This window comes from Rana temporaria, chromosome 2 (genome assembly GCF_905171775.1).
Source record: "Rana temporaria chromosome 2, aRanTem1.1, whole genome shotgun sequence".
NCBI lineage: Eukaryota > Metazoa > Chordata > Amphibia > Anura > Ranidae > Rana > Rana temporaria.
The window spans coordinates 295676800-295748888 of NC_053490.1; positions in this window are offsets into that span (position 1 = coordinate 295676800).

Consider the following 72089-nt stretch of genomic DNA (forward strand, 5'->3'; position numbering starts at 1 on the left):
CCTAAGGACCCTCCGGTGCAAGCCATCTGGTCCTGGTGACTTATTAATGTTATGTTTTACAAGTTTATCTCTAATTATGTCCTCTATTAGCCATGAGGGGGCTTCCTGTGATGTGTCATGAGGATAAACACTGCAGTTTTGGTTACTGAAGCCCCCCGATTCCCTTGTGAGGACTGAGGAGAAAAATACATTCAATTCCTTCACCATCTCCCCATCCTTTGTAACCAGATTTCCTTCCTCATTCTTTATGGGCCCAATATTGTCTGCCCACCCCCATTTTTACTGTTTATAAACGTAAAGGATTTCTTGGGATTTTTTTTATCTCTCCGATATGTGTCTTTTGTGTTCTATCTTAGCCGCCTTAATTGCACCCTTACATTTCTTGGTACATGCTTTGTAAAGTCTGAATGCTGATGATGATCCCTCAGCCTTGTATTTTTTTAAGGCCTTCTCCTTTGCTTTTACAGTATATACATCCACTGGCTTTGTTCACTCTTTTAAATGTATTTCCCAATCCATGGTGCACTGGTTGTAGGGTTCCCTTTGACAAAATCTAAACATGGGCAATGACATCATAAGAAACTCCATCCCCAAAACTCCTCGCACAAAAACCATGCTCAGTGCAGGAAAACTGAAAGTGCTCAAATGGAAGTTTGAAATGTACCAACCATTTAATTACCGTATTTATCGGCGTATAACACGCACTCTAACTTTAAGAGGGAAGTTTCAGGGAAAAAAACTTTCCATGGCCCCCTGCGTATAACACGCAGGCACAGTTTACCCTCTATTTTCAGGGAAAAAAAGTGAGTGTTATACACCAATAAATACAGTAGATATTTATATAAACACGCAGGAAAATATTAAAAGTTTAAATGACATCAAAAAACATAATTCTTTTCAGTACAGTCAGCATGTTATCACTTTCTGGGTTCTGAATAACAATTCTTTATCATTACCATGTCTACATCAGCAGTGACTGAAAAAAAACTTCAAAATTAAAAGCTGAATTTGGGTTTTACTTTGGTTTTGGTTGGGAATCCAAAAAAAACAAACATAATTCCCTTAGGGCCTGTTCCCACCTGAATCACACAGAAGTGCAGTCTGTATTCCTGTGTGATTCTTGTGCAACTCAATGGTCATCCATTTACATCAGTTTTTCTATAGAGATACATTGATGTTCATTTTTCATCCATCAACTGACAAATGGACAGCATGTGTGAAAGGGGCCTAAAACTAATACACACATGATTCACTTTTGATTCCAACACAGACATGATAAACATTGTGGATCGGGATCCAGAAAGAGACAATATGCTGACTACACTGAATAGAATGATGTCTGTTCATGTAACTATAACTTTTTATTTCTTCCTGTACTTCCTGCATTTGTATTTAGTTACATAGCTGTGTATATCAATTGTACACAAATAAAGAAAGGGTATATAGAAGATGAAAAGTGAGTCATGTCCTTAGAGGTTCTCTGCATAAAAAAATACAGAAAGAGATTAAAGACAAGATGTACCAACGTGGTGCATAGCCAATTCTTATCAAAAGTGAGATATGAAACATAGAAACCACTAACAAGCAGTAGTATTTGTAATAGTCTTTTCAACACTGAATAACCTCTCTTAGAGCTCTCACTCATTGCCAGTGATCAGTGTCTGTGTGAGAATATTCAGTTAAAGCATAATACTTAGTCCGGGTACTCACGAGCAAACATGTACGGTGAAACCGGTCCGTCGGACCGTTTTCACCGTACATGCCTGCCAGAGGGCTTCTGTACGATGGTTGCGGCGATGACGCGGCGACGTGGGCGGGCCTGCCATTTAAAGGCTTCCACGCATGCGTCTAAGTCATTCGACACATGCGAGGGACGGCGGGCGCTCGGACATGTACGGTAGGTCTGTACTGACGACCGTACATGTCCGAGCGGGCAGGATTCCAGCGGACGGTTTTAAAACACGTCCAGGAATATTTGCCCGCTGGGAAAAGGCCCGGCGGGCAAATGTTTGCTGGAATTCGGCCTGCTCGCGCCTACACACGACCGAACATGTATGCTGAAACTGGCCCGCGGACCAGTTTCAGCATACATGTTTGGTCGTGTGTACGGGGCCTTAGACGCAAAGCTGAAATATACTCCTTTATCACTCTTCTGCTACACTTTCTTAATGAGTTGACACTGGCATGTTTCAGGGTCACTGCCTTCTATTTAAAGTATTGAGTAAAGTAATGGTTTAAGGTCATCACAGAGGGACAGAGATCCTTACATGCATTAGTGTGGTCTCAATGTGGATGTGTGGCAGGCATTATGAAAGATTACCTTCTAACCTGACATCTGCGTGTCCTGTTTAAAAATACTTCCTTAACAGACCAATGATGTCACAGAGGTTTGAGATTCTTGCTTCATAATCTTGAGTAACGAGCTTATGGTACTTTAGAGTATTTAAGTGTGTGTGTGTATATATGTGTGTGTGTTTGTGGGCACTGAGTGAATTGGTAGTTTGGATCCCTGAAACTGGTGTCATTTGGTATATATTTTGACTTAAAAGAACTGTACTCATCTCAGTTTATCACCACCGATTGTCAAAAAATATCATGTGAAGAGGGAAACTCTGAGCAGGGGTAGGATATGTTACCCTCTTCAGCCCCAGAGAGTTTACCCCCTTTATGACCAGGTAATTTTTTGCAATATGGAACTGCATTCGTTTAACTGACAATTGCGTGGTCGTGTGACTCTGTACCCGAAAAAAAAAATGATGTCCTTTTTTTCTCACAAATACAGATGAAACTCGAAAAATTTGAATATCATGCAAAAGTTCATTTATTTCACTAATGCAACTTAAAAAGGTGAATCAAATATATAAGATAGACTCATTACATACAAAGCAAGATAGTTCAAGCCATGATTTGTCATAATTCTGATGATTATGGCTTACAGCTCATGAAAACCCCAAATCCACAATCTCAGAAAATTAGAATATTACATGCAATCAATAAAATAAGGATTGTACATAGAACAATATTGAATCTCTGAAAAGTAGAAGCATGCATATGTACTCAGTACTTGGGCCCAGATTCACGTAGAATCGCGGCGGCGTAACGTATCGTAGGTACATTACACCGCCGCAAGTTTTCATCGCAAGTGCCTGATTCACAAAGCATTTGCAATAAAAACCTACGCCGGCGGCCTCCGGCGTAAGCCCGAGTAATTCGAAGGGGCGTGTGCCATTTAAATTAGGCGCGCTCCCGCGCCAGACCTACTGCGCATGCTCCCTTTTGAATTTCCCGCCGTGCTTTGTGCAAAGTAACGTCATTTTTTCGAACGGCGACGCGGGAACGATGGCCATACTTTATACAGCACATACGTGTGCTGTGTAAAGTTAGGACACCTAAAGCGATGACTAACTTTGCGACGGGAAACTAGACTAGCAGCGACGTAGTGAACGCGAAGAACCGTCGTGGATTGCCGTAACTACTAATTTGCATACCCGACGCTGGTTTACGACGCAAACTCCCCCCAGCGGCGGCCGCGGTATTGCATCCTAAGATCCGACAGTGTAAAACAATTACACCTGTCGGATCTAAGGGCTATCTATGCGTAACTGATTCTATGAATCAGTCGCATAGATACTCTGAGAGATACGACGGAGTATCTGAGATAATCTGTCGTATCTCTGCTGTGAATCTGGCCCTTGGTTTGGGCCCCTTTTGCAGCAATTACTGCCTCAATGCGGTGTGGCATGGGAGCTATCAGCCTGTGGCACTGCTGAGGTGTTATGGAAGACCAGAATGCTTCAATAGTGGCCTTCAGCTCTTTTGCATTGTTCGGTCTCTCATCTTTCTCTTGGCAATGCCCCGTAGATTCTCTATGGGGTTCAGATCAGGCGAGTTTGCTGGCCAATCAAGAACAGTAATCCCACGGTCATTGAACCCGGTTTTGGTGCTTTTGGCAGTGTGGACAGGTGCCAAGTCCTGCTGGAAAATGAAGTCCGCATCCCCATAGAGCTTGTCTGCGGAAGGAAGCATGAAGTGCTCAAAAATCTCCTGGTAGACGGCTGCATTGACCCTGGACTTGATGAAGCACAGTGGACCAACACCAGCAGATGACACGGCTCCCCAAATCAGCACAGACTGTGGAAACTTCCCACTGGACTTCAAGCATCTTGCAGTGTGTGCCTCTCCATTCTTCCTCCATACTCTGGGTCCTTGGTTTCCAAATGAGATGCAAAATTTGCTCTCACCAGAAAAGAGGACTTTTGAAAAAAAAAAAGAAAAAAAAGGAAGAAAAATTGCGCCAACCAATATTAAATTAAATTAATATAGACAATGAAGTCCTTAGTGCCTTCTATCAGTGAGGCACAGAAAAGGGTGTGCACTAAAAAAGTGCATAAATAAACAAATGGTGAACAAAAAGTCCAATAATAAAGTCCATAAACTGAATTCTGATCCAGCCAGCACCCAGTGTGAAGATGAAACAGTTGTGACCCGCCACCATATGGACTGAGGCTTACCACAAAGTAATTTGATAACAGCGTTAATCAAATCATTGCAGGATATTTCCAGAACATCGGATAATGGCTACACATACGCCGGGTCACACTCCCTTTAAGAAATCCACGATGGGGTACAGCAGCATACAATAGCGAATAGCGTCCTCACACCATGTCACATCCCAGTCAGTGTCAGCATAAAAGGAAGGAGACCGCACATAGGGTAGTATGCACTTAACAGGTTTTAATTAAAAGAAGATTAAAACTACTTACAAGCAGATGTAAATAGAAAGCGAACAAACAATTTGCCGGCCGGCATCTAACAGGAGCCCTTCCTGTACGCGGTGACGTCACTGCACTCCGTCCCAGACGCGTTTCGTCACAATCTGACGTTTTCAATGGGAATGGACTTTTGACATTGTTTGTTGTTCAGGAGTGGCTTGACAAGAGGAATACGACATTTGAAGCCCATGTCCAGTATCCGTCTGTGTGTGGTGGCTCTTAATGCACTGACTCTGGCCTCAGTCCACTCCTTGTGAAAGTCTCCATCACTTTTGAATGGCCTTTTCCTGACAATCCTCTCCAGGCTGTGGTCATCCCTGCTGCTTTTGCACCTTTTTATTCCACAGTTTTTCCTTCCACATAACTTTCTATTAATGTGCTTTGATACAGCACTTTGGGAACATCCAACTTCTTTTGCAATTACCTTTTTGAGGCTTTCCCTCCTTATGGAGGGTGTCAATAATGGTTTTCTGCACAACTGTCAGGTCAGCAGTCTTTCCAATGATTGTGATTCCTATTGAACCAGACTGAGAGACCAATTAAAGGCCCAGGAACTCTTTACATGTGTTATGGCTTAATTAACTGATTAGCCATAACACTTAGGCCCCATACACACGATAGAATCCATCCGCTGAAATTTATCCGCGGATCGGTTTCATCGGATCGACGGATTTATCTGTTGATCCGCTGGAACGTACACACTAGCGCCCAAAAATCCCCGCGAACCAGAACGTATGCAACGTAAACCACGTAAGACGTCACTATAAAGGGGAAGACCAAAGTCAACGGCGCCGCCCTCTGTTCCGCTTTTGCTAGTTCCGTGTGACTGCGTGCTAGTGAAGGTTTGGTTAGAGCCGATTCGTGCTTTTCAGTCTCCGCGTTTTGACAGTAGGTATTCTCAGGTTCAGTGCGTTTGCTTGCGGGTTTGCAGTTGGCATTCGGGCACAGGCTTTCAGCACGTTTCCGCGTACTGTGCGCTCGTATCTGTGTGTCGTGCGGGCTTAGCAGGTTGTGCTGGATTTTAAGGGTACTTTCTGTTGGAGTGTGTTCTTGACTGACCAGCCGGCCAGTTTGAATCCATGATGGAGCAGCAGCGTCGATTCTCGCGAATTGGTGCTGGTTATGGGATTGCTTATGGCCATGTCCAGCGAACCTGTTTATTGGCCAGGAACAGTGGGAGGAGGCGTTTCTGGACCAAGAATTGGTTGCGCCAGCGTGACCAGTTTTCTCATATGCCTCTGCTTAGGGAACTCCAGGAGAATAATCCTGATGATTTTAGGAATTTTCTCCGCATGACGGAACCCGTATTCAACCGTCTGCTGGATCTTCTGTCCCCCTATATCACGAGGCAGGACACTGTGATGCGCCAAGCCATCACGGCCGAACAGAGGCTTATTGCCACGTTGCGGTACCTGGCGACTGGGAGGAGCCTGCAGGACCTCAAGTTCTCGACAGGCATCTCTCCCCAGTCACTTGGAGACGTCATACCGGAGACGTGTACTGCCATCATACATGTTCTGCAGGAGGAGTATATTAAGGTAAGTTCCCTAATTTTAACATCACAATGTATTTTTTTTAAATGTGTGAGAAAGTCAATTATTTTTTTATTCCCTAATAACCATGAGATTGTAATCTGCTGTGTGTGGGATGTTCCCTTTTCTCCCCATGCATGTTGTTAACCTTTACATGTTTGTTTTGGGCCTACCTGCATATTTTGTCCTTACCCACCATAAACCTGTCCAGCATGCTTACCTAGGCCCCAACACACCTAGCCAAATTTTTGGTTATTTTTTGGCTAATCCATTGTAGCTCTGCCCCTCCCCCCCTCCTCCCCCCCTAAAATATTTTCTTGCTCGATCATCAGAGGGATGTGGAGTCTGATAATTAAGTGGGCCTATATTTTTTGAAATAAATACTCACTTCACAATGCTTGTAGGAAATGTGAATCCTGTTGTTGATGTTGCACAATGATGGTTTTTGTATTTTGTTTGCAATGTTTATGTGCCAAAGTAATAAATCTCTTTTTTTGTTTGTCCCCACAGCTACCCTCCACACCACAGGAATGTCAGTCTGTGGCTTCCCAATTTGCCCAGCGTTGTGATTTTCCAAACTGCGGTGGAGCAATAGATGGGAAACACGTCCGCATAGTGCCCCCACCCCACTCGGGGTCCTACTATTATAACTACAAGGGTTATCATAGTATTGTGTTGATGGCGGTGGTGTCGGCACAGTATGAGTTTCTATATGTGGACGTGGGGAAGAACGGCCGGCTGTCAGATGGGGGAGTGTTCTCGCAGACAGAATTCTACGATCGTCTACAAACTGGTGGTCTGGCACTGCCACCAGATGAAGATAATGTGGAAGGACTTCCGTTTGTGTTCCTAGCGGACGAAGCTTTCGGGCTTGGACCTCACCTAATGTGGCCTTTTCCCCAGAGGACCCTCACCTTACAGAGGAAGGTGTTCAATCATCGGTTGTCCAGGGCTCGGAGGGTAGTCGAGAATGCCTTTGGGATCCTCACCAACCGGTTCCGCCTTTTCCTGACAGCGATACATCTGGCGGAATATAAATTGAACACCATTGTATTTGCCTGCTGCATTTTGCACAACTTTTTACGCAGGCACTCCCAGACGTACCTACCCGACAGGCAAGACTACTCTCAGATCCTCTCCGTGGGCTGGACACTGGTCGCGCTGGCATTGGCACCCAATCTGCTCGTGAGGTACGCGACAAATATGTTGAGTACTTCATGGGTCGGGGGGCCATTGCTATGCCAGATCATATTTCTTTCTAATTCGTCCCCCAAAAGAAAGGAATATTCACAGAACTAGTAAATAATTAGACCATTGGACTTTATACAGTTGTTTGTCATTACTGCTTTTTCTCTTTTTATCTGTCTTCCTGGTTAGCCACAAAAATAGTGCACTTCTACTGCCAAATGTAGGGTTCTGGTATTAGTAAATAAACACAATTGCACATTATTCACTCATCTCCAAACTGGGTATTCAGCATCTCAAATAATCAAGCCACTCCTTGTAATGATTTTGTAAAATATTTTTTTATTGTCAGCTTTTTCCTTTTTTTTTTTTTTAGGAATATTTTTATTAATAAACATGCCAACATTTTTAGTTTGCAAGGCTTTTTTTTTTTTATATATTTTTTTTTTCGTATCATTTTTTTGTTTTTTTTGGTCCAAACCATTTTTTAAAATAATTTTTGGTGTTCACAAACAATGTAGTACAATTGTACCATTTTTCACACAAATATTGTATTTACCAAGTGTAAACTTAACCAAATCTTTTTGGTGTCCTAAAATTTATTTGGGTTTTTTTAAAAAAAAAATGTGTGGAGATTTTTGACCTTTTGGATTTTTTCATTATTTTTGTGGGTAATTTTTTGTGAAAATATTGCTCACATTTTTAAAATATATTTGTTCACCCAATAAAACTTTTTTTTTTTTTTTCAAGATTTTAGAAGATTTTTTTTTCAAATTTTTTCAAAAATGTTTAATATTTTTTTTTTTTTTGTTTTTTGGAACTCCAAAAAAAAGATTGATCTAATTTTTTGGATAGATGTGTTAAGCAATCTTTTTTTTGTTAACTTATTTTTTTGGTTTTTATTTTTTTTTTTTACTTTTTCTGTTTTGTATGGCTTGTTGATTGGAAGCCATTTTGAAAATACCAAAAATAAAACATGTCCCAAAAACTAAAAACACAAATGTGTCACTTTTGCATTCCCAAAAACAGTCATGGTGTGAGTTCACACCGGAACACGCCAAAATTTGAAGATGCACACATTCAGTGCAATTCGCCAAATGTCAGTTCTACAACATAGAAAGACTTTAAAATGGCGACATGTGCTATCTGCCATCATGGGTGAACAATGTCTGGGTTTTGTGGGAGCAAACCCTTCCTCGAAAACTAATTGACAATCGAGGAGGGGGTTGTACCCACAAAGCACAGATATTCTATATTCTGTGATGGCAGATAGCACATGTTGACACACTGTGTGTGCATCTTCAAATTTTGGCGTGTTGCTGAGTCATACATTAAAACAGGTTGGGGGATGGGCGGGGGGGGGGGGGGTGTTTAGTCTTTGACACGGTCCATCATGTCAATGATGTTTTTATAGTTCTGTTCTATAACCACCATTCTTTGCCGCATAGTGTCCAGCTCGGTGCAGCACTCGACAATTACATTCCGCACATTCTGTTCCATGAGAACCATCTGTTGCCGCATATTCGCCATTTCGCTTCTGCACTCCATCACTTGCTGAATAATTATTCCCGCACTTGCGCGAGAAAAATGCTGAACAGCATCTTCATCCCCTACAAAATGAGGACAAAATCTAAAATTAGCCATTTTACCGGCCTAGATACATCTAGGGTTGCCACCTCATCCCTTTAAACCAGAACACATATTAATTACACAGGTTCTGTGGCTGATTAAAAGGTGGTAATTTAACTCACCTGGTGCCATATCTGCATTACATTAGCCACAGAACATGTGTAATCCATATGTGTTCGGGATTAAAGGGATGAGGTGGCAACCCTAACTACATCTGTTTTGCCCTATAAAGCTGGGGTGACACTGACCTGATGTTGTGCCGATTTCCTCCTCCACCACTTCTCCATCTTCATAAACTCCTCCTTCTTCTTCTTCCACCAATCCACCATCTTCAAAATCTCCAAAATCTTCTTCTTGAATTTCATCTTCCTCCTCAACAACTACAAGATTTAAAATTACTCCATCCTCCTCTCTTCCTTCCTCCTCCTCCTCCACATCCTCATATCTTCCTTCCACCTCCTCCTCCACATCCTCATCTCTTCCTTCCTCCTCCTCCTCCTCAACATCCTCCTCCTCCACATCCTCCTCTCTTCCTTCCTCCTCCTCCACATCCTCCTCCTCCACATGGCCAGATGGCAGATCCCGGGCGTGTCTGGCCCTCTCTGCCTCCTCGAATTGCTGGTGTCTTCTTTCCCCTAGAAAGAATAACAAAAAAAAATGTATACTCATCAGCACACAGATCTTGTAGAGCAGAAATCGCACACATTGCATAGAAGTATAGAGGCTTTTTTTTGTTAGAATTTTGTTGTCTTATCACCCCAAACCTACATTTTAGGATGACTTCTAGGCCAAGCTTTGATTAAGTCCCTTTTTAGCAAAGTGACACACATGGATGTCCCCCCCTTCAAAATTTGAGCTGAGACCATCCAAATTTTAGTGTAATCTTTTGGGGGAGACACAGGTGCTCTGGATTACAGATATGAAAACACCTGCTTAGTAGCACTGTTTGCATTTCCCATTCTTGGATTTCAATTTTCGATTAATACATTTTTACACAATGTTTACAAACAATGTTTTTGGCAAGAGAGGCATGTCCAGGTGTGTTGTTCCTGGGCCAACATCGTATTTGTGAGAAGCAACCTGATGTGAACAAGGTTTACTATTAACAGTCGTTGGCCAAGCAAATGATATTTAGAAAAATAAAATTATTTAAACATGTGTTCAGAAGTACAACCAGGCCAAGGATACAGATTTAGAAATGTACCTGACCAAACATTCAACTAATAAAATTGTCCCCACCCCTCAAACAAAAAAAGGACTTACTTTTTTTGAGTATTTTTTTGATTTTCTTCAGTTGATGTGGCTCACGGAGCTTTAAGTCGGACCACCTCTTCCGTAGCTGCTCCTTGGACCTGGTGATCCCAAACATCCTCTGCATTTTCCTTGCCACCTTCTCCATAATTTTCCCCTTCCTGCGGTTGGGGGTCTTGTATGGGCCATATTGCCCATCATAGTCCTTCCTCCGCATAATCTCTACCAGCTCCATTTCGTCGAAAGACATATTAGTGGCCTTATACCGTTTTGGCCGGGATCGGGACGTTTCTGCCTCTGTCCCCTCACTTCTGGCCTGAGAGCTCCGTGCATGCTCGCCTGTCATCGCCATCTTTCATCCCCACAGAGATTAGGGGTGTGGAAAACAGGAAATGTCCCATCATGGGCGGGGACGAGGGCGGCGGTTCATACATACGCGGAGTGTAGAGAATGAATAAGACGTGATTACGTAGGTTACGCGGAGATTATTCGCCCGTTTCCCAGAAGTAACACAGTTAACGCCAGATTTTTAAAGCTAACATTGATTAGGGGGCATGGCAATGGTGACGAAAGCGGTGTGTCACGCACACGCGGAGTCTGTTAAAGGGAACCTACGTGATTACGTTGCTTACGCGGAGATTAGTAGAACATTTGACAGCAGTAACACAGTTAACGCCAGATTTTTGTAGTTAACATTGATTAGGGGGCATGGCAATGGTGACGAAAGCGGTGTGTCACGCACACGCGGAGTCTGTTAAAGGGAACCTACGTGATTACGTTGCTTACACGGAGATTAGTAGAACATTTGACCGCAGTAACACAGTTAACGCCAGATTTTTGTAGTTAACATTGATTAGGGGGCATGGCAATGGTGATGAAAGCGGTGTGTCACGCACACGCGGAGTCTGTTAAAGGGAACCTACGTGATTACGTTGCTTACGCGGAGATTAGTAGAACATTTGACAGCAGTAACACAGTTAACGCCAGATTTTTGTAGTTAACATTGATTTGGGGGCATGGCAATGGAGACGAAAGCGGTGTGTCACGCACACGCGGAGTCTATAAAAGGTAACCGACGTGATTACGTTGCTTACGCGGAGATTATTTCATTGAGCTGCACGAGGAGCTAGAGATAATAAGGTAAAAAATTACAACATGGGATCAGCAGAGGCCTAGAAACTTGAGAGCCATGGGATTGTGGTTTTGTCTGTTGTTTGCAGCCTTTTAACGCAACTTATTATGTTTCTTGTGTCCCCAAAACAGAATTTACTTCTCACAATGCTTTCACACATCACTTAAATCTAGATGTGAAGAATGCTCTACCTATTTTTAATTTTGGCCAGGTGTATTGTGATCATGCAAGTATTGTTCTGTGTTGGTTGGCCAGAGGTTATTAGGAAGTGTATTTATATGTCAGGAATGATGAGGGGCATGCTAAGTACACATGAAATAGTGCCTTGATGAAAGGTCTAAATAAAAAAAATTGTGGATGGGTCTAGATTACACGTATTTAGCAAACTGATTTGAAAAAGGGTCTGCATGTGAAGTCATTTTTGGTCACAACAATGGGGCATAGCTGGCCAGCATTTTAGCTGCAGGAGACACTGTGTTTGCATAGTACTTGATCAATCTGGGGCCACATATAAATACAATGGGAATGCTGGGCATTTTTTAATGTTTATTTTTTTTTTGTTTAACAGTGTTCATCTTTAAATTTATAAAAGACATTCAAAAATGGAAACAATCGTGGGAAAGGAGATCATTTCACGGCTCATTGAAAAGTTTAGGGAAATGCCCCTACTTTGGGATTCCAAACATCCCAACTATTCTAAGCGGGACCGACGAACGGCAGCACTTGATGAAATAGCTACATATATGCAGACATGGGTTCCCGGCTGCACAGGCGACATGGTCAAGAAGAAAATGAAAAACCTGAGGGCCGCATACCGAACAAAAAGAAGAGAACTACGGGAGCAACGATCAGGAGCAGCAGCAAGAGAGTCCACGGAGCCAAGTCTGTGGTACTACCAGGAGCTGGAGTTTTTGGGGGATCAAATGGAGGGCCGGCAATCAATGTCCAGCCTTCCTTCCAGCCGGCATCGCAGCAGACCTTCCATGGATCACCACAGCCAGGAGGAGGACGGTGAGGGGCTGGCTGGCAGGCATGACAATCTGTGACTCTCCACTTCTGATGAGGTAGAGTATTTTTCAAAATGTTTTTGGGCTGCTAATTCTTGTTTGTTTATTGAGTTGATATTGTAATCCCAAACCAAAAAATGGACTATAAAAGTAATGGTCATAAAAATAGGGGTCATGGATGCCAAGTGCAGGGATCAGAAGGAGAGTCTATTCAAGTTTAAAGTAAGAGAAAACAAACCAGTCTAGAGCATGAAAATGTGTGTGATTTGCTTGTGCCAAATTGTAAAACATGTCACTTTTTTTGACACAGGAAGAAGGGAGCAGCCATGAAATATCGGCTACTGATGCTGAGATGCCTGCCAGCCAGGAGGAAGGGGTCATTGGCAGCCAGGAGGAGGAGGCCGGGCCCAGCACCAGTCAGGAGGGCCCCAGGCCCACGGTCAGCACCACCAGGCAAGTCCCTCCCCCCGGGTCAGGCAAACAGGCCTAATGAGGCGCAGGAGGCAGGTTGAGGATGAGAGCCTCCAAATGATTCGGGAGGCTAGCGCCTTAATGAGGGCCCCCCTCAACCCCACTGAGGCCTACAGTGCCTATGTTGCCCACGAATTGTCCCAAGCGGGGGAGGACGGTCAGAGGCGTGCCAGGAACCTAAAGAACCAGGTGCTTTTATGGCTGCACCAGGGCTGGCTGACCGATGACACTGAGCTGAGTGACCCGGCCCATCCTGCCCAACACCTGGTAACTCCTCCTGCTGCCACATCATCCCGACCTGCAAGGGGCCGTGGACGGGTCCGTGGAAGATCTGCTGCAATGCAGGCTGCAAGGAGGGTTACAAGGAACAGGAGAAGATGATTCCCGGCCTTCCATTTGATCCCCCAAAAACTTTAGGTTTTTTGGACTACCACAGCCTGGGCTCCATTGGCTCACTTGCTGCTGCTCCTGGTTTTTGTTTTTGTGGTTGTTCTTTTTTAGTTCTCGGTATGCGGTCCTCAAGGTTTGCCATTTTCTCCTTGACTATGTTGCCTGTGCAGTCTGGAACACAAGTCTGCATGTATGTTGCTATCTCATCAAGTGCTGCCGTTCTCGGTAATTTATTTTTGTTTAGGGCCAAAATAAATGGTTATTTGATTTACTGAAATACCTTGTCTATTGTGTTTTAATACTGTTGTGATTAGGCATGAAACATTTTAGCAAATAATATGTGTCATTTAGAAAGGACACCAACTCCTTGGGGGGGGGGGGTACATTTGGCGTAACAACTTGGGAAAACAAAAAAGGAAAAACACACGCCAAAATAAAATGGTGACATAACTTGACCAAAAATAAAATACAAAAAATCTGTGCAAGAAAAAAGAATGGTGACATAAATTGCACAACAAAAAAGAAAACAAAAAAAAAATGTGCAAGAAAAAAGAATGGGGACATAAATTGTACAACAAAAAAGAAAAAAAAAATGTGCAAGAAAAAAGAATGGGGAGATAAATTGCACAACAAAAAAAAAAGAAAAAAAAATGTGCAAGAAAAAAGAATGGGGACATAAATTGCACAACAAAAATAAAAAGAAAAAAAAAATGTGCAAGAAAAAAGAATGGGGACATAAATTGCACAACAAAAAAGAAAAAAAAAATGTTCAAGAAAAAAGAATGGGGACATAAATTGCACAACAAAAAAAAAAGAAAAAAAAATGTGCAAGAAAAAAGAATGGGGACATAAATTGCACAACAAAAATAAAAAGAAAAAAAAAATGTGCAAGAAAAAAGAATGGGGACATAAATTGCACAACAAAAAAAAAAGAAAAAAAAATGTGCAAGAAAAAAGAATGGGGACATAAATTGCACAACAAAAAAAAAGAAAAAAAAAATGTGCAAGAAAAAAGAATGGGGACATAAATTGCACAACAAAAATAAAAAGAAAAAAAAATGTGCAAGAAAAAAGAATGGGGACATAAATTGCACAAAAAAAAAAAAAGAAAAAAAAAAAATGTGCAAGAAAAAAGAATGGGGACATAAATTGCACAACAAAAAAAAAAAAGAAAAAAAAATGTGCAAGAAAAAAGAATGGGGACATAAATTGCACAACAAAAAACAAAAGGGAAAATAAATTAAACAACATTAAATTACAAACCAAAAAATATAAACATTGACATGTGGAGGAAAAAAAGAAAGTTCAAACATCTGGATAGATAGCATCAGCAAGAGAACGGGTTTATTCTAGCAAGAGAACGCTGAAAAAACAAGAGGAAATAAACGACACACTATATAGTTAAAAGGACGAATGTGCCATATCACAAACAAACGAGAGTTTTACCTGAACGAGTGCTCCCATCCCCTTATTTTGTCTGAGCATGCGAGTGGTTCTTATCCGCGGATAATGTGTACTAACCAACGGATCTGTCCGTCGGATAGATTCGCAGCGGATAGATTTGTTTAGCATGTCAGCAAATATTCGATCTGCTGAAAAGCGAGTCGATGGATAAATATCCGCGGAAACAGATCCGCTGGAGTGTACACACCATAGGATCTATCCGCTGAAACCCATTTGCTCGGATTTATCCGCGGATGGATTCTATCGTGTGTACGGGGCCTAAGGCCTCGTACAGACGACCGGATCTGTCTGCTGGAAACTGTCCTGACGGACAGTTTCCGGAGGACAAGGCTGAATTGTTTGTTGGTCCGCTGGCTTGTACACACCAGCGGACAAAAATACCGTCGGACCAGAACGCGGGCACGTAAACCACGTACAACGTCAGTATAAAGGGAAAGACCAAAGTAAACTGCGCTGCCCTCTGTTCCGCTTTTGCTAGTTACGTGTTCCCTCATGTTAGCGAAGGTTTGGTTAGAGCCGATTCGTGCTTTTCGGTCTCCGCGCTTTACAGGTCATATTCTCTGGTTCAGTGCGTGTGCTTGCGGGATAGCAATTGGCAATCAGGTACAGGCTTTCAGGTCTTTTTCTGCTTTGCAGTTGCGTCCTGTCCGCTCGTATCTGTTTGTCGCGCGTTCTTTGCAGGTAGTGCTGGATTTGGGGGTGCTTTCTGTTGGAGTGCGTTCTTGACTGACCAGCCGGTCGGTTTGAAGCCATGATGGAGCAGCAGCGTCGATTTTCGCGAATTGGTGCTGGATATGGGCTTGATTCTGGATTTGCTCATCGATCCAGTAGTTTGGCCAGGAATAGGGGAGGAGGAGTTCCTGGGCCAAGAATTGGTTGCGCCAGCATGACCAGTTCTCTCATATGCCTCTGCTTAGGGAAATGCAGGAGAATAATCCTAATGACTATAGGAACTTTCTCCGTATGACGGACCCCTATATCCATTTCTGTCCCCCTATATCACGAGGCAGGACACTGTGATGCGCCAAGCCATCACGGCCGAGCAGAGGCTTATTGCCACGTTGCGGTACCTGGCAACTGGGAGGAGCCTGCAGGACCTCAAGTTCTCGACAGGCATCTCTCCCCAGGCGCTTGGGGTCATCATACCGGAGACATGTTCTACCATCATACAAGCTCTGCAGGAGGAGTATATTAAGGTAAGTTTCCTCATTTTAACCTCACAATCTGTCTTTAATAATGTGTGCAAATCTTTATTTTATTATAACCATGATTGTCTTAATATGCTGTGTGTTGAACGTTCCCTTTTCTCCCTATGCATGTTGATATAAGCTTTCCATGTTATTTTTGTTGGCCTACCTGCATATTTTTACCTTACCCAATATTAACCTGTCCAGCATGCTATCCTAGGGACAAACCCACCTAGCCTATTTTTATCTTGACTTTTTTTGGGCTACTCCATTGTAGTTCTCCCCTTCCCCCCAAAACTGTTTATTTCCCCATCAGAGGGGTGTGGAGTCTATTAATTAAGTGGGCCTATATATTTGTGCCCCGAAATTCTCCCTGCACAATTTTTTTAACGCAATTTGAATACTGTGATGTTGCACAAGGATGCTTGTAGGATTATGTTTGCAATGTTTATGTGCCAAAGTACTAATTTTCTTTATTTGTTTGTCCCCACAGCTTCCCTCCATGCCACAGGAATGGCAGACTGTGGCTTCCCAATTTGCCCAGCGGTGTGATTTTCCGAACTGCAGTGGAGCAATAGATGGGAAACACGTCCGCATAGTGCCGCCACCCCAGTCGGGGGTCCTACTATTTCAACTATAAAGGTTCTCATAGTATCGTGTTGATGGCGGTGGTGTCGGCACACTACAAATTTTTGTATGTGGACGTGGGGAAGAACGGCCGGCTGTCTGATGGGGGAGTGTTCGCGCGGACTAAATTCCACAGGCGTCTACAAACTGGTGGTCTGGAACTGCCATCAGATGAAGACAATGTGGAAGGACTTCTGTTTGTTTTTTTTAGCAGAAGAAGCTTTTGGGCTTGGACCTCACCTCATGTGGCCTTTTCCCCAGAGGACCCTCACCTCAGAGAGGAGGGTGTTCAATTATCGGCTGGCCAGAGCTCGGAGGGTAGTCGAGAATGCCTTTGGGATACTCGCCAGCCGGTTCCGCCTGTTCCTGACAGCGATACACCTGACGGAATATAAATTGAACACCATTGTTTTTGCCTGCTGCATTTTGCACAATTTTCTACGCAGGCACTCCCAGGCGTACCTAACCAACATCGGTGCTGAGGCAGGACTACCCTCAGATACCCTTCCTGGTCTGGACACTGGTCATGCTGGCTTGGCCACCCAATCTGCTCGTGAGGTACTGTACGCGACAAATATGTTGAGTACTTCATGGGTCGGGGGGCCATTGCTATGCCTGATCAAATTTCTTTCTAATTCGGCCCCCAAAAGAAAGAAATATTCACAGAACTAATAAATAATTTGACCATTGGACTTTATACAGTTGTTTGTCATTATTACTTTTTCTTTTTTTATCTGTCTTCCTGGTTCTCCAACTAACTAGTGCACTTCTAGTGACAAATTTAGTTCTCCTCTTTTAGTAAATAACCACAATTGCACATTATTCACTCATCTACAAAATGGGTATTGAGCATAGAAAGAAGAAGCCACAAATTTTTCAGATTTTGATGTCAATGTTTTTATTTGCAGCTTGTTCATTACCCCCAAAAGTAGTTTTTTTTTTTTTTGAAAACATGGCTTTTTAAAAAAAAAAAAATTGGAAGGTTTTTTTTTATTATTATATATTTTTTTTTCTTTGGTTGTTGATTTTCTCAACTTTTTTTTAAGTATAAATGTTAAAATGTACAACCAATAGAACTTACAAATTTCAAACTTTTCTCTATTCACAACAGCAGTCAGTCATGGTGTGCTTTCACACTGGAACACGCCAAAATTTGAAGATGCACACATTCAGTGTTAATTCGCCAAATGTCATTTGTTCAACAGAGATACCCTGACAAATGGCCACATGTGCTATCTGCCATCATGGGTGATCAATGTCTGTGTTTTGTGGGAGCAAACCCTTCCTCTCAACTACTTGAGAATCGAGGAGGGGGTTGTACCCACAAAGCACAGACAATCGATATTCTGTGATGGCAGATAGCACATGTTGGCACACTGTGTGTGCATCTTCAAATTTTGGCGTATTGTTTACAAAAACTGAAAAAATTGTTGGGGGGGGGCGGGGAATGGGCGGGGGGGTGTTTCAGTCTTTGACACGGCCCATCATGTCTATTATATTTTTAAAATTTTGTTCAATGACCAACATCCTTTGTCGCATATTGTCCATCTCTGTGCTGCACTCCATAACCTGCTGGATAATTATTTGTGCACTTGCACGAGAGAAATGCGGAACACCATCTTCATCCCCTAAAAACGAATAAATAAAATAAAATTAATATTTTGCAGGCCTATCTACATCTGTTTTGCCCTATAAAGCTGGGGTGACACTGACCTGATGGTGTGCTAATTTCCACCTCCACAACTTCTCCGTCTTCGATAACTCCTCCTTCTTCCACCACTTCCCCCTCATCTTCAACGACTCCTCCTTCTTCCACCACTTCACCCTCATCTTCAACAACTCCTCCTTCATCTTCCATAACTGCTTCTTCTTCATCCATCAATCCACCTTCTTCCAAAAATCCAACTTCTTCTTCCTCAAATTCCCCTTCATCTTCCATAACTCCTACTTCCAAAATGGCTTCTTCCTCCTCTCTTCCTTCCCCCTCTCCTTCCACATCCTCCTCCACGTGCCGAGATGGGCGATTTTTGGCGTGTCTGGCCCTCCCTGCCTCCTCCAAATGCTGTTGTCTTCTTTCCCCTAAATAACACAAAACAAAAGGTATACTTATCAGCACACAGATATTGGAGAGCAGAAATCGCACACATTGCTTAGAAGAGGCTTTAAATTAGTATATTTTTTTGTCTTCTTCCACCAAACCTACATTTGTAGATGACTTCTAGGCCAAGCTCTGATCCTGCCCCTTTTTAGTGAAGTGACACACATGGATGTCCCCCCCTAAACGTTATTTCTCGGAGATCCTAAAAATGTTTTATATTTTTTTGGGGAGAAACAGGTGCTCTTGACTCCAGATGGGAAAACAGCTGCTTATTATCACTGTTGAGAATTAATCCTGTTTGCATTTCACATTCTATTAATTTAATTTGTAAAAAATAGCTTTTACACAATGTTTACAAACGTTGTTTTTTGCCAGATAGCCATGTCCAGGTGTGTTGTTCCTGGACCAACATCGGATTTCTGAGAAACGATGTGATGTTACGATGTTTACTATTAACTTTCGTTGCAAAAGATAGGTATTTTCTTTAAACACATACAATTTCAACATGTGTTCAAAAGTACAACCAGGCCAAGGAGGCAGATGTAGAAATATACATGTCAACAAATTAATCAAGACAATTGACCCCCCTAAAAAATAAAAGGACTTACTTTTCTTGATAATTTTCTTGATCTTCTTCAACTGATGTGGCTCCCGCAGTTTCAAGTCGGACCAACGTTTCCGGAGCTGTTCTTTGGACCTGGTGACACCAAACATCTCCTTCATTCTCCTCGCCACCTTGTCCATAATTTGGGCCTTTCTGCGGTTAGGGGTCTTGTATGGCCCATATTCCCCGTCGTAGTCCTTCCTCCGCAGTATGTCAACTAACTCCACCATTTCTTCTAAAGCCATATTAGTGGCCTTATAGCGTTTGGGCCTGGATCGGGACGTTCCTGCCTCTGTCCCTTCATTTGCGGCCTGAGAGCTTCGTGCACGCTCGTGTGACATCGCCATTTTTCCTTCCCACAGTGATTAGGGGCGTGGAAAAGAGGAAATGTTCCATCATGGGCGGTGACGAGGGCGGCAATTCATGCATACACGGAGTGTATAGAATGAAAACAACGTGTTTATGTAGGTTACGCTGAGACTATTCGAGCGTTTATAGAGAAGCTACAGAGTTAACGCCATCTTTCCGTTTCACATTGATTAGGGGCATGGCAAAGGTGACGAGGGCGGCGTTTCATACATACGCGGAATGTATAAAAAGGAAAACAACGTGATTACGTAGGTTACGCGGAGATTATTCAAGCGTTTAGAGAAGCTACAGAGTTAACGCCATCTTTCCGTTTCACATTGATTAGGGGCATGGCAAAGGTGATCAGGGCGGCGTTTCATACATATGCGGAGTGTATAAAAGGAAAACAATGTGATTACGTAGGTTACGCAGAGATTATTCGAGCGTGCTAAGTGAGGAGCTAGAGAGACGAAGGTAAGAAATTACAACATGGGATCAGCAGAGGCCTAGAAACTGGAGAGCCATGGGATGGGGGTTTGGTCTGTTGTTTGCACCCTTTTAACGCTATTATGTATCTTGGGGACCAAAATGGTATTTTGTTCTCCAAATGCTTGGACACATCACAAAATCTAGATGTGAAGAATGCTCTACCTCATTTTAATTTTTGTCTGGTGTATTCAGATCATGCAAAGTATTGTTCTGTGTTGGTTGGACAGAGGTTATTAGGAAGTGTCTTTTATGTCATCAATGCTGAGAGGCAGGATATCTACACATGAAATAGTGCATTGATGAATGCTATCATTAATAATAATTGTGGATGGTTATAGATTCCACGTATTTACTGCAATGGAACCAAAGGGTCTGCATGTAAAATCAATGTTTGGTACAACAATGGGGCAGAGCTGGCCAGCATTTTAGCAGCAGGAGACACTGTGTTTGTATTTATAGGTCATACATTTTGGGCCACATATTCTGACAATGTCAACGATGAGCCTTTTTTAAATCGTGTTTTCTGTTTCTTTGTCTTTTGTTAATCTAGACTAAAATTTGAAAAATAAAAAGAAAGAATAAAAGGATGGACCTATTACAGAGACAGGACAATATTTTGCGATTGTTACAGAAATATAGGGAAATGCCCATCCTGTGGGATTCAAGGGAGGCAAACTACCACAGAAAAGACCTCAGAACGGCAGCACTGGAACAGATAGCAACCTACATGCAGACTTGGGTTCCAGAATGCAATTACAACATGGTCAAGGATAAAATCGCGAACCTCAGGAGCACATATCGAAGAGCTTACAAAGCTCAACAAAAAAAAAAAAATCAGGAGCAGCAGCAAGTGACCCAAAGGAGCCCAAGCTGTGGTACTACAAAGAGATGATTTTTTTGCGGGATCAAATGGAGGGCAGGGCGTCAATTTTGAGTCTTCCTTCCAGCCTTCCTTCCACGCTACCTTACAGCGGAACTTCCCCAGATCCACACAGCCCTGCAGGGTCCGCAGAGGGGCTGGCTGACATGGACCCAGATATGCGAGTCTTCACTGATGAGGTATAGTAGTTTCCTAAATATTTCTGGGCTGCTAATTATTGTTTGTTTATTGACTTGATATTATAAACTAAAAGCCAAGCTGGGAAAAAAAAAGTTGTGGGCATACAAATAGGTGTTCAGGGATGACAACTGCAGGGGTCAGAAAGAGAGTCTGTTCAAGTTAAATGAAAAAAAAATAAAACAGTCTCGAGCATGAAAATGTGTGTGATTTGACACAGGAAGAACAGACCAGCCAGGAGGTGGCAGCTCCTGATGAGGGACATGTCAGCCAGGCGGAAGGGGTCAGTGGCAGCCAGGAGGAGGCCGGGCCCAGTGGCGTGAAGCAGGTCCCCAGGCTCAGCACCACCAGCCAAGTCCCTCCCCTCCAGATGAGGCAACCAGGCCGAAGGAGGCACATGAGGCAGGTGGAGGACGAGAGCCTCTGCATGATTCGGGAGGCTAGTGCTCTAATGAGGACCCCCCTCAACCCAACTGATGCCTACAGCGCCTCCGTGGCTCATGATCTAAACCAAGGGGGGAGGAGCAAAGGAGACTGGCAAAGGGCCTGATCAATCAGGTCCTTTGGTGGATGGAGAGGGACCTGCTGACCAGAGACACTGGGCTATGTGACCCGGGCCGGCTTGCTGAACATCATCCTCCTGCTGCCACATCATCCCCACCTGCAAGGGGCCGTGTACGGGTCCGTGGTAGATCCGCTGTAAGGCAGCCTGGAAGGAAGGCTGCAAAGAAGTCAAGAAAGTGATTCCCTGCCTTCCATTTGATTCCCCACAAAAGTGAACTGGTTTGGACTACCACAGCTTGGGTTCCTTTGGTTATGTGCTGCTGCTTCTGATTTTTTTTTTGTGCCTCCTGAGGTTTGCTATTTTATCCTTGATCATGTTGTAAATCCAAGTCTGCATGTATTTTGCTATCTGTTCGAGTGCTGCCGTTCTGTTTATTTTTATTTTGTGAATTTGCCAAAATAAATGGCTTTTTGCTTTAATTTCAAACCTTGTCTATTGTTTGGTATACTGTGGTGATTAGGCATCAAACATTAAAAACAAATACAATGTGTAATTTACAAAGGACACAAACTCTTGGGGGGGGGGACATTTGGTGTGCCAACATGGTAAACAATTTAAAAAAAATAAAAATGTTGACATAATAACTTGACCAAAACAAAAAATATACCAAGTACCAAAAAACAAAAAATGGTGACATAACTTGAAACACAAAAAAAAAAATTACAGAAGATCAACATTAACTAAAAATAATATTAATATATACATGTGGAGGACCAAAAAAAAGATGCAACATCTGGGCTAGCAAACATTTTAAAAATCTTACATCACAAGCAACAAATGTCACATTTCAGTATGGGACAACTCAGTTGAAATAGCATCAGCAAGAGAACGGGTTTATTCTAGCAAGAGAACGAAGAAAAAATGAGGCAATAAACGACACACTAGATCTTTAAAATGACGAATGTGCCATGTCCCAAACAAACGCGAATTTTACCTGAACGAGCGATCCTGTCCCCTCATTTTGTCTGAGCATGCGCGGGTTTTTTGTACGATGCTTTTGTGTACTAACCAGCGAACATGTGTGACGGACAGGTTTCCAGCGGACATGTTTCTGTCCGCTGGAAAACGGTCCGAACTTGTCCGCTGAAAATAGTCCGCGGACCAGTTTCAGCGGACATGCTTGGTCGTCTGTACGAGGCCTAAGAGTAGCTAAATCCGACGGGCGCAAGTACGTTCGTGAATCGGCGTATCTAGGTCATTTGCATATTCGACACGTAAATCTACGGAAGCGCCCCTTGCAGCCAGCGTAAATATGCACCCAAGATACTACGGCGTAGGAGACTTACGTCGGTCATATCTTGGCAAAATTCAGGCGTATTTTTTTCCCTGAATAGGGCGCATAGATACGACGGCGCATCACAGAACTTACGCCGTGTATCAATAGATACGTCGGCGTAAGTCGTCTGTGAATCTGGCCCAATATTTTTTACTTTTTTATTTAATAAATATCACATTTAAAACAAAGATTTTTTTCCTCAGTTTAGGCCGATACGAATTCTACTACATATTTTTGGTAAAAAAAAAAAATGCAATAAGCGTATATTGATTGGTTTGCGCAAAAGTTATAGCGTCTACAAAATAGGGGATAGTTTTAGTGCATTTTTATTTTTTTACTAGTAATGGAGGCGATCTACGATTTTTATTGTGACCGTGACATTGCGATGGACATATCAGATACTTTTGACACATTTTTGGGACATTCACATTTATACAGCAATTAGTGCTATAAAACTGCACTAATTACTGTGTAAATGTGACTGGCAGGGATGGGGTTAACACTAGGGGGCGCTGAAGGGGTAAAATATGTTCCCTGGAAGCGATTCTTACTGTAGGGGGAGGGGGACTTACAAGGGGAGGAGACCGATGTGAGTTCCTCTGTACTGGGAACACACAGCGGTCTCCTCTCCTCTGACAGATCTGACAAATCCACACTCCTGCCATGATCACGGGTAATTGCGGGTGCCTGGCGGACAACGATGCCACCGGACACACACACCGGGTCCCGAGCGATGCTGCGGGCACGCACACGCGCCACTGGTTTTTGCGCACTCACCCCCTAGTGGCCACGAAGCAAAGAACATCATATGACGTCCACCCGGAGGGAGAGACAAGTCTTGCCAACGTCATATTACTATGGCTCGGTAGGGAACTGGTTAAAGAAACCCCAGTTTTGTAAAGTAACATTCTGTATTATACTATGAGAGAATGGGAATGGCCTAGAAGAGTCTTGACATTTTTGTCTCTTTCATTAGTCAGCTCATAATAACATATGGTCCCTCAGATACAATCCTTCCACATAGCACACTTGTTTGTACATGTTTTGCTGTTAATGCCTGGAACACACTGCAATTTTATGATACTTTATGAAATGCTCTGACATTTGGGAAATCTATCATGGACATGCTTTACTTAGAACAAATATCACCAGCTGCCTATTTCTATGGTTGCCTGCTTAGTAGGAACACAGTACTAAATAATTTGAGGTTGAGGACACTCATAGCAAGACATCGAGATCCATAAATGAATTATGAAAATGCAAATGTTTACATTTGATTTCGTTAGAGAGTATAATGTCAATTGGCAGAGTTTAAGGTAATGTCTTCTTGGATATATATGTCCAATTGACGTCTAGGTCATACCATGTTTTTTTATGATAGACTGTAAGTTCATATCTCACCCACTAGATGTACACATCAGCCATTCAGCATTTAATTGTATATGCAAATAACTAGTTCTGAAAGTTGAAAATTTCTTGGTTATTGCCATGTTTTGTGTTGTGGACACCTCCTGTTGGAAGGGATCACTGGGTTATTTGAAAATTTTTTACTAAAAAAGTGCCACATTTTGAATGGCTTTAAAAAGGCCTGGAAAAGCTGGACAGGAATTTTATAAATTAGATTATCTAACACAATATTTGCTGGATGTGTATAGGTGGGTCATAAAGGTGAGGTACTAGCATAGAATATGTTATATCATTCTTCTATTACCTATTGTTCTTTTTTCTTGTCAAATGTTTTAATTGAGATTTCAATAGGGGAACATAAGTTGGGGAGGAGAAAATATGAGTTACATTTGCAGTACCTAGTACAACACATTTAATGAATACACATGCAGTTAACTATTCCCTATAATTAATATATACACACAGAAAATTAGGTGAGTATATAAACTAAATAGGAAAACATAGAAGATGTATCAGTCCAACTATTTGTCAAGGAATTATTATAATTTAATAGGACATAAAACCATAATAGAGTTTATTGTTCTTTTTTCATATATGTATGTACAGGATGAGAAATGTGCATGGTAATATAAAGCTAATATTATATATTAAAATACTCAAAGATTGACTAGCACTTGCTGATTCCAAATTTCGTTGGTATTTAATAACATATTACAAGAACCATCTAGGGAATAGTGATAAGTGAATTGGTCTGGGTTTGAATTTGCAGGCTGTTCAATTTACCCACATTGAAATTCACAATACTGGACATAAAACCCAAACCACACTGAAGTTAAAGAAAGGCAAATCTTATTTGTTTCTTACCTTTTTAATGGACAATTTTCTAGCCTTTGGGGAAAAAGGAGATGAATAGCTGGACACTGCCATGGAGGACATGTACCAATATATATATATTTTTTTTAAATACCATTTTTTAAGGCTTGAAGGGCAACATTAAAAATATACAATTCATTTAACCTTTTTGCCCGCCAGGCCCAAAGTTTTTCTTTTACATCAGCTGGCCAGACCATTTTTGTAAATTTGTGCTTTTTTATGCTTGAAAAAAAAATGGGCTACTAAGTTTGTTGGTCCCACAATATTTGCAAAAATGGTTATCAAAGTGATATCTTTTATAAAAATACACTAAAATCCTTTTTAGCGCACACAAACACAACATACCTTACAAAATATCTTCTAAATCTAAAAAAATAAAACTATGTTTAGTTAAATAAAAAATTATTGTACATTTTAAATTGTGCATATTTGTGAAATAGCGACAATCATATACTGTAAAATAAGCAACTTATGCAAAAAATCTGTAGGTTGGTTTCACACCTATGCATTTTGGCAACACCCAATCCACAGTGCAGTGTGTACTCTGTATTCCTATGCAATGCATTGTGATAAAATGATCCAGACATAAATTATATCTCAACATAGCACATTAAGATGTGTAGCATTGCATCACTGCTGCACAATAATTTGAATGAATTTTTTTTTATATAAAAGTATGAGTGAGCATGAAGGGTTATAGACACCACATCCCTAAAAACAATGGATCAAATGATTATAATAACCAAAATGAACCAGGTCATTACAAAATAAGTAGAAACATAGAAAATTGATTTATTACAAAAATGAAGATAAAAACATGAGACAATTCATATTCAATATGTCTACTTAATCCTACACAGGTACAATATGGGCCAAAATTCTCAACATGTTTCGCTCTAGGTGGAGCTTCCTCAGGAGATGATTCAATGGCGTTTAATTATGTACTGAAAGTGGAGAGAAAATATGAATGCTCTTGTGAAACTTGAAAAAACATCTATAAATAATATAGTTTTAATTACGATAGATATCAAAAAATCCAAAAATATAAACAAAAATGAAATGAAAACATAAGTCAAATCAAAAGGATATAGTTATGAATTGTTGCATATATATAACAAAATACAGTATGCAAAAGAATAAAACCTGAAAACGTGACCGAAATCTTACCAAGTAGTAATAAGTAGAGAGATTGAATTGCTTAAAATACATATGGGAAAGATGCAACATGGAAATGCACCCCAAAGAAAAATTCCCCAAGACAACTGGAAAAATAGAGGTGTCTCACATGACCCTGCAGATGAGAACAAAGACAAAAGGCGGGAGGTAATATTACCAAATATATTGTAACTATTGAAAATATGTGTAAATAAGATATAAGTTAAACAAAAGTTACCTAGTTAAATCATATATATATAGTAGAATCAATAATAAGATGTTGAACCATCCAAATCCTGAAACTTGTCCATGGAGCATAAGCTGAATGAATCTTTAAAATGAAACAAAAAAATAATAATCAAGAACTGAAATATGTTGTAACGATGCCATGCAGTGCATGTGCTCGTCACATACCAATGTGCCTTATACATCATAATGCTGACTACTGGTGTGAATGGGCCCAAAATGTACATTTTTAATCATAGTGTGTAGTGCATATTTTTAGATTATGTGTGCAAAGGGGTGTTCAAGTCTAGGTTTTCATATTTGAACTGCAGTAACGCATGTGTGTGCATGTGCATGTGTACTCCTATAAATGTATGCTCTACTATGGCAGAACATTAATTTGAATGGTCTTTAAAATTCCAATTGACTTGCATAGGGAGAAAAGCAATTTAGACAAGAAAAAAAGCCCATGTACAGGATCCCTTAGAAGCATAGTGTAAAAAGGGGATTAAAAGCTATACTTCTGTATTAATTGCGTTTGCCTTCCTGTGAGTAAAATTTTACAGAAATCTTCTATGACAGAACAAACGATTTTACAGCCTTCACCTGCAGAGGATTCCCAATTGAATTTTTCCATTTTCCTATATACCCAAGCAAGAGCTAATGAGCTAATACCATATTGTTTAACTGCTAAAGAATATGTGGTAGAGATAGAAGTAATCAGCTGTAAGACTGATTAGCTGGTTATACTTCATCACGTCTGTTTCTTGTGTGAGCACAGAACATTGAAATCTGTCAAAGAAAATGTGTAATATCATATTACAATTTGAATAAGCTCTGTTTCTAAATTAAAAGAGTTGTTTGAAACATCTCTCAGCAGTTGGCTAGTATTTCTTGATTGAGATTTAGTAAGATTTTCAATATATATATATATATATATATATATATATATATATATATATATATATACAGTGTGTATATGTGTATATATATATATATATATATATATATATATATATATATATATATATATATATATATATATATATATATATATATATATATATATGTATATATAGTATATCACAAAGTAAGTATGCCCCTCACATTTTTGTAAATATTTTATTATATATTTTCATGTGACAAAACTGAAGAAATTATACTTTGCACAATGTAATATAGTGAGTGTACAGCTTGTGTAACAGTGTAAATGTGTTCTCCCCTCCAAAATATCGCAACACACAGCCACTATTGTCTACACTGTGTGTTGACACTGGAAAAAGTGAGTACACCCCTAAGTGAAAATGTCCAAATTGGGACCAATTAGACATTTTCCCTCCCTGGTGTCATGTGACTTGTTAGTGTTACAAGGTATCAGGTGTGAATGGGGAGCAGGTGTGGTAACTTTGGTGTTATCGCTCTCACTCTCTCATGCTGGTTACTGGTTCATGGCAAAGAACTCTCTGAGGATGTGAAAAAAAATTGTTGCTCTACATAAAGATGGCATAGGCTATAAGAAGATTGCCAAGACCCTGCAACTGAGCTGCAGCACGGTGGTCAATACCATACAGCGGTTTAATAGGATTGGTTCCACTCAGAACAGGCCTCGCCATGGTCGACCAAAGAAGTTGAGTACACATGCTCAGCATCATATCCATAGGTTGTCAGTCGCTGAAAATCTGAGGGAAAGATCTGAAATGAGGGGAAGCTCTGCTGATTTTATCATCCAATCATGTGTAAGCTAAAATGCTGTTTTTTTTTATTTTCCTTGCATGTCCCCCTCAGATCTACTTTGTTATTTTCATCCAAAGTATGCTATAGAGACACCAGAATTTATTCAAAAAATCTCTAATCTTGCTTCTGAGTGCACTAAAACGTGACCTCATCATACAGACTGGCTCCCCAAACCATTGTTTACAAAATAAAGGTAAGCATGCAGGTAAAATCATTTAAATGTTATTTTTTTATTTATATATGTCAGTTTTGCTGCAGCAGGTTCTATACACGGTATATATTCCCCACTTTACAAGCAGATTAAGGGGATCCCCCAGGCACTATATTTAAAGGAATTCTTCATTTTTATTTGTTTCGCTTTACACATCATTAAAATCACAGTTCCTTTAAATACTATATTTTATTTATTTATTGTTGCATTGATACATGTCCCTCAGGCCAGTACCCGGCCCTCATACCCTTTTTATGGCCAATAACTTGCAAACAAGCCTTTCAAAATGGTCACTTTTGATTTTTCAAGTTGGGGTCACAGAGACTTAAACAAGGTTTGGAGTTTGGGTCCGAACTTTTGTAATGTTTTTAGAGTTCTGAACTGAACCGGGGTGTTCGGCCCAACTCTATACAAGAGGTACCGCAGGCATTCACCCTTTGAACTATTGTAGGTTAGACAGGCAAAGAATTGTGGGAGGGAGAGACCACACTCTATAGAAGCGTCATCAAGCATATCTCACTGATGCAGGATAGAATCGTCGCTGTCATGCTGCTTGTATGGAACATATGGAGCAAGCCCAGGAGGCCCATAGAAGGGTTTATAATTGAGGTGCTGAAACCCAGACCTTCAATCCCAGGGATAGAGTGCTTGTACTAGTCACCACAGTTGAGCGTAAATTCCTAGAAAAGTGGCAAGGCCCCTTTGAAATTATAGAAAGAATAGGGTAAGTAAACTATAAAGTCCACCAACCAGGAAGAAGGAAGCCAAAGCAAATATATAACATTAATCTTTTAAAACATTGGAAGGACAGAGAGACTTTACTGGCAGTGCCAACCCCCAAAAGGACATGACCTCCATGACACCTGAGATACCCATAACTGAAACCTTGTGAGTGGCCCAACAGAATGACGCTAAAGTGTTTGTGAGTGAGAATAGAGATTTTTTCTCTCATCTACCCGAGAGAATGGAGACTTTTTCTCTCACCTACCCTAATTACGTAATTAGATGTCCACATAAATGTAAAGCACTATTGAATACCTGAGGCTAGGTGGGAAGCATTTTCAAATCATGTAAAAAACATGTTAGAGTGATAGAGGAGTGCCCCAGTGATTGGTCAAGTCCCATACTGTTTGTCCCCAAACGTGGCCCCAACCTATAAATAAAAAGCTAGTTTGTGCATGTCTTGGGCTTACAGGATACTATAGGTGTTTTATAACCAATTCTTTCCACCATTGCAGTCTCACTAATAGATCTGACGAAAGGTAGAGGGTCATCATGATTAAGTGGAATCCTGGGTCAGAGAGGGCATTTCAAATGTTAAAGCAAGCTCTTTGTGCACAACCAGTGCTCATGACCCCAGATTTCACAAAGGAGTTTGTGGTACAGACAGATGCTTCTGATGTGGCACTGGGTGCTGTACTGTCCCAAATCAGAAATGGGATGGAGCACCTGGTTATCTACCTTAGCAAAATACTTAATAGACATAAGAAAAATTATGCCATTGTCGTGAGGGATGTTTCACTATCAAATGGGCCTTGAATGCCCTCAAATATTACCTGTTGGGGAGAAAATTCAAACTAGTCACTGGATGTGCGATAATAAGCAGAAAGGCAGTTGTCTGGACACACTACTCATATGTACGCTGTTTTTGAGGGCCATATGAATCCTGCAAAAAACAAATGGGAATTATGGTCAAGCTGGTATGATATGAATTATCACAATCCTATCTAATCTTCCTTTTGGTATTGTCCTCCATGCCATCTTTAGCAGAGTGGGCATATGTGACATTATGAAAAGCGAGGTGATTGATGTATGCTATTTGTCATCTTGCATGCATTCATATGTGGCAAACTAGGGTGGAATCGGGTCCAGGTTTTTTTCCGGGCCATCTTGACAGTGTTGGTCCTTGACCAGATTTTGTGTTCTACTGGTGACCAGTGGACTGACTACCAGCATGTGGTATGAATAAAAAAATAAAACCGGAGCAAAAGGTTGCTTTTGGCCTGGGGATCAGGAAGCCAAGACCTAAAAGACCTATCAATGTGAAGAATGCTTTGTGAGAGTAAGAAAAAAGGTTTTCACCATAATTGTTTTGTTGGTGATTGGTAGAAACCCTTCACCTGTGAGATGCCTGGATGGCATGGCGTTTTTCATTTTTTTTTCCATGCAACCTTTTAAATCAAACTTGCTACAAGTCAGATTTTAAAGAGAGGTAGTGCCTGCATGATGTGGACACCCAATTAACCCAGACCATTTGCATTGTTAATTTGGCAGATTCGGGGATATGGGTGCAATATGCAAACTTTGAAGTTTGCCAAACAATGTACTAACTGAACAAACCAGCTCATTCCTACTTGCAGCAATCAATTAGGAGGATAGGAGGGAGGTTATCATTATCTCAGAGATGGACTTAATTGAGAGGAATAAAACAGTTACATGCTTTGCAGGATAATCATTTATTGCATGACTGTACTTTTTACCAGAAACTCCAATGTTAAAAAAGTCATTGCGGCTGTTCTATGTATGGTGAAGATGGCAAATCATCTTATTGATTACATGCTGTATTATTTGTTTTTCATGTGTCTAGTTTACCGCTCTTGCTGGCATAGTGGACATAATTCAAAATACGCTTTTGTCTACTGTCTTGAAATGTAATGTCACGCCTTTGTATTGTATTGTATTGTATATGTAAAAGATTGAATAAAGACATATTCAACCCAAACGAGTCAGTGCAGCAGTGTGCACAAAATTAAAGCACTACTACTTTAAGCTAAACTGCATTGTTTGTCTCCTTCTACCTATATGTGTTAATAGGAAAAAAAGCTGTTTTACCATGGGCCACATGTGGTACTCCAACCACTAAATTATGTCATGATTGGAAACGTTGAGCAACTTAAATTAAATTTAAATTGGGACCAAGCCAACTCTGTACACAATATTTATCGTATGACTAAATATTATTGCAGTGCTACCCCTCAGAGGAGCCGCTAAATTGTTTTGTGATTTTTCTGCACACCTGGAGATGACATACCTCACTCACTCAACACTTACCGACACACCTTGAGGTATTTTAAATAATTTATTAGGGCAGGCATAGCCTAACAATAAGGCCTTGTACATACGATAGGTTAACCAGAGGACAACAGTCTGAAGGATCGTTGTCCTAGGTTAACCTATGAAGCTGACTGATGGTCCGTCGTGCCTACACACCATCAGTTAAAAAAACGATCGTGTCAGAACGTGGTGATGTAAAACACAATGACGTGCTGAAAAAAACGAAGTTCAATGTTTCCAAGCATGCGTCGACTTGATTCTGAGCATGCGTGGATTTTTAACCGATGGTTGTGCGTACTAACAATCGGTTTTGACCTATCGGTTACCAATCCATCGGTTAAATTTTAAAGCAAGTTGTCTTTTTTTTAAGCTAAGGTTAAATAACCTATGGGGCCTACACACGACCGTCCGTTGTCCTCTGGTTAACCTATCGTGTGTACAAGGCCTTAAGACAATAACATTACTGTGAGAGAAATGGTTAAACACCTGCAGGATTTTGACTAGCAATAATTAACAGAACTGAACTGCATCTATCTAGCAACAGTATATAAAGACAGTCCTAACTTGCTATGACAGTCACACAGGTCAGTTATCGATGGGAAAAAATAAAACATTGGTCGCCAAAGTTTGGGCCCTTGACAAAAGCACAACAGTTCCTAGCAGACAAAAGATTAATTTGTATGATGTAAGTATGTTAGTTTTTTTGACCAGGCCCAGCACACCCTCTTCTTATTTAGTAAAAGATAGGTTCAAGTCAGGCAGGGATAGATGCTACTGTGATTTCTCTCTGTCAATCTTTCAATCCTGCTGAGACAGTCTTCCATCCTTACACGTGGTGGGAGTGCTCTCTAAAACAGTCTTTATAATCCAAAGGGGCACTGGATTGTTCCCAAATGGGAGATATGGCAACCCCATGGGGACAGATCTATTTTCATAGAACCAGCAAACAAGAAAAGTTAGTGGCCAAGTGGGTTCTCTTCACAGTAGGCACACTCTGAACTCCAGGCTTTAACACCTAGGTTTAATAAAGGGACCTCACTCGCATGCTAGCACCCTTTAGTTGTAGGCAGTAGCCCCTTCCTGCCTGATGGTCAGGGTGTGCTGATAATCAAAGTCACTTGCCTTGTTCAGCAAGTAAAACACTCATCCCTAGTGCAGGCTCTCAGGATCCAGGTTCACTCACACATAGCATTACACAGAGTAAGATGGAAGCAAGCAGGAAGCATCAGCTAGAGCCAGAAAACTTTGACTACACACCAATGTTCCAATTCACTGCAAAGCAAATACTTTCCCCTTTGTTGCATCAGTCAATCGCCTCTACGGTCAAATCATACCCAGCCACGATGGCTGCCCCCTGCACTGGAGACACTTCATAGATGAGCGTTGAAAAGTGGTCTCCTCAACCACTTCAATATTGGCCACTTTAAAGGGGTTGTAAAGGTAAAAAAAAATCCCTAAATAGCTTCCTTTACCTTAGTGCAGTCCTCTTTCACTTACCTCATCCTTCGATTTTGCTTTTAAATGTCCTTATTTCTTCTGAGAAATCCTCACTTCCTGTTCTTCTGTCTGTAACTACACACCGTAATGTGAGGCTTTCTCCCTGGTGTGGAGAAAGTCTCTTCAGGGGGGAGGGGGCGAGCAGGAGTGTCAGGATGCCCACTAACACACAGCTCCTTTCTCTATCTGCAAAGTAGAGAGCGTCCTGACTTGCCTGCTCGCCCCTCCCCCCTCAAGAGGCTTTCTCCACACCAGGGATAAAGCCTCGCATTACGGTGTGTAGTTACAGACAGAAGAACAGGAAGTGAGGATTTCTCAGAAGAAATAAGGACATTTAAAAGCAAAATGGAAGGATGAGATAAGTGAAGGAGGATTGCACTAAGGTAAAGGAAGCTATTTAGGGGGAAAATGTTTTTACCTTTACAACCCCATTAATCAATTTTCCTTTTTCAGTGCTGTCACACTTTGAATGACAATTGTGCAGTCATGCTACACTGTACCCATATGACATCTTTATAGATCTATTTTGGTAGTATTAAATCACCAATGTTTATTTTACATTTCTTTGCTAACTAGCCAAAACATTTTGAAAAATAGGTTTTTCTTAGTTTTTGTTATACAATTTTGCAAATAAATAATCTTTCTTTATACATTTAGGTTGCCCTTTGCTAAAACGATATATTTTTTTCGTTTTTTACCTTGAAAAACTGTAAACACGTGTAGATTGTGTTATGAGCTTTATAAATGTCCTCCACTGTACATTGTAACATGTGGTCAGAGGGAAACAAACACTAACAATGAAAGACATCTTTCCCAAAAGCTTACAATATAGGAATTTTGAGATTAAAACAAGGACTTTTTTAATCTCAGCATGTTGAACAGATGTCTCATATCTTACTTTGTTTCCCTCTGGTGGTTCACATAAATTAAGAAGTACTCAGGAAATGCTTAATTCTTGATCATATTTACAAATGTAAGTACTACATAATGGGAATTAAAGTAAAACTTTATATGACTGAAGTAATCTCAGGTATTTTCCACAACAGGTTTTAGAAGACGCAAATAATTTTAGAATTTAACAAAATAAATTCTCACAAGGTTCAGTAAACAATAATTGAAAAACTTTTTTTTTTTTTTAAATGTTGCCATTTTGTGATGTGTCAAACTATACTGATACTAAAGTGAAACTTTACCAAGTCAATAATCTCTGTTTTTTTCTCTACCTATTCTAATTAATGGTTAGAAATGTATAGGCTTTATTGCTGAATCCAGTCAAATTTAAAATACACATATTAATGCTGCTCTGTATTTGTTATACCAGCCCCTCGTGTAAATAAGTAAGGGGTACAAAAGATTCAGCAGTAAATAAACATAATAACTTTTTGACAAGTCATTTATTAAAAATGAGAACAATGATGAAACAAAAACATGGCAAGACCTACATGACTCATCTGCTACACTTTGCTGCATTTGCCAACTGATAACGTTTTTTTACCACTGACAGCAGAAATGTCAACAGGGGGTAATGGTTACTGATGCCATTGACCAAATATGGTAGTTTCCAGTTTTGGTCAGTGACATCAGTCATCTAGTCCCTTTGTTTACATTTTAGCCATTGATCTGGAAAGTCTGGGTGATAGCTGAATGGTCAGGGAAGATAACACATCTAAAAGTAAGCTACTCTGAAGAAGGTGGCATATTTAGTAGTGGCAGAAATACAGTATCGCTACTAAATATGATTTACCCTCAAAGCCAGAGGTTGGGGCTTAGAAAATGGTTGAATTAGCTACATTAGTTCCGAACAGCTAAAATTCTGGGGCCCATCTCTACTTTCTACCCATTTTTTAAAGGAACCCTGTGGGTTCAGGCAAGTGAATGATTTTGTGTATAAGCTTTAACCCTAAAGTAAAGGAGATGGAAATATAAAAAAAAAATGTATCCACTATTAATGAAGGTGAAATATGTTGCACTACCAGGCTGAACGATGAAGAATGTTATCGTATAGTTATTTAATTCACTTTGATGACTATTGATGTCAATATAGAGCAAAGAGAAGGCAATTTTCACTAGTTTATATATATATATATATATATATATATATATATATATATATATATATTTTTTTTTTTTTAACAAGCAGGTGCTAGAGGAGCATTCTGATTATAGTTCAATAAATTTGCTCCGGCATTTAGAATCCAACATACGGTATTTCAAATCAGACATACTGTAAGAATGTCTTTGTCTTTCATTCCATCTCCACATTTCTGTTCCATGTCTGACCATTCATTCTCATTTTCTTTTTCATCCTTACAAGCTTCTATTTTGTCATACATTTTTAGCTTGTCACCAGATCTTCTACTAATCTTTGACTTCTTTGTGCCTCTAAGAGATCTCATTAGAGCTACATATGTGAGCATGCATTTCAAAGTTTCATGGTTTCTTATTCCACATATTAAACTACCAAAAGTGTGCTGGTTCATTGAAAAGTGGAAAAATACAATGGAGCACTGAGACTATCTTGTGATGTGAGCAGCTGACCAGCGTAACCCATACCACTGTTGGCTGAAAGATGTGTCTGTGGGATGGAGTAACATTTAAATTTATAGACTAAGGTAATATGTTCATGTAGGTGCCAAGAAGTTTAACTGCTATATGTAATATTCTATTTGATCCAAAATGCTCCAATAAATTATAATATAATGACCTGTCGCAGTATCACCTAATTATTCACCGAGTATGTTATTCCTTCTTTCATATATAGAGAATTTTGTAAAAAGTTACATAATTTTGCAAAGATGTGGCATGCTTAGTAATTACAATTTGGGTCACAATAATAAAATAAATACATATTTTGTGGTGGTTTCACTACATCGCCACAAAACAATATTGTAAATCACTGTCAGTGATTCTTTTTTTATGTGCATTAACATCCAGATTTTTAGGAAAAACCTTCAGGGAGTACCCCCTTCTTTAAGGTCCAAGCAGTACTAATACACAATGGGGGTTATTTACGAAAGCAAATCCACTTTGCAATACTAGTGCACTGCAAGTGCACTGAAAGTGCACTTGGAAGTGCAGTTGCTGTAAATCTGAGGGGTAGATCTGAAATGAGGGGAAGCTCTCCTGATTTTATCATCCAATCATGTGCAAGCTAAAATGCTGTTTTTTTTATTTTCCTTGCATGTCCCCCTCGGATCTACAGCGACTGCACTTCCAAATGCACTTTCAGTGCACTTTCCAGTGCACTTGCAGTGCAAAGTGGATTTTCCGTTCGTAAATAACCCCCAATGTTTTAGCAGAATGTTAAAAAGACAATCTCTGAGGGGGAAAAAAAACACAAACAAACAAACATACACAACAATGACAATTAAGCTTGGATAGTTGGTAAGATAAGGAAAGGAGAAGGCTATGGACTGTGAGGAGAAATAGTCATTCACAGAGGTGAGAGTAGTCATAAAACAAGTGAATAGTGATGTTGAAAACAGAGGTTCACATTTAGTCAATTATCAATTAATTTTTTTTGAAGTTCCCTTTAACATTAATTTCTTCCATGGAGTTGTCTAGTTTTGAAAAATTATGTCTAACAAGTGTGCAGAAGTCACCTCATTACATTGGAGTTCACAGGAGATAGTGTTTGTGCGGCTCTTTGGGGGACACTTGCTTATTCAATGCTTGATTTTGCCTGGTGTGCTGGAAGCACCAAGAACATGTGAGTACCTCTCTTAATTTTTAAAATAAAGTTTGGTTTTAATCATGACATCCACTGAGGGGGTAACTGACCTCAGAACTAATATGATCTAATCTAGTTTGATTGAGCCCAGTAGAGGCTCACAAGCGCTGTTTGACCATACTTAATTGTAAGGTCACACTCCCTGAGGTGAAGACATTACAACCGGGAGGGAGCACGAGTGTGGTGACACATTGTCTGATGTTTTTGGAGCACTAGGGTTAATCCAGATCAAGAAGCCTTATTTGGGATTTTGATTTGTTGGTAAAATCACGTATTCACATTCACTTATGAATTGGATTATTTTTTAATCATTATTGCACGAAAATATCTTTCATGTATAAGTATATTATATTATATATTTTAAAGTATTTTCTTTGTATTATGTTATATATATTTATTGTTTGTAATTACAGAATATATATATATATATATATATATATATATATATATATATATATATATATATATATATATATATAAAAAATTATAATTTTTTTGGATGGTGTAGCACGACACTCAATTTTGGTTTTGATCACCTCATTATTTTGGTGTCTGGTAGAATCCACTTGTGGATTTTGTCTATTGGATTGTCTTCAGTCAGACTGCAGCCCTTATCAACTCTACGTGAAAGCACTGATATGTGCTTAGAGATAACTTTTTCTGCAGTAAGTTGAAGGTGAAAGGGAAGATGAAGGTTTCATCCCTGTTTTCTTGCAGTTCCAGGTGCCCAGGCAAATTTGTCTTTGTGGATATCTCAAGTCTTTCTCCCTAATCCATTATCTCTCATTTCTATGTGGTGGTAGTAAAGAGAAATAACGGGTGTTTCATAAACAAAATCTTTTTAAATGGAAGCATATGGAAATTAAGTGATACATTTTACAAACAATTGTTATGTAAGCAAGATAGTGTACCAATTTCTCCTGCAAAAATATTACTACATTACAAAGAGCAAACCAGTTGTCTATGAATGCAGTTAGTAAAATGCTTTAATGGCCTAAGGGCGCTATCACAAAGGAACTTTAATTTACAGTATCTCACAAAAGTGAGTACACACCTCACATTTTTGTAAATATTGTATTATATCTGTTCATGTGACAACACTGAAGAAATTACACTTTGCTACAAAGTAGTGAGTGTACAGCTTGTATAACAGTGTAAATTTGCTGTTCCCTCAAAATAACTCAACACACAGCCATTAATTGTAACAAGTGAAATATTTGCGCTGTCAAGTGTTATACAAATTAATGTGTGTGTGCATATAACCACATACATATACAAGTACAAAAAATGGGTGGGGAAAGTCCAAAAAAGGGGGAGTGACACTAATATACCAGTAAACAATATTGTTGAATAGTCATTAATCGAGGGCACAGTGCTGAAGAGGTCCAGGTACAACAAAATCCAACCATGTAGGGGTGCAGTTCATCAATACTTTATCCAATCAATAACGTTGTGAAGTGAAAAATGTTGAAAAACACAACAATAATAAAAAAAAAAAATAATAATAAAAATAGAAATAAAAATAAATATAAAAATAAGAATAAAAATAAGAATAAGGGTCAAAGTATTTCAGAAGAAGGAGGCCTTGTATCCAAAAAGGGTGAAAGATAGAGAGTGAGCCGTAACCAAGATCTCATATATGCACCTCTAGTGATCCCAGCAGCTCACCTCTAATCTGGCAAGCTGGATTAAATCAGCCTGATCCTGATGGGTGTGGTCCGTTGTTGAATATCACATACGGGTCTCCATAAAGTGTATTACATGAAAAAGTAAAAAGGGTAGAAACCAAATGGTGTGATAACATCACAGGGAGGGATAGCAATGTCTTCTGATTTAAACCAGTGGAGATGCACTCACATGTGGGTGAAAAAACTGGGGCTCTTATCCACGAACGCGGAGCTCGTCAGTCCCTCCTTCCTCTCCCTTAATGATTCTCCAGGGTTAGGAGTCCCGTGTCCCCAATGGTTCACGAGTCGGCTCTTGTTATGTATGAGGATCTCGGTGGTGTATGTGGGGTAAGAGAGAAGGACAAGCCTGATCGTGTGATATCATCAACAATAAACAAAAACCCCCCAGGAATGCCCAGGTAGTAATGCACTCACATGAACAATATAACATAAAAGACCTTCCTCCACGAGTGCGGACTCGCAATAAATCTGTGCCTCCAACACTTCCCCTCTATCTGTGGCTCAGTCCGGACACTCAGATGTGGCAGTCATACATGGGGGGAAGTGGAATAAACAACCACAGCGTAGCCCAGTCAGACGTGAAAAGTTTATTTTAAAAGCACTTAAAAACTCACATTTAAAATCGAAATTGCTGCATCAATCCGACGAGTGGCGAACTCGTATATCCAGTGGTCGGATGCTGGAGTGTGTCAAGCCCTCCAATCCTGACGCGTATCGTCAACATGTGACTTCATCCCCTGATGAAGTCACATGTTGACGATACGCGTCAGGATTGGAGGGCTTGACACACTCCAGCATCCGACCACTGGATATACGAGTTCGCCACTCATTGGATTGATGCAGCAATTTCGATTTTAAATGTGAGTTTTTAAGTGCTTTTAAAATAAACTTTTCACGTCTGACTGGGCTACGCTGTGGTTGTTTATTCCACTTCCCCCATGTATGACTGCCACATCTGAGTGTCCGGACTGAGCCACAGATAGAGGGGAAGTGTTGGAGGCACAGATTTATTGCGAGTCCGCACTCGTGGAGGAAGGTCTTTTATGTTATATTGTTCATGTGAGTGCATTACTACCTGGGCATTCCTGGGGGTTTTTTGTTTATTGTTGATGATATCACACGATCAGGCTTGTCCTTCTCTCTTACCCCACATACACCACCGAGATCCTCATACATAACAAGAGCCGACTCGTGAACCATTGGGGACACGGGACTCCTAACCCTGGAGAATCAGTAAGGGAGAGGAAGGAGGGACTGACGAGCTCGGCGTTCGTGGATAAGAGCCCCAGTTTTTTCACCCACATGTGAGTGCATCTCCACTGGTTTAAATCAGAAGACATTGCTATCCCTCCCTGTGACGTTATCACACCATTTGGTTTCTACCCTTTTTACTTTTTCATGTAATACACTTTATGGAGACCCGTATGTGATATTCAACAACGGACCACACCCATCAGGATCAGGCTGATTTAATCCAGCTTGCCAGATTAGAGGTGAGCTGCTGGGATCACTAGAGGTGCATATATGAGATCTTGGTTACGGCTCACTCTCTATCTTTCACCCTTTTTGGATACAAGGCCTCCTTCTTCTGAAATACTTTGACCCTTATTCTTATTTTTATTTTTATTTTTATATTTATTTTTATTTCTATTTTTTTTTTTTTTTTTTTTTTTTTTTATTGTTGTGTTTTTCAACATTTTTCACTTCACAACGTTATTGATTGGATAAAGTATTGATGAACTGCACCCCTACATGGTTGGATTTTGTTGTACCTGGACCTCTTCAGCACTGTGCCCTCGATTAATGACTATTCAACAATATTGTTTACTGGTATATTAGTGTCACTCCCCCTTTTTTGGACTGTCCCCACCCATTTTTTGTACTTGTATATGTATGTGATTATATGCACACACACATTAATTTGTATAACACTTGACAGCGCAAATATTTCACTTGTTACAATTATCACTTTTTGTCTATCGAGGTAGACCTCTTTTTTATTTGCAGCAGTATCCCCACTTTTCACTTGTCCCCTCACTCTAGACAGCGCAGGAGTTCACTTCACTTACACAGCCATTAATGTCTAAACTGCTGACAACAAAAGTGACAAAAAAATATCCAAATTGGACCCAAAGTGTAAATATTGTGTGTGCCCACCATTATTTTTCAGCACTGCCTTAACCCTCTTGGGCATGGCATTCACCAGAGCTTCACAGGTTGCCACTCCTCCATGATGACATCACAGAGCTGGTGGATGTTAGAGACCTTGCGCTCCTCCACCGTCCGTTTGAGGACGCTCCACAGATGCTTAATAGGGTTTAAGTCTGGAGACATACTTGGCCAGTCCATCACCTTTACCATTAGCTTCTTTAGCAAGGCAGTAGTTGTCTTAGAGGTGTGTTTGGGATGTTATCATGTTGGAATACTGCCCTGCGGCCCAGTCTCCAAAGGCAGGGGATCATGCTCTGCTTCAGTATATCACAGTACATGTTGGCATTCATGGTTCCCCTTAATGAACTGTAGCTTTCCAGTGTCGGTAGCACTCATGCAGCCCCAGACCATGACAATCCCTTCACCATGCTTGACTGTAGGCAAGACACAGTTGTCTTTGTACTCCTCACCTGGTTGCTGTTACACATGCTTGACACCATCTGAACCAAATATGTTTGTCTTGGTCTCATCACACCACTGGACATGGTTCCAATAATTCATATCCTTAGTCTGCTTGTCTCCAGCAAACTGTTTGCAGGGTTTCTTGTGCATCATCTTTAGAAGAGGCTTCTTTCTGGAATGGCTGCCATGCAGACCAATTTGATGCAGTGTGTGGCATATGATCTGAGCACTGACAGGCTTACCCCTCACCCCTTCAACCTATGCAGCAATGCTGGCAGTACTCATATGTCTATTTCCCAAAGACAACCTTTGGATATGATGATGAGCACATGCACTCAACTTCTTTGGTCAACCATGGCAGGGTCTGTTCTGAGTGGAACCTGTCCTAAAACTGCTATATGGTCTTGGCCACCGTGCTGCAGCTCAGTTTCAGGGTCTGGACAAGCTTCTTAAAGCCTATGCCATCTTTATGTAGAGCAACATTTCTTTTTTTCAGATCCTCAGATAGTTCTTTGCAATGAGGTGCCATGTTGAACTTCCAGTGACCAGTGAGTATGAGAGAGTGAGAGCAATAACACCAAATTTAACACAACTACTCCTATTCACATCTGTGACCTAGTGAGTTACATGACAGCAGGGGAGGAAAATGTCTTATTGGGCCCAATGTGGACATTTTCACTTAAGGGTGTACTCGCTTTTGTTGCCAGAAGTTTGGACATTAATGGCTGGGTGTTGAGTTATTTTGATGGGAGAGAAAATGTACACTCATCTACAATCTGTAAACTCACTACTTTACATTGTAGAAAAGTGTAATTTCTTCAGTGTTGTCACATGAAAAGATATAATAGTATATTTGCAAAAATGTGAGGGGTATATACTCACTTTTGTGAGATTCTGTACATGTTCATTTTTGGAGAATTATAAACATTCATAGTGAACTGATAATCTCTGTTTCGTTTCAGTCAGGGAATCAATAGAAAACACAGTTATCTTGTCACATACAAAGCATTGTTTGAGAGAAAATCATCTCGTCTGACAGAACCATAGGCATGAAATCACTGGTAGAAATTGCATTGGTACAACACTGCCCTTAAAACTGTTAACCGAGAATCCCTGCTCCAGTGGATGTGAAAGTCTTTCTCTGACTTCCTTAACATGTCAATTCATCCTATACTTGCCTGCCCTGCACCATTGCCTTGGGACAGGCAAGCTGCCATTTAAAACATGTAAAATTGCATCAACTTAGCATTAAACATTGATGCAATTGCTGAACATCTGAGGCCGTACTAACCATGAATATACAGTAAGTGTCATGGAAATCCCTTGACAAGCCAGTAACAAAATCTAACCAAATCAACTGCCCTAACATGCAAAGAAATCATATAAATGATCTGCTAATTTCTAAGTCTTTACTATCAAATAAAAAGACATATTGACATTTGAAACATGGCAACATTGATGTATCTCAAGTACAATCACTTATGATGTTCTCAGATAAGGTGCTACTAACCAAGTACACAAGAATGTTGCCTTGACTCATACGTCCAAGTTCATTTATAAAGGTTCCTTTATATGTAAAACTACAGATTTACAAATCGTCTATGAGCAGAGTCATTTGTTTATGCTCTTCAACATAAAAAACTGGAACCATGAATACACTCCTATTTCCTTCAATGAGGATTGCTCTCTTTACTTTGCTTGCTTGATGTACAGAAATTGTAAACTATATTATGTTACCGGACTATATAACTTCTCCACAAATGGTGTTATCGAATGGTAAAATTGCCAGGTGTCACATACATTTCTACATTGCATTTTATTGTATCAACTTTTATATATGTTTTATGCAGCAGCTTTATTGCTTTTTGGAAATTTTACCTAAGGCAGAAGACAAATAAAAAAGCATTTCCTGCAATCCTTTTAAGGCAAAGTTCCCCTTACAGCATTCTTTTTTTCCCACCAGATGTCCTTGGTCTTCTGGATTGAATGACTGCCTGTGTCATTTAAACCACTTTGGCTAAGCCAATACTGTCACAAGCCCACCCCTAGCCTGTAACTGGACAGTATAAATGAAGTAGCACAGTAATAGGTTCATCTCTCAAACACTCTGCTTTCTCTTCCTATCTTATATATGCTTCTTGTTAGCATATGAACTGATTGGCTCCTTGAACTGCTGTCTCTCAGACTCACCCTTCTGTACATGGGCTGCAAGAGGTTGATACTAGGGATGAGCCGAACACCCCCCCCCCGTTCGAAACGCACCAGAACCTTTGAACGGACCGAACGTTCGTGCGAACATTTAGAACCCCATTGAAGTCTATGGGACTCGAACGTTCGAATTCAAAAGTGCTAATTTTAAAGCCTAATATGCAAGTAATTGTCGTAAAACGGGTTTGAGAACCTGGGTCTTGCCCCAGGGAACATGTATCAATGTAAAAAAAAAAGTTTTAAAAACGGTCATTTTTTCTGGAGCAGTGATTTTAATGATGCTTAACCACTTAAGGACCGGACCAATATGCCGCTACATGACCCAAGGGGTTTTTACAATTGCGTCGCTTTAACAGACAATTGCGCGGTCGTGCGACGTGGCTCTTAAACAAAATTGGCGTCCTTTTTTCCCCACAAATAGAGCTTTCTTTTGCTGGTATTTGATCACCTTTGCGGTTTTTATTTTTCTTTTTGCTATAATAAATATCCCCCAAAAACATATATAAACATTTTTTTTCCTCAGTTTAGGCCGATACGTATTCTTCTACCAATTTTTGGTAAAAAAAATCGCAATAAGCGTTTATCGGTTGGTTTGCGCAAAATTTATAGCGTTTACAAAATAGGGGATAGTTTTATTGCATTTTTATTAATTATTTTTTTTTTACTACTAATGGCGGCGATCAGCGATTTTTTTCGTGACTGCAACATTATGGCGGACACTTCGGACAATTTTGACACATTTTTGGGACCATTGTCATTACATTACAGCAAAAAATGCATTTAAATTGCATTCTTTATTGTGAAAATTACAGTTGCAGTTTGGGAGTTAACCACAGGGGGCGCTGTAGGATTTAGTGTTCACTTAGTGTGTGTTTACAACTGTAGAGGGGTGTGGCTGTAGGAATGACGTCATCGATCGAGTCTCCCTATATAAGGGATCACTCGATCGATGCAGCGCCATAGTGAAGCACGGGGAAGCCGTGTTTACATACGGCTCTCCCCGTCCTTCAGCTTCGGGGAGCGATCGCGACGGAGCGGCTATAAACAAATAGCCGCACCGTCGTCCCGGATCGCTCCCCGAGGGAACCCGACCGACGCATGTAGCGGGGGGGTCCCGATCGGACCCCCGACCCACGTCTAGGCAGGGACGTACAGGTACGCCAATGTGCCTGTACGTGCCATTCTGCCGACGTATATGTACATGCGGCGGTCGGGAAGTGGTTAAAGTGAAAAAAAATGAAAAATTCCTTTAAATATCATACCTGCTGGGTGTCTATAGTATGCATGTGACGTGACACGTGTTTAGAACTGTCCCTGCACAAAATGAGATTACTATAAGAAAAAGTAATTTATAACTGCTTGCGGCTTATATGGAATGTCTGGTCCCTGCAATATGGATGAAAATCATTGAGAAAAATAGCATGGGTTTCCCCCAACTTCCCCCAGGTCATTACAAGCCCCTTTGGCCCTATATACTTTGAACAGCAGTATATAGGCGGTGCAAACAAGACAGGGACTGTAGGTTTGTTGTTAAGTAGAATCTGTTTGTAATTGTGAACTGGTACTTTTTTAATGTGTAGCTCCAGCCATAAAATCTATGTTTAAGATTTTCTGAAAACATAGAGAATGGTTATCACCCCTGTAACATTTGATTTGCTGTCTGTGTGCATTTGTTCAGAAGAAGTGCAATTCACTTTCTGTCCCAATGACAAATGATTATTTGAAAATGTTTTTTTTTAGTGAAACAAGGATTGGTGATAAAGAAAGCATCAGTGGACAGGAGACACCTCTTATAGAAGACAATTTCCCTTCCTAGGGGTAGATTTCCTCTGACTTCATGTTGTCTCCTTCCGTTTGCAAGTAGGAGTCGTTTGTAAGTTGGATGTTTGAAAGCAGAGGCCTGCCATATATTCTCTGCATAAATTTGGGCCCTAGGTGTTGGTGTTGCCACAACACTGTAAGCCCTCACAGTTAGTCTTGGTGGGCGCTGGAATGACCTGCTGTGTGAACTATTATATCAAGAACTGTAATTACATGCCATTGTTGAACAGTGGGCGCTGGTGCCACAACACTGTAAGTCCTCACAGTTACTCTTGGTGGGCGCAGGAATGGGCCCTGCTGTGAAATATTAGATCAATAATTGTAATTACATTGAAAAATATATATATAAGGGATGCGCTAATATTAACTTATAAGTGGAAACGTACAAAAAAACTAATCAGGGAGAGACAATCTCCAAATGCTGTGAATAAATGTGATAAGTAACACACATAAACATGAGACAAGTCCTTGACCATGTGCACAGTGATTAATCAAAAAAGTTCCAATCAGGAAAAAACATACAAAGCCTTCCTTCACTACCTTCCTTCAATGTGAATGCAGATCCCAGCACTTGACCGCCACAGTCCGGTGAGCCGACACTCACAAATAAAATATGTATAGGAAAGGAAAGAAAAAACCTCATTGCACAGACATCAACAACAAATGGATAATTCGATCCTAAGTAACAGCAGATGCACTCACGAATCCCCGCTTGGTTAAAGCATAAGACGCCGCTCAGAATGCAGTCTCCTCAATTCGATCCGATGGACTTGGATTAGATCGTAGGCTCCTCCCTACGCGTTACGTCACGGGCACGCGACTTAATCATGGGTTACTCAATGTAATGTAATTACATGCCCCTGTTGAACAGGGGCAGAAAAATTGGGCCTTTGTTGGTGGTGGTGGTGGTGCTGGTGCCACAACTCTGTAAGCCCTCACAGTTACTCTTGGTGGACACAGGAATGGGCCCTGCTGGGAAATATTAGATCAATAATTATAATTACATGCCCCTGTTGAACAGGGGCAGTAAAATTGTGCCATTGTTGGTGGTGGTGCTGGTGCCACAACACTGCAACCCCTCACAGATACTCTAGTTGGAGCGTAGGAATGAGCCCGCTGCAAAGTATTGCATCAAAAATTGTAATTACACGCCCCTGTTAAACAGAGGCAGACAAATTGGGCCTTGGACACTAGTGCTGGTGCCACAATACTGCAACCCCTCACAGATACTCCAGTTGGAGCGCAGGAATAAGCCCGCTGCAAAGTATTGCATCAAAAATTGTAATTACACGCCCCTGTTAAACAGGGGCAGACAAATTGGGCCTTAGGCACTGGTGCTTACAAGCTATCAGCATGATCATTGAGGAGGAAAAGGATAGTCACTCAGCATAACAGGATAGTCACTCAGCATCAGCATAGGCCGTCTTGAAGGGATCTGACATTTCAAAAAAAATATTTTCAGTTACATCAGCATCAGGTGCTTGGTAGCTGGTGGTGATCCAAGCCTGATTCATTTTTTTGAAGGTCAGTAGATCGACCGAGTCGGTGGAGAGGCGCAAACTGTGATTGGTTACAAAGCCTCCAGCAGCACTGAATGTGCATTCTGAAAGAATGCTGGATGCAGGACAAGACAGTAGCTCAATTGCGTACTGTGCAAGCTCTGGCCAGTGATCCATCCTCAAGACCCAGTAAGCAAGAGGATTTTCGGTGGGAAAGTTGTCCAAGTCTGATCTTGCCCCTAGGTATTCCTGCACCATGTAAAACAGACGCTGGCGATGGTTGCTGGAACCGGTCATACCTTAGGGCTGCGGACTAAAAAATTGTCTGAACGCATCGCTCAGACAGCCACCTTCTCCACCACTCCCTCTGTGACTGACCGAAGCCTCAGCAACACGAAGTCCAGGACCAGGATTTTGTAACCTCCCAGTATCTGGGAACGCGTTGCACAGACCTTTCTGCAAGGCCTCCCGAAGATGTTTCATCTTCTTCTCCCTCTGTGCTGACAAGATAAGGTCCGCAACCTTACTCTTGTAACGTGGATCAAGGAGGGTTGCCAGCCAGTACTGATCCCTCTCCTTGATAGCACGAATACAAGGATTCTTCCGCAGGCTTTGCAGGATCAGGGATGCCATACAACGTAGGTATGCTGAGGCATTCGGTGCAAAGTCCTCTGGGTCACTGAGGACGACATGATCCGCAGCCACCTCGTCCCAGTCACGTACAAGTCCATGGGTTCCTTTGGGACTGTAATTGATCCCTTGAAGAGGGATCCTCTCCCTCTCCTCTCCCTCTTCCTGTGTGATAGGCGGGCAAGCAGGAACACTGTCTGGATAAAGGGGGCCTTGAGAGGTAAGGAAGTCCTCCTCTTCCTCCCTCTGTTCTGCCTCAAGGGCCCTGTCCATTATTCCACGCAGCGTGTGCTCCAACAGGTGAATAAGAGGGACAGTCTCACGATGCATGCACTGTCACTGTTCACCATCTTCGTGGCCTCCTCAAATGGTGACAGGACAGTGCATGCATCCCTGATCATGGCCCACTGGCGAGGGGAAAAAAACAAGCTCCCCTGACCCTGTTCTGCTGCCATATTGGCACAGATACTCATTGATGGCCCTCAAACGCTGCAGCATGACCAACGTAGAGTTCCACCTGGTGGGCAAGTCACAGATTAGGCGGTTCTTGGGCAGGTTGTATTCCTTTTTGGAGGTCTGCCAGCTGAGCACAGGCATTATATGACCGTTGGAAATGCATACAGACTTTCCTGGCCTGCTTCAGGACATCCTGTAAGCCTGGGTACCTGCCCAAGAACCGCTGCACCACCAAGTTAAGGACATGAGCAAAACAGGGCACATGGGTCAGTTCCTGTCGCAGGGTGGAGAGGAGGTTGGTGCCATTGTCGCAAACCACCATTCCTGGCTTAAGCTTGCGTGGCGTCAACCACCTCTGAGCCTGCCCCTGCAGAGCTGACAGAACCTCTGGCCCAGTATGGCTCCTGTCCCCCAAGCACACCAGCTCAAGCCCCTTGAACGCCTACGGAGCACCGGTGATTCCAAGGACACATCAGCACAGGAAGAGGCCACAGAGGAAGAATAAGAAGAGGAGGGGGTGGAGGAGAGAGTTGTGTCCCAAACAGTAGTAGCATTTTGGAGGCGTGGTGGCGGAACAACCTCCAACACTTCTGTACCTTGTCCTGCGTCCTTCCCAGCTGCCAGCAGAGTCACCCAATGCGCCGTGAAAGATGGGTAACGTCCCTGTCCATGCCTGCTGGACCATGAGTCAGTGGTAATATGCACCTTACCACTGACCGTCCTGTCCAGCGAGGCATGGACATTGCCTTCCACATACCGGTAGAGAGCTGGAATCGCCTTCCGTGAGAAAAAAGTGGTGTTTGGGAACCTGCCACTGAGGTACCGCACATTCCACAAGGAAGGGGGCAGAATCTACCAACTGAAAAGGCAGCAGTTGAAGTGCTAGCAATTTAGCTAGCATTCAACCGCTGGGCATGTGGATGGCTGGGAGAGAACTTCTTTTGGCGCTGCAGCAGCTGGGGCAGGGAAATTTGCCTGGTACAATCTGCCATTGGTGTACCGATAGTAGATTGCCCGCAAGTACTTGGCTGTGACACACCTAATTCTACACCTTAAGTCCTATCAGTGCAGGCTTCAGAGAGGACTGAGGGTATAGTGGGGTTGGAGATCCCAGCTGATGAGGAGCAAGGGGAGGTCCGCTTTGTTCTTTGGTGTTGGTCTTTGAGGTACGCTTGCCAACGAACTGCATGGCAAGTCGACATATGTCTGGTCAAGCATGTGGTGCCCAAGTGGGTGATGTTTTGGCCACGCGAGATACGCTTCAGATATATGTTGCAAATAACAGCGGTGCGATCTGATGCACTCGTCTCAAAAAAGGCCCACACCAAAGAACTTTTGGAATAACGCTGAGAGACAGCAGCGCCCTGCACATGCGTAGCTCTGTGTTGTGATGCAGTCGGTGTGCTGCCCTTAAGCTGGCCCCTGGAGGGCATCCTGCCTCATTGGAGATGTCAGTGACCTCATCATCCCCTCCCTCCTCATCACTGTAGAAAACCTGGCAGTATGCTGCAGCTGGGGGAACATGACTGCCAGATTTCTGTCCTTCTTGGGCACCCCCTCTCTCTGGGATCACGTTACTGCCATTCTGTAGCTGTGTACCATCATTGGAGCCTTCAAAATGCTGTGCATCCTCATGCAGCATGTACCCAACACTGTGGTTAAACAGTTTGTGGGGCTAGGGAAGGAGTGGGTGATTCCATTGAGCAGAGGGAAGAGGCCGCCTTGGCAGCTGCGTTGCCAGGCAAAGTAGCCTGAGCCTGGGTGAGAGAGGATGAGGAGGATGAGGACGGCTTGGTCATCTACTCTACCAAGTCTTCGGCATGTTGCGGCTCAACACAGTCAGCTGCCGAAAAAAAGGACAAGTGTGTCCCTTGGCCATGTGTTGATGAGGATGCACATTGTCCACGACCAGCACTGTTGCCTCTAGACGCAGAGCCTGCTTGCCCTCTTTTATCGGCTCGTGACTCTCTGCCTCTCCTTGTTGTCCTTCCAGACATACTAATGGCCTGCACACTGTAGAGGACACAGGCAGTACACACACCCCGTAGTTTTACGTGCAAACTGCAGAGGACACGGGCAGTACACACCACGTAGCTTTATGTGCAAACTGCAGAGGACATGGGCAGTACACACCACGTAGCTTTAGGTGCACACTGCAGAGGACACAGGCAGTACACACACCACATAGATTTAGGTGCAAACTGCAGAGGACACGGGCAGTACACACCACGTAGGTTTAGGTGCAAACTGCAGAGGACACGGGCAGTACACACCACGTAACTTTAGGTGCACACTGCAGAGGATACAGGCAGTACACACACCACGTAGCTTTAGGTGCACACTGCAGAAGACACAGGCAGTACACAACACGTAGCTTTAGGTGCACACTGCAGAGGACACAGGCAGTCCACACCACGTAGCTTTAGGTGCACACTTCAGAGGACACAGGCAGTACACACCACATAGTTTTAGGTGCAAACTGCAGAGGACACAGGCAGTACACACCACGTAGCTTTAGGTGCACACTGCAGAGAACAAAGGCAGTACACACCAAGTAGCTTTAGGTGCACACTGCAGAGGACACAGGCAGTACACCACATGATAATACTGCAGCTAGCACAATTACCTGCCTGCCAGTAAATTAGGAAGAGCGGATCTAGCTATACTATACAGTGTATAAATATATATACAACACCTGGGGTGCATATATATCCTCTACACACTGTAACTTTAACTGACTAGCCTGCCTGCTCTACCTCACTACAAAAAATGACACTCTCTCTCTCTCTTAACCTCCGCAACACTCTACACAAGGCCAACCTGCAGGCAGCCTTTTATAGTGTGGGGTGTGTACTAAAACCCCTGAGCCATAATTGGCCAAAGCCACCCTGGCTTTGGCCAATTATGGTTTTCCGTTTTTTGCAAGCTGTGTGTCAGGACCTGGATTCGAACCTGGGACCTCAGCTGTGTCTGGCAGTGAACCTTCTCACTGAGCTATCTGGGATGCTGGATAGCTCCCTGTCTGATCTGCTGGACAAACCCATCTGATCCATTGAACATTCCTGCCTTGTGTCTTGATTGTCTTGAACCTTGAACCCCTTGCTCCTCCCACCAACTTCCTGATATAAGCCATGTCTCTGCACTTCCTCCTTGCCAGAATATTGTGCTATCTCCAGCCTGTATCTCGCTCCTGTCTTCTCTGCTGCCGTCCATATTTGCTACTGCTCGTTATCGACCCTTGGCTTGTTATCGACTACGCTTCTGCCTGATCCCAACCTACAAATACTCGTTATCGACCCTTGGCTTGTTATCGACTACGCTTCTGCCTGATCCCAATCTACAAATACTCATTACCGACCTTTTGGCTTGTTTACCGACCACGCTTCTGTTTGATCCTTACCTGCTTATCTGCTATTGTACCCCGGCTTTCTCACCTCCTGGTGGGGCAATCCTGAGGACCGCGACCTGGCGCTAACACGCAGCAAAATCCATCTCCACCTTCAGGAGCTCTGGTGAATACCGGTTAGCGCTTAGATTCCGCACCTCAGGTGACCCCGTGTCATCAGCCAGGGTGACCTGCTCAGCTGCTATAGCTACTGGCCTCTGAGCCTGACCCCAGACCGTGACAGAATATTCTGGCCCAAAACATGGAGGCCGTTGTAGCAGCTGCTGTAGCCCCTCTCAGAATGCAAATCGGTGAGTTGCAGACGTATGCTGTTAACTCCCAGGAAAAGATTTCAGAGTTACAAATTGAACTGAAAGCGCTACAGGAGGAAATCCTTGATCTGAATAAACAATTGCGTGACTTTCGTGCCCGAGATACTGCTGCTGTAGATTCTAATGCACGAATGCCCCTACCACTTAAGTTTAACGGAGACCGCCGCAATTATAGAGGGTTCCTTAATCAATGTCGTATATACTTTCAGATGCAACCTGCTGCATTTACTTCTGAAAGGAAAAAGGTGCTGTTTATTATCAACCTCCTGACTGAGGAAGCTTTAGCCTGGGCCTCCCCTTATGTGGAGAAAGATGATGTCGTCCTGGATGATTTCAATTCTTTTGTGACTGCGATGAACCAAGTTTTTGATGATCCTAACCGCTGCGCTACTGCTGAGGCTAAATTGCACAATTTACGGCAGGGTAGACGCTCTGTTGCAGAGTACACAACTGAATTTCGACGCTGGATCTCCGATACCAATTGGAATCCAGCAGCACAAAAGAGTCAGTTCCGTCAAGGACTCTCGGAACAAGTAAAAGATGAGCTTGCCAGAGTAGAAAGTCCTGACGACCTCGAGGCTTTCATTAAATTATGTATTCGAATTGATCAGAGACTTACTGAAAGGAGAAAGGAGAGACTGGGAATCTTAGGCAGTAATGGTGGCATGCGTTTTTCTACTACTCAGTATTCGCCTAAGGGTCCAAGAGTTTTTCCTGATTCTGACGCTCCTGAACCTATGCAGGTGGATGCTATTAAAAGGTCTATTACTACTCAGGAGAAAGATAGACGACGTTCAGAGAACTTATGTCTGTATTGTGGAGACTCCGGACATTATGCAGTTAATTGTCCCAATAAATTTAAAAGAACAATTGCAGCAACGGATGTTACAGTATCTGAACAAATAAACTTAATTTCTCAGTCCGTCTCACCTTTGATTCAGGAAGCAAATAAAGTTAATTCCGTATCAACTCATTTTGTTATCCCAATAAGGCTTATCGTTGAAAGCAATGAAATACCTTGCTCTGCTATGCTGGACTCAGGGGCCGGGGGAAACTTCATGGACATAGAATTTGCCCAAAGTAATAACATTCTAATAAGAAATAAACTCGCCCCTATTAATATGGAAACTGTGGATGGCTCACCTTTGTCTTCAGGACCAGTTACCCACGAGACCATCCCACTGAAGCTCTTAATTGAGACTGACCATCAGGAGACCATCAGCTTTGAGCTGATCACATCACCCAAATTCCCTATTATCCTAGGCATTCCTTGGTTCTCTATCCATAATCCCTCCATCAACTGGGAGACACGTTCTTTAAGCTTTACATCTGACCACTGCAAAAGACATTGCAAAGAATCTTATCAAATAAGCCCTTCACCAACCCAGGATTTACAAGCAGCTTTGGCAACCATTAAGTCATACGACAAGCTACCTCCACAATATCTTGAGTTTCGGGACGTTTGTGATAAAAAGGGTGCAGATCAGCTGCCTCCTCATCGCTCTTATGATTGTCCCATTGAATTGCTTCCAGGGGCAGAAATACCATTTGGGCGCCTTTATTCTTTATCAGAACCTGAACTGAAGGTGCTTAAAGAGTGGATTAATGAGAATCTAGAGAAGGGTTTTATCAGACACTCAACCTCTCCTGCTGGGGCAGCCTTATTCTTTGTGGTAAAGAAGGACTCCACCCTGCGTCCGTGTATTGACTACAGAGATTTAAATAGGATCACAATTAAGAATCGCTATCCACTCCCGCTCATTCCAGAAATGCTTGAGAGACTCCGCTCCGCCAAACTCTTTACCAAATTAGATTTACGGGGGGCATACAACCTTGTCCGCATTCGTCCCGGGGATGAATATAAAACTGCTTTCAGAACCAGATATGGACATTTTGAGTCTTTGGTCATGCCCTTTGGGCTTTGCAATGCTCCCGCAACTTTTCAACATTTTATTAATGATGTTTTTCGAGATTTGCTTGATCAGTTTGTAATAGCATACTTGGATGACATTCTCATTTTCTCTGATACTTTGGAAGAACACCGCAAACATGTCTGTATTGTTTTCGAGAGATTAAGGCGGAATAAACTTTACATCAAACTAGAAAAGTGCGAGTTTGAACAAACTCAGATCCAGTTCTTGGGATACATAATCTCTTCTGAAGGGGTAAGCATGGATCCTGATAAGATCAAAGCAGTGGTGGATTGGCCTGTCCCTAGAACTGTTAAGGAGATACAGCGATTTGTTGGATTTGCCAACTTTTACAGAAGATTTATAAGGAATTTCTCCAAGGTAATTGCTCCAATTACACAGCTGACAAAGAAAGGGATGCCCTTTTTGTGGTCACCTGAGGCACAGACTGCCTTTAATAAACTTAAAACTCTCTTCACTTCTGCGCCAATCCTGGTACATCCAGATCCAGAACTACCTTTCATCGTAGAAGTTGATGCTTCTAATTCTGCTGTGGGAGCTATCCTTTCTCAGCGAATTGGAGAAAAAATGCAGCTTCATCCTTGCGCTTATTTCTCTCGACTGATGTCTCCTGCCGAGAGGAATTATGACATTGGAAACAAGGAGCTGCTGGCAATTAAGGAAGCATTTTCTGAGTGGAGGCATCTGTTGGAAGGGGCTAAGCATCCTGTAACCGTTCTCACCGATCATAGAAATTTAGAATTTATTAGGTCTGCTAAAAGGTTGTCATCTAGACAAGCACGTTGGACCCTTTTCTTCTCTAGGTTCAATTTTGTTATCTCGTACCGCCCAGGGTCAAGGAATGGTAAGGCTGATGCCCTATCACGGATGTTGCCTGGGCCCCTCCAGGAAAGAAACTCTGAATGTACAATCCTGCCTCAAAAGAACTTTCTAGGGGCCACAAGTTCAAAGACATTTCTTAATCTCCTCAAGGAGGGGTATGAGAATGACCAACTTCTTAATAATCCTCCTAAAGACATTAACCTCAAGTACAACAATGGTTTTTGGACTCAAGCACATTGCCTCTATGTACCTGAATCAGTTCGGGTAGAAGCCCTCAGGTTGGTACACGACTCTAAACTTGCTGGTCATTTTGGGGTTTCTAAGACAGAAGAACTCTTATCACGTTCCTTTTGGTGGCCTGGGTACAAGAAAGATGTAAAGAGATATGTGGCTTCATGTCTAACCTGTGCTCGCAATAAGACACCCCGATCTTCTCCTCTGGGGTTACTTCTACCACTGCCTGTTCCATCAAGACCATGGGGGTCAATTTCTATGGACTTTGTGGTTGACCTTCCTCTTTCGAAAGGAATGACCACCATTCTAGTAGTCGTTGACCGTCTCACTAAGATGGCTCATTTTATTCCAGTGAAGGGGGTACCCTCTGCCGAACATACTGCTGAGGTAATGGTTAGAGAAGTTTTTAAACTTCATGGAATTCCTGATGATGTGGTGTCTGACAGAGGGGTACAGTTTACCTCAAAATTTTGGAAAAGTTTTTGCTCAGCTTTGGGTGTAACAATTAATCTGTCCTCAGCTTTTCATCCACAGTCTAATGGTCAAACCGAGAGGACCAATCAAACTCTGGAGCAATACCTTCGATGTTTCGTGAGTTATCTCCAGGACGACTGGGTGGACTACCTTCCTACGGCTGAGTTTGCTTATAATAATTCTAAACATAGCTCCACTTCCCAAAGCCCTTTTTTCCTAAACACCGGGTATCATCCAGTTTTTATTCCTGATCTCCCTATCCCAACTTCAATTCCTGCTGTTACCAACAGACTAACTTCATTACATGAGATCCAGGAGAAATTGACCGATACATTGAAGGAGGCGCAGGAATATTACAAGAAGGCTGCTGACAGACACCGTAGGTCTATTCCCACCTTTCAGGTAGGTGACAAGGTCTGGTTATCTACCAAAAATTTAAAGGTTCAGGTTCCATGTGCTAAGTTGGGTCAAAAGTTTATTGGACCTTTTGAGATTTCTGCTCAAATCAACCCTGTCACTTTTCGCCTAAAACTTCCTGACAATATGAAGATTCACCCTGTTTTTCATATATCACTACTCAAACAGTTTCATGAAAATGCCTTTTCTGGAAGAATTCATCCTCCTCCTCCACCTGTTGAGGTACAGGGTGAAGAAGAATTTGTAGTGGGAAAAATTCTTGACTCCAGGAACAAACTGCAATATTTGGTTCAATGGGAAGGCTATGGGCCAGAAGAAAATTCTTGGGAGCCTGCAAAGAATGTCCATGCCCCTAGATTAACAAGGGAATTTCACCAGAGGTTCCCTCAGAAACCTGGCCCTAAGACGTCCAGTGGACGTCCTGGGAGGAGGGGAGTACTGTCAGGACCTGGATTCGAACCTGGGACCTCAGCTGTGTCTGGCAGTGAACCTTCTCACTGAGCTATCTGGGATGCTGGATAGCTCCCTGTCTGATCTGCTGGACAAACCCATCTGATCCATTGAACATTCCTGCCTTGTGTCTTGATTGTCTTGAACCTTGAACCCCTTGCTCCTCCCACCAACTTCCTGATATAAGCCATGTCTCTGCACTTCCTCCTTGCCAGAATATTGTGCTATCTCCAGCCTGTATCTCGCTCCTGTCTTCTCTGCTGCCGTCCATATTTGCTACTGCTCGTTATCGACCCTTGGCTTGTTATCGACTACGCTTCTGCCTGATCCCAACCTACAAATACTCGTTATCGACCCTTGGCTTGTTATCGACTACGCTTCTGCCTGATCCCAATCTACAAATACTCATTACCGACCTTTTGGCTTGTTTACCGACCACGCTTCTGTTTGATCCTTACCTGCTTATCTGCTATTGTACCCCGGCTTTCTCACCTCCTGGTGGGGCAATCCTGAGGACCGCGACCTGGCGCTAACACGCAGCAAAATCCATCTCCACCTTCAGGAGCTCTGGTGAATACCGGTTAGCGCTTAGATTCCGCACCTCAGGTGACCCCGTGTCATCAGCCAGGGTGACCTGCTCAGCTGCTATAGCTACTGGCCTCTGAGCCTGACCCCAGACCGTGACACTGTGATTGGCCAAGCATGCGGGTCATAGTGCATGCTTGGCCAATTATCAGCCAGCAATGCACTGCGAAGCCGCAGTGAATTATGGGCCGTGACACGCCACTCGAATTTGGCGCGAACGGTCCGTAACGTTCGGATTTCGACGAACAGTCGAACATACGATGTTCGAGTCGAACGTGAGTTTGACTCGAACACGAAGCTCATCCCTAGTTGATACCAGGTCGGTTTCAGGTATCTGCACTGTTTGCATTAAAAAAAAAATACATTGAACAATAGATTAATGAACACAGGGCTACACTTATGTTTTTATGTCATATCTACCTGTAGTTTAGCTTTCATTTAAAGAACACAGGTAAAACACATCTGAAAAAATGTTCAATTAATATTTTTGTAGTTACAGTAGGTGCTTTGCCACCACATTGTTATTTATTTGCCTCTCTCTCACTACTATAACATTAATGTTATGCTGCACCACCCTACTCTTTTTATTGACCCCGCATCTCTCCATAAAGAGGACCTGTCACACACATTTCCTATTACAAGGGATGTTTACATTCCTTGTAATAGGAATACAAGTGATTTTTTTTTTAAAGTGTAAATAAATAAATAAAAAATAAAATAAAAGAATAATAATAGTAATAAAAAAAAGCCCCTTTCCCCGGTAGCTCTCGTGCAGAAGCGAACGCACATGTAAGTCCCGCCGACATATGTAAACGCTGTTTAAACCACATATGTGAGGTATCACCACGTGCGCTAGAGTGCCAGCAACAATTCTAGCACTAGATCTCCTCTGTAAATCTAAACTGGTAACCTGTAAAAAAATTCAAAGCAATGCCTATGGTTGTTATTGGAATCTAAGTGGAATATGAATGTAATTTATTTGTATGATTTTACTTTTTGTATGGATTTTTTTTTTTTTAATTAATAAAGAGATTTGTAAAAAAAAAAAGCGCTGCCTATGGAGATTTTTAAGTACCCAAGTTTGGCGCCATTCCATGAGTGTGCGCAATTTTAAATCGTGACATGTTAGGTATCTATTTACTCGGTGTAACATAATCTTTCATATTTTACAAAAAAATTGGGCTAACTTTACTGTTTTGTTATTTTTTTAATTCATGGAAAAAAAAAAAAAAAAGGAGTTTCAAAGATTATTGCACAAATACTGTGCAAGATAAAACGTTGCAATGACCGTAGTTTTATTCCCTAGGGTGTCTGCTAAAAAAAAACATATATAATGTTTGGTGGTTCTGCGTAATTTTCTAGCAAAAGAATGATGATTTGTACATGTAGGAGAGAAGTGCCAGAATAGGCCCGGTATTGAGGTGGTTATAAAAGCCTGGTATTGAAGTGGTTAAAGAGAATTGTTGGATGAAAAAAATTGGTACCGAGATTGTGATTGTAGCTATGTTCCCAGTATAACCACTTCAATACAAGACCATATACAGTATATACACTGAGCAAAATTATAAACGCAACACTTTTGTGTTTGCCCCTATTTATCATGAGCGGAACTCAAAGATCCATGACTTTTTCTACGTACACAAAAGGCCTATTTCTCTCAAATACTGTTCACAAATTTGTCTAAATCTGTGTTAGTGAGCACTTCTCCTTTGTCGAGATAATCCATCCACCTCACAGGTGTGGCATATCAAGACATCGAAAACCAGTCAATATCTGGTGTGACCACCCTTTGCCTCATGCAGTGCAGCACATCTCCTTCACATAGAGCTGATCAGGTTGTTGATTGTAGAATGTTGGTCCATTCCTCTTCAATGGCTGTGCAAAGTTGCTGTATATTGGCAGGAACTGGAACACGCTGTCGTATACGCTGATGCTCTTTTTCTTTTGGACGGTGCATTCCCAATCGGTCTAGGAATAGTATCACCTCTATATATACACTCTGGCAGTATAGTTCCAGCACTATACTATCTCCAGGAGGTTATACTTTACTACGGCTCACTGCTGCACTTGAGGTGGCGTTGCTACTGTTTATGCTGATCTGGATGCCAAATGTTATCCTATGCTTAGTCCTGTTAATCAGTTCTTGTATTCTAAATTGTGCTATTGCCATTGTTGATCCATGTTATGCTTGCCTAGTTACCACCATATTGGTTGATAATATATTACGTTTGCCCTTACTCTTTTTTCCCACTGGGATTCCCGGTGGTTTTCCTGTCGGGAAGCACATGTCAGGAATCACAATAAATTGCAAGTAATTGACCACCACCCAAAAGTTGAGATCCACCAAATATCATCTAATTTTAATGGCAAAAGTGGGCTTCAACACTTTTTAAATTGTTTATTTTCGCTTTTTAATTTATCACAACATAACAAGCAACCAATGGAAGCAAAACAATTATTCTCATTCATACAAACGTTGACTTTTGCAGGTCTCTGCGTTATTCTCACATTGTTTCAAATGTATTGATTTTATAAGTGTTAACAATTTCAAATACAATCTGTTCTCATTTCAGGTTCATCTCGGGAGAGGTGAGTAAGTTCCTTTAGATCCAGTCCAACCATGGGGTCCAGATCTAAGCAATAGGACAGTATATAGCTTAATATTATCGTTTTTACTTTGGGAGGGATGTATTATTATAACAGAATCTAAGAAAATGCACTGGAGGGTGGATTTGAATATTTCCAATGTAGAAAAATTGTTTTCTGGGTGTAAAAAACTGATTAAAACCAATCTCTGGGCAAAAATGGACCCCCTCCCACCTCTCCCTTCCACCACCCTTTCCCCACACAGCAGTATTTTTAACCACTTAAACCCCTGACCATTTGGCAGGCCAAAGACCAGGCCACATTTTGCGATTCAGCACTGCGCTGCTTTAACTCACATGCTGGGTCAGTGACATCACAAGAGGGCAGTGCTACCAGGTGACATTGCCAGATGGCCCTGCCCTTACCTATATAAGAACTGTTAAATGACAAGCCAGGCATTTATTAACCACTTAAGACCCAGACCATTATGCAGGTTAAAGACCTTGCCCCTTTTTGCAATTCGGCACTGCGTCGCTTTAACTGACAATTGCGCTGTCGTGCAATGGGACTCCCAAACAAAATTGGCGTTCTTTTTTCCCCACAAATAGAGCTTTCATTTGGTGGTATTTTATTACCTCTGTGGTTTTTATTTTTTGCGCTATAAACAAAAATGAAGCGACAATTTTGAAAAAAACACAATATTATATACTTTTTGCTATAATAAATATGCCCAAAAAATATATAAAAAAAAAAAAAATGTCATCAGTTTTGGCCGATACGTATTCTTCTACATATTTTTGGTGTAAAAAATTGCAATATACGCGTTTATTGATTAGTTTGCGCAAAAGTTATAGCGTCTACAAAATAGGGGATAGTTTTATGGCATTTTTATTAATAGTTTTTCTTAACTAGTAATAGTGGCGATCAGCGATTTTTTTTTATCGTGACTGCGACATTATGGCGGACACTTTTGACACCATTTTGGGACCATTGTCATTTTTACAGCGATCAGTGCTATAAAAATGCACTGACTACTATAAAAATTACACTGGCAGTGAAGGGGTTAACCTGTAGAGGGCACGGAAGGGGTTAAGTGTGTCCTAGGGAGTGATTCTAACTGTTAGGGGGTGTGGCTATAAGTGACATGTCACTGATCGCTGTTCCCGATGACAGGGAACAGACGATCAATAACATGTCACTAGGAAGAATGAGGAGATGTTGTGTTTATACTGACATCTCCCCGTTCTTCATCTCTGTGACCTGATCGCGGGACACTGGCAGACATCGAGTCCATGGGTCCCGCGGGCGTTGCAGACGTGGTCACGGAGCTTTCGACAGGGTCGCAAACGCGCTACCTTTCACCAGTGAAGACAGACTAGATCTTGAGCAGACAGCCCCTCATTTATCTCTCTGTAGCTTCAGCATCCAGGCCCTCTGGTCGCCCACCCTCCAGGCTGGACTGATCCTGTGCAGGAAAAGACTCAGAGCTCAATGTCCCACAGCATATTTACAGTCTCCCAGCGACCTTCAGGGCTCTGCAGCCTGGGATTGGCCAGAGCTAAACAAATTGCAATCTGCATAGCTCCACATCTATGACCTAGTGATTTCTCACAGCTCTCTTGAAAGCAGAGATAGCCATCAGACTGGCAGCAGCTAATAACATTAAACTGACCTACAGTAAATAATCAGCTGCACTGGCTACAGTCAGCAGAACCAAATTTACCTAACACAATAATTACAGCCACACTGGCGAGGCAAGCTAAATGTACCTACTAAAAGCACACCCAGCTCCACTAAACACAGTTTTCCAGCTCTAAAATCTAACTTATTCTAGCATCTAGAAGGGTGCTGCATTAAAGTAATGTGATTTTTAGCCACGTTTGAACAGGGAGATTTGGATCTCATCTTCATGGGGTCCACCAGAACGATCATTTTATGTCTTCAATTGCTTCTTGATGAAAAAAAAATGAAAAAAAAAAAAAATGAAATGCCTAATACATTTTCAATCTGACCCACGACTTCACTCTTGGCTGCTTGTGTAAAGCAGCTTGGCCAAACATCTTTCTGAGCTGGTGCAAAGCATCTGTGTATAGGGGCAATCCCAAGCTTTAAAGTACGTGGGAACCCAGTCACTAAAAAGTCATATACAGTAGTCTTCATTATTGTTGACCAAGCCATATTTTGTGATACAGCACTGCGTTACTTTAACCACTTCCGGACCGCCCGCCGTCATTATACTGCGGTATTTTGAAGAGGAATATCGTTGTTATGGCAGCAACTAGCTGCCATAACCCCAGGATCCTCTTCTTCAGCGGGCGGTCCGCTTTCAGATAAAAGTGGTCTCTGTGGCAGATTGTTTGTGAAATCACTCTTATCGGCAGTGGGAGAGGACTCCCTCTCCTGCCATGCTCCGGTGCCCTTCGCCACTTACCGGAGCAGTTAGTAGTGGAGGAGGCGATTGGGCCCTCTACCTGGCTTGGTATGGTGACACCCATATCCATACCATTGCAGGGCAGAAGCGACATCAAAATGTCACTTCTGCCCATAACTCTTAAAGAGCACTTTTTTTAATAACATTGCATTTTTTTATCGTGTCTTTTTGACCCCAGATCTCATATTTAAGAGGACCTGTCATGCTTTTTTACTATTACAAGGGATGTTTACATTCCTTGTAATAGGAATAAAAGTGACAGATTGAGGTTGAGTTACTAAAGGCAAAGCCACTCTGCACTACAAGTGCATTCGATGTAGATCGCTGTAGATCTGAGGGGACGCTCTGAAATGAGGAGAAGCTCTGCTGATTTTATCATCCAATCATGTGCAAGCAAAAATGCTGTTTTTTTATTTTGCTTGCATGTCCCCCTCAGATCTACAGTGACTGCACTTCCAAGTGCATTTGCAGTGCAGTTGTAGTGCAAAGTGGATTTGCCTTTAGTAAATAACCCCCAATGTTTTTTTTTTAAAGAACCGTGTAAAAATAAAAGGAAAAATAAATAATAAAAAAAATGTAAAAAATGTAACCGTGCCTCGTCCCACCGAGCTTGAGTGCAGAACCGAACGCATATATGAGCAGCGCCGCATATGAAAACAGTTTTCAAACCACACATGCAGTGCCCTCTTTGGCTCCCCCCCATGCAATTTCGCTCTCCACGTGCTCTGAGACATACAATAAATATCAGCAAGACTTAAAGTCTGTTTACTGTATCAGATCAGGCAGCGATTGTGATTGGTTGCCAGAGGTTACAGCATATCATTACCACTTACTGACTGGTTGCTAGAGGTTACAGCACACATTACTGCTCACTGATTAGTTGCTAGAGGTTACAGCACATTATTTATGCTTATTGATTGGTTGCTAGAGATTACTGTACAGTAATACTGCTCACTGATTGGTTGTTAGAGGTTACAGCACATCATCTCCTCACTGCAGAGATCCATGCTATACATATGAATGCTGCCTTTATTTACATACCAATGCCGCCGGCTGCAGCTATTTACATATAAATGCTACTGTTTTATTTTATTACAAATGATGGTTATTTACATGTTAACACAGGGTCTGCAGGTGAGTCATCTGTACACAACAATAGGGCAGAGCTGTGCAGCATTAGTAGCAGCACTTTACACTGAGATACAGGTCTAAAACTTCAAGGGGCAAGGGAATTTAAACTAGGAGAGTTGGCAAGTATGAGACAGCTGCTTTGGCCCCCACAACAATAACAGGGCCCAGGGCAGCTTCCCCTTTTACCCTACCTTAAAAACGGCCCTGCACACATGTGAGGTATCGCTAGCCCTAGACCTCCTCTGTAGCTCAAAATATGCAACCTGTAGAATCTTTTAAAAGTCGCCTATGGAGATATTTAAGGGTAAAAGTTTGTCGCCATTCCACGAGCGAGCGGCGCAATTTTAAAGCGTGACATGTTGGGTATCAATTTACTCAGCGTAACATTATCTTTCACAATATAAAAAAAAATGGGCTAACTTTACTGTTTAATTAAAAAAAAAAAAAAATTCCCAAAAAAACTACGCTTGTAGGACCGTTGCGCAAATATGGTGTGACAGAAAGTATTGCAATGAGCACTATTTTATTCTCTAGGGCGTTAGAAAAAATATATATAATGTTTGGGGGTAAGTAATTATCTAGCAAATACTACTGTTTTTATCTTGGAAACACCAAATTTCAGAAAGAGGCTTGGTCCTTAAGTGGTTAACTGACAATTGCAACGTTGTACACAAATAAAATGTCTATAAACAAAAAAAGACTGACAATTTTGAAAAAAAAAAAAACACAATATTTTTTACTTTCTGCTATAAATCCTATCCACTAAATGTCTTAATAAATTTAGGCCAATATGTATTCTGCTACATATTTTTGGTATTCCAATAAGTGTATATTGATTGGTTTGTGCAAAAGTTATAGTGTCTACAAACTATGGGATGTTTTTATTCCTTGATTTATTTATTACTAGTAATGGCAGCGATCAGTGACTCATAACAGGACTGCAATTTTGCAGTGGATATTCTGACACTAACTGACACTTGTGACAATTTTTGGGGACCAGTGACGCTAATACAGTGATCAATGCTAAAAAATATGCACTGTCACTGTACCAATGACACTGGCTGGGAAAGAGTTAACATCATGGGCAATCAAAGGGTTAGCTATGTGCCTAGCCAGTGTTTTACTACACTGTGTATGATGCTTTTGCAAGGGGAAGAAATTGATTTTTTTCCCTGCTTTGCAGGGACACAAATTCCATCCCTTCCCTCCTGTCAGAACGGCAATCTGTCTTGTTTACATGGTCAGATCGCAGTTCTGGATATCTACCTAATGACAGCTGCTGGAGGTCATCGGGTACTGTGCACCTGCCGATCGGCTTCCTTATATAATCACATATATAATCACAGTTACAATTTTTTTTGTAGCACAGAGTTTCACTTTATTGAAGAAGAACTCCAGGGTGGTGAATTCATTTGCACAGTAGTGCAGTATATTTAGTTAGGCAAAACCCCTGACATTCTGCATACTTTTTCCTAAACTCACTGGGCCGGATTCAGATACAATGGTGTATCTGTCCGGCCGGCATAACGTATCTTAGATACGTTACGCCGCCGTAACTTTGGGCGCAAGTTCTTTCTGAATACGGAACTTGCGCCCTAAGTTACGGCGGCGTAACGTATGTGGGCCGGCGTAAGCCCGCCTAATTCAAATGGGGATGTTGTGGGCGTGTTTTATTTAAATTTGGCTTGACCCCGCGTATTTTACGTTTTTTTTTAACAGCGCATGCGCCGTTCGTAAAAACATCCCAGTGCGAATGCTCTAAAATCCACTGCAAAACGTCATTGCTTTCGACGTGAACGTAAATTACATCCAGCCGTATTCGCGAACGACTTACGCAAACTACGTAAAAATGTCAAAACTCGGCGCGGGAACGACGGCCATACTTAACATAGGATACGCCGCACATACTCCTCATATAGCAGGGGTAACTTTACGCCGGAAAAAGCCGAACGCAAACGACGTAAAAAAAAAAACGCCGGGCGGTCGTTCGCTTCTGAATCGACGTAAATAGTAATTTGCATATTCCTCGCGTAAACAAACAGAAGCACCACCTAGCGGCCAGCCTGAAAATGCAGCCTAAGATACGACGGTGTAAGACACTTACACCTGTCGGATCTTAGGGATATCTATGCGTAACTGATTCTATGAATCAGGCGCATAGATACGACCGAGCGCACTCAGAGATACGATGGCGTATCGGGAGATACGCCGTCGTATCTCTTTCTGAATCTGGCCCATTGTTTTAAAAGCTGTGATGTCATCATTCTGCTTCTGAAAGTTTCTCAATCCCCAGGGTTCGGAAGGAGTTGTCTCAGAAGAGGAGATGTCACTTTCTATTAGTGCTCTTCACCACTCACTGAGACTACTCACTGAGACTACACATCCCAGCATGCCCTGGGATATTGCGTCTGTGTGGGTGTGCAATGGATCTGAAGTGTGCTACACAGCGGCTTCAGACTCACCGTGCCCTGCTTTGCTCTAATTTTATGACAGTACATTGCACATTGTTTCCCCACAGTGCAATATGGGAAGCTGATGTGATGAAGCTCGCTTTCTCTGAGCTGTGCACTTCTTGGCCCACCAGTGAAGTGTCTGGTCATAAGAGGTGGGAGAGACCAGGAGACCAGGAAACCATCCAATTAAACAGCACAGTGGGTAGATAAGACTGGGAATCTCAGACTCCTGGGTTTAACCACCTCAGTGGGCAACAGCGTGATCATGTCTCCCCTGCCTTTACAAAAAAACTACAGGGGGGATTGTACAAGACTTGGTCTTGTGAACAGAATTTGAGGGGGGCAGAGGGCTCCTAACTGAACAAAGAAAGCTGAATATCTGGGGGGCAAGAGAACTGTGCACTGCAAGACCAACAGATTATTTAAAGATATTGAAGCACCTGTACAAATATGTAATTAAAAGTGTGCCCGGAGTTCTGCTTTAAATCTCAAGGTGTCTTAAAGTTACATAGGCAGTTTTGTTTTTGTTCTTGACCCTCACTAAAAAGAACACCCATATGAATAAGTCTTTGCAAGAGAAATCACAAGCAGAACCGGTTTTCCAGTTAATACAGTGCTCCGTGTGATCGAAGCCCAGAGAAAGTTAATAACCCACTAGAATTAATTGATTATCAATGTGCTTCTATTACTGCCCCATACTTCTAGGTTGTGCTTTCAAGGGAGCTTAAATATCACCTTTATGAATAATCATATCAGAACACCATCTTTTCTTTTTTTTTTCTCCCTTAAACACTCTGGTTATGATGACCTGCTGATTTCTGAGTCTTTACAACCAAAAGACTTAAATATGCACTACAGAAATCCAGCTTAATCCTTTGCTGCTTGTTTATCCGATCACCTTGGGAATGGTACTTCACTTCATAATGCACAATATTCATTAGCAGTCACATGCATCTATCTCAGTAGAGGGCAGTCATGACTTAAAAATCTTTTCTTTCTAGACGCAGCTGCCAGGGATGTGTTAAAGTGAATGCAGTCGCAGTCCCACATGAGACATGAAATAAGTAATATTACTAATGATATCCACTATATTTCTGACTACTGTATTCCATGCAAAGATTGATATAGCGGTGTAAATACATACAGGATGAAATATAGCACCGTAGAAAAGCTTAAGCCTCGATTTCCACTGTAGAATTTAAACATATCACTTCGGCATCTGTCATGTTTTCATGCGTGTGATATATCGTGATGCCATTCTATAGATTTTGCTATCACAGCAGTGAAATACACATGAATATTACTGAACTTTTAGTTCAGATATTAAACCCTCTACTTGCTTAAGAGGAATATATCAGGACGAACATAAAATCTTGGCTGTCATACTTATCCTTGCTTCTCTACTTAAGGCTCATTTACACGGTAGTCTCTGAAGAGCGATCTGTGGTGCAATGGCTCTTAGCAAGCATTGCAGGTGCGGCAGCTGACAGGCATTCAGAAAGTGATTTTGCTGAATGCCTGTTTTTTCTTAGAGGCCAATGCAGTTTTTGTATGGGAATACTATGCCACAACTGCAAGCCTAGCGTTTGACATATGCCCCGTACACACGATCGGCTTTTGCCCAGCCAAACTCACATCGGAATCCCAACGGAATTCCAGCGGAGTAAAAGAGAAAATCCGATTAAATTCCTCTGAAAAAAGTCCGATGGCGCATTAACAGCGGTCGGAATTTTCAATGGAAAAAGTCTGTCTGACTTTTTCCATCGGAAATTCCGATCGTGTGTACAAGGCTTTATGGTTGTGGTGGCACGTCATTCACATGAGTATGGACAGTTCTGCCGCCAAAAACAACAAAGGGGCGGAATTTTTGCTGCAAACGGTGTTGTCGCTGCATGCATCCAACACTGTCAAGCTGCCTTGCAGCTTAAAGCGGGGGTTCACCCAAAAAAACATGTTTTAACATTAGATTCAGGTGAGTTGTTAGAAGCACAATGGGGTGTTTTTTTTTTTAAATCGTTGCCGTACATACCGTTTTATAGATATATGTTCTCCGCGGCTTCCGGGTATAATCTGAGGAATTTAAATTTAAAAAATAAACCCGATTGTGCTTCTAACAACTCGCCTGAATCTAATGTTAAAAATGTTTTTTTGGGTGAACCCCCGCTTTAAGGAAGGTGGTTTAAAAATGCTGCTCAACCATCTATTTTGATCCCATTTCCCAAGCGCAAGTACAGTAAGGCTTAGTGAGTTGATCTGGAACAAACATTAGTGGTGTCTCCCAACACCTATTGTGCAAATTCTAAGTGGCAGACCTGTGGCAGGCTAATCAGAAAATAGGTCAGCGGTGGCAGCTCCCACCAGAAAGATGAGGTTACCATTATCCACTGCCTTTAATTTTGGTTTTGAACTCAGTGAGCTTGTCTTTGAGATAGACAGATGGCAGCACATTGCTGGTACAGTGTCTAGGCACAAAGGTTTCTGATCACTGTTTAAAGAAAGATCAAACCTTGCTAGGCTCCTTTTTCACACAAATGTGCATGTCACGAAAGCTCTCCACAGCAAGTTATCTTATCTTGGCATTGAACAGTGGGAATATGTCTGAAAATATCCACATTAGCAAAGATTACCATTAACAGTCATGTAATCACAAGTAATTCAGACCTTTTCGACCTCTCTGAGAGGTGAAAATAAGCATTTCCAAAAGTCAGAAGTGCATTGTTTAAGGGCAAGCAGATATCTCTACCTACCTGTCACTGTCAAAGATGTATGTGTGTGTGTGTGTGTGTGTCTAAAGATGGGCTGTGGCTCATTAAAATGTCATTGAATAAAACCCTATTGTATTTCCGTTCTTTTCAGTACTTGAGAGTATTAAGGATACCCAATAATCCAAACTTTAGATCACTGTCATCCATTTTTGTTTCAATAATTTAAGGAATCACATGATGATTTGCATGGCTATGCGTTATAAATGAAGGGTAAAGGCAACTATGGCAATGCTTCGTAGCAGAAAAAATTGTCTTCTTGTATGATTTTTTTTATCTGCAAATCTTTTTTCCCAACCATAAGAACAGTGCCAATGTATCTGCAGAGTAAAAAAGAAAGATATTTATATTCATAATGCGTAACAAATGCTTGTGGATATGAGTGATTTAGCTCCAGGCACCACCATCAGAGCAGAATTTTAGATCTGTTGGAAATTTTCCTTTTTTCAGTCCAGTGATCAGCGTGAATCTACAGATCACACACTTTCAGACATGAGATTGAAGCACACATGTCTATGACAGGCTTTTGGTCAAAGAAAGGTCTTCAGATAGTCTTGTGGTTTCCTAAGATATGACTGCCACCTAAGGTCTATAGGCACCTTTAAAACTGAAATGACCACGAGCAGATCTGTAATCTGCAAAGAACACAATGTTAAAATATAGCTACAATTGGCACTGTTCATGGGACACACTCATTATCTATCCCTTTATTGCAAAAAAGGAGGTGGAAGGAGCTGAAATCATTAAAATAAGTAAAACGCAAGCTGATAAAGCTCTTTTTATCTTTCTTCCGTAGTTTAAACTATAAATTCAGGTTAATGGGAAAAGACCAGTACTAATTTTATGAAGATGTTCTGCAGATTAGTAGCTTCTTCAGCAGAAGGGCAGAGGCTGTCAGTGGCAGTACAGGAAAAAATATGGACACTGCGAAGGAAGGGTAGAATCTCTCCATAAAATGCTGCAAGAGAAATATAGGCCTAAAGCTGTGATGAAACACCTAGAAGCATTTTATTTGCAGAAAAACATATTTCACCAGCAAGCTTATTTAAATGGCAGTTCAAAGTGCAAGGATGATGCGAAAAGTGCAATAAGCCCTAGCAACCAATCAGAATTAACCCCTTACTTTTATGACTACAGTGACCTGAAATTCTAACAGCTGCTATGATTTCAATGCAATCTTGCCTTTGCTCAGAAATACATATAAGGAGCAAGGACAATCTGCAAAGTGAGAAACCAAAAGTACCCAAACGCGTTTACCTTCAGAAGTCAGAACAACAATGAGCTGCAAATGCAGTTAGCCTACTTCACTAGATATGCTTTCTGGTTTCTGTAGTCAAATCAGCTAAGACATTATTTCTGATTGGTTACCATGGATTACTATACCTTGCCTATCGTCTCCACTCTTACCCTGCACTATTCCTTAATAATAATGAAAATAGCTTGGATTTCATAAGATACTGTACTTTGCCTTATTACAGCAGCACAAATGGAGATTATATGTAATGTTTTGGAGGCTAGATCTTTAAATTATGGAATTTAGCAGGCACAGAACACTCCGATTATATCTGAAGAGGAAAGTCGATTGCAGAACATAAAAGGGGATACATTTTAATCCAGAGCTAATATTTTAGATCACAAAAGTCCCAAGGGAAATTTGTTTCTACTGTGAATTCACTGTATATGGTATGTATTGTATATGTGTGTAAAAATGTATACAGGAAGCCTGCATACAGACCAGAACAGGATACCGTTTATAAATATAAAATAGGGCTCATTAAAAAAAAACATGTTGGAGGTTTTGCCCATAACTACCAGTTGCTACCAGGTGTCATATTTTCACTAAAATCTGGAAAAATAAAGCTGACATCATATTTGCTACTGTCAGTAAACCCTTATTCTTTCTTTCTTCTAGCTGATATAAATAACCCCTTAGGTTCTTTTTTCAAGCCAACATCATTTCTTTATCACATACGCTCATTTTGTTCTTTTACTTACTAAGGCAAACATCAATAACCTAGCAACCAATCAGGAATCACTTTTCATTGTTCCCACTGCTTTGAAAAGGTGTAAGTATATTATATCGTGTCTGAATGTTGTGTTATGTGGCAGTCGTGGCAGCTGTACAGTTTGTTTTTCTCTTAATCTACCAGAATCTCTGTTTTGGTCTACATGTTTGTCAATGTGTCTTGTAAGATGGTGTCTTTTTTTTTATAATCCACAAATGGAACTAGTTAAGCAGAGCATGCAATGCTCCATTATCTGTGATTAATATGATACTATATAACAGTGATATAGATATAAATAGCTGGCCCTCAGATCCCCTGTGTGCTGTCTCAGCCCATCAGTGCTTCAGCTATATCCTCATGCATTGCTGATATGGAATGGGGCCTGAGTTGGGATATCTCTCTCTTCTCCAAACTGACAGTTTAATTGAAAAGTTTCACGCTGCAGTGGCCAAAACGCCACATCCAGAAGCTGTCAGGTCTACACTGGGTAGAGGAAATTACTTTAATTGCTCTTTTTTAAACTCTTAACTCTTGCTTTACCAGTATGCCTTTAACCACTTATATAACACACCTCTGCGTAGATTCAAAAGTGTTCAAAAGATTGCAGTTCAACTATTCACTGATAAGAAGTGCAGGACGCAGATGTGTTAGCTACACTGGAGACACAATTAAATGTCCTTTATTTTTATTTCGATAGGACAGAGCACCATGGAAGAAACTTAAGATACTTCCAGAATTCAATTTTGTTTGGTCACTGGTAGTCTTTAAGTTAAGATATTGGCATACCATTACGCTTTGTCTTGAGGCAAACCCAAGCTTTGTCCATGCAAGGCAAATCAACAAGTTTGCTTTAATGCCCCCACCCCCAAAAGCACATACTGATAATTCTTTCAATCTTTACCAGTCAGTTCAGCCACCATGAGCAAGATGAGAAAGCTCTGTATAAGCTTTGAGTTACTCTAGGTACAAATCTCATAAGGCATTTCATACCCATGTGTTACAGCCATGGACCTAGTACCAGTTTTGTCAGATGAGAGGAAGGGAAATTAACCATATGCAACTACATTTCTGGATGTATCAGGTATTTTCTTCCATTCTCATGGCTCAACAAAAAGGTGAAAAAGCAAAGGAAACATAAGCATGTGTTTCTAGGTGTGGTTGGGGGCAATAGAGCAAATCTGTTGCTTTTCCCTTCATTGTAAAAGCATATATTTAAGTTAAAGTGGAGGTTCACCCGAAAACTTAATTTTTAACATTAGATTGATGCTCATTTTGTCAAGGGGAATCGGGTATTTTTTTTTAAATCGAAGCAGTACTTACCGTTTTAGAGATAGATCTTCTCCGCCGCTTCCGGGTATAGTCTTCGGGACTGGGCGTTCCTATTTGATTGACAGGCTTCCTACAGGCTTCCAACGGTCGCATACATACTAACCATCGGCTACTCGTGACGCGATGTATGCGACCGTCGGAAGCCTGTAGGAAGCCTGTCAATCAAATAGGAACGCCCAGTCCCGAAGACTATACCCGGAAGCGGCGGAGAAGATCTATCTCTAAAACGGTAAGTACTGCTTCGATTTTTAAAAAAACACCCTATTCCCCTTGACAAAATGAGCATCAATCTAATGTTAAAAAAAAAAAAATTCGGGTGAACTCCCGCTTTGAGGAAGGCATAGCGACAGAGATAAGCTATAGCCTTCCACATACCATTGGCAGCACATGAATTCAAGAGCTTTATTGACAGTCAATTGTTTTTACGAAAATTCTTTCAGATTTCTCAAAGTTTTGCTAAAAGCACAAAAAGTTCCTTCTGCATTCAGGCCATATTCTGACTAAACTGCTAGAACTGTTGACATATCTACAGTAATACAATTAGTACAAGGTCATGAGAACAAAGAAATACGATTTACCAATAACCAACACAAAGAAATCCTATTTCATTTGGTCTATAGCTTTGCCAGAAAGCCTCCTTTAGATTGATTGTCACAGATATTCTATAAATGAGGTCTACCTGCCATGGCACCAAACAGTAGTAAAGCCTTGGTAGAGCTAAGCTTCCTGAATCCATTTTGGCTACAGCAGATCTTTAAACTGACTCCACCATATAAATCAAATAACCGTAGAGATAAAATATTACTGTTTATTTACAGACATCAGTTGGAGGTCAATGATAGCTACCTAACCATCCATCTTGGAGAGCAACAAGCT